The sequence below is a fragment of the Leucopleurus acutus genome, assembly GCF_964270905.1.
Source record: "Leucopleurus acutus genome assembly, chromosome: 9".
Taxonomy (NCBI): domain Eukaryota; kingdom Metazoa; phylum Chordata; class Mammalia; order Artiodactyla; family Delphinidae; genus Leucopleurus; species Leucopleurus acutus.
Window position 1 is genome coordinate 7501299 of NC_139144.1, and position 72089 is coordinate 7573387.

The following is a 72089-nucleotide window of genomic DNA, read 5'->3' on the forward strand; positions in this document are numbered from 1 at the left end:
TTGGAAAGTTCTCCTGTGTTCATGGATCAAAAGAATTAATATTGTTAAAAGATCTATGCTAACCAGAGCCATCTATAGATCCAATGCAATCCTTTATCAAAATTCCAACAGCATTTTTCACAGAAATAGAAAAAAACAATCCTAAAATTTTTATGGAACCACAAAAGATCCCAAACAGCCAAACCAATCTTGAGAGAGAACACAATTGAAGGTATCACACTTCATGATTTCAAACTACATTACAAAGAGGTAGTGTTAAAAATACATTGGTACTGGCATAAAAACAGACACATAGACCAACGGAACAGAATTGAGAGCCTAGAAACAAACCCATACATATACAAGTCAACTAATATCTGGCAAGAGAGCTGAGAATGCTCAATGAGGAATGCATAGTCTCTTTAATAAAAAGTGTTGGCAAACTGGGAAATTATATGTAAAAGAATGAAATTGGATTCCTATCTTACACAGCTCCTCAAAGTTAACTCAAAATGGATTAAAGACTTAAATATAAAACCTGAAACTGTAAAACTCCTAGAAGAAAATATAAGGAAAATGATTCTTAACATTAATCTTGGCAATGATGTTTTTTGGATATGACATCCAAAACACAAGCAACAGAAGAAAAAATAAAGAAGTGAGACTACATCAAAGTAAAAATCTTCTTCACATCAGAAGAAGCAATCAACAAAATGAAAAGGCAATGTATGGAACAGTAGAAAATATTTGTAAATCAGGGCTTAATATCCAAAATATATAAAAAACTCAGACATCTCTGTAGGAAAAAAACACAAATAATCCATTTTAAAAGTGGACAAAGGAACTGAGTAAACATTTTTTTTTCCAAAAGAAAACATACAGATGGCCAACAGGAACATAGAAAGATCCTGAACATCACTATTCATCAGGGAATTGCAAATCAAAACCACAATGGAGTGTCATTTCATCTTATTAACATGGCTATTATCAGAGAGAGGTAAAGGTGTTGGTAGAGGTGGGGATAAAGTAAAACCCTTGGACTCTGTTGGTGGGAGTGCAAAATGGTTCAGCCACTATGGAAAATAGCATGAAAGTTCATCAAAAGATTAAAAATAGAACTACCATATGATCCACTATCCTCACTTCTAGGTATTCAGTCATTTTTCATTATCCATGAGGGATTGGTTCCAGGACCCACCATGGATACCAAAATGTGCTGATGCTCTAGTCCCTTCATTTGTCCTCTGTATCCATGCATTCCCCATGTGCAGATTCAACCAACTGCAGCTCATAAACATAGTACATGATCACCATCAAGGTTGAATCCTTGGTTGCACAGCTTACAGATACAGAGGGGCCAACTGTGTGTCTATTTTTAAAAATCCTCATATCAGTGCACCCACACCATTCAAAACTGTGTTGTCCAAGAGGCAACTGCATATCCAAAGGAAATGAAATCAGTATCCAAAAGAGATGTATCTGCATCCCCATGTTCATTGCAGCATTAGTCAAGATTGTCAACATATATTAACAACTTAAGTGTCCATTGAAAGATGAATGGATAAAGAAGTAATGATATTGTATATACACACACATGCACACACAGACACACACACACACACACATAAATACAAACATACCTAAAACAAGCACATCCCTTGTAAATTGGTATAACAATGAGGTCCTGTGGTCATGAGGTACACCTCAGGGAGGCTCCTCTTGAGGCCCAACTGTCTCAAATCCCATACTCCTTAATAAATCAATAACTTTTTGGTAGTTTGTCAGGTTAATAAAACAAGTATTTCATTATGAGCCCGTGTCCTTGAGTTGCCACAGTTCACTGGTCATGTTCTCACACTTAACAAATATTGTTCACACTATGCGTAGAATGAAAAGCATGTGCATGGGTATGTGTGTGTATGAATGTGTGCTTGTGTACGTGTGTGTGTTCAGCTTTGATACGTTCCTAAACTCTACTGTGAAACAGTCAACTATATACAAACTTGAGCTTCCTCCTGAAAATCACTTTGGATTGAATTTGAAGAAGTTTAAACACAGTTCTCTAATTTCAAATGTTTCTCCCCACTAGTATATGAACAAGGGCCAAAAAATTTTCTGCAGTATTTCTGTCCATTCTTTCCTATAACAATCAAGGTTATCCAGGATATTCTGAACTTTGATAACTACTATGGCAGAGTTGTCTGATCAATTAACAACCTAAAAGAAGGTTTGTGAGAAAAGAATGAAATATTTTTCTCATTTCTGGATAATGGGACTTTTAAGACAGCCTTGTAGATCTGGAAAGTTGGTGTTCAGACAACTTTATTTTATAACTGAGGTTATAAATGTTGTGACCTTTATGAGGTTATAAATAAAATTTGTTTTAAATAGGTTTGATCTATTATTTACCTTTTATGCTATATTAATTTCAATACTTGCATCTTAAAGGTGTTTACTTTGGTCTCTTTTTGGAAGTTGCACTCCAAGTTATATATTGCTACAGTCATATATGCCTTTGTAAAATTCTGAGTACAAGATTATATTTATGTAAAATCAACATAACACATTTATTTAATTAAGGCTCTATTTTCTTTCCAATGTGTTACTTTTCTAATCATTAATACCTTTATGCATTCTGGATGGAGTTACATAAGTAGCCTAGAGAAAAGGCATATGATATTATTTAAGTCAATAGTCCCAAATATTTTCTTACTTCAAGATTCCTTAATTAGCACAATTGCATTTGTAATAGTAATTCAGTATAGTAATAATTTTCAGTTGCCCAGATTTACTTCAGAATGGGAAAGGTCTACGTAGTTGAAAAAAGTAAATTTTTCAAAGTCACTTAATTACAGAAAAATACATACAAAATTTAATTTTATTTTCTCATTTTATTATCAGTTTCAAATTTGGACACAACTTTCTTTATACCTACATTAGAGAACAAATCCTGTTTTACTTTTCATTTTTATTGGGCTAGTTTCATCATTTTATAATAAAAATAGACATCCTTTAAAATTTTATCTTAATAAACAGTATCTTAATACTTTCTCAACTTAAAACTTATGTTTGATCCAGCAGTCATAAAAATATATTGACAAATTTTCATCATATGCCCAGTTTGTCCAAAGATGTGACAAATCACTTCAAAAGTTATCAGTTGTTTTTGTGAAAAACAAATATGATTTAGTTTTAAAAGTTTGAAACCAACAACTCACACTGTGAAAGTCACAGTTTATTGTATTTTTCCCAGTAAAGGGAAGATTGATTTTAGCCTACTAGGATGTAAAAGCAGGATTGCAGGTAATTTAAGTATTATCTACCAGATGTTCATTCCACTAAGGTATCTTTTTAGCTTATGTTTGGGGCTTTTGATCACAGCTGGCTTGAAATAAACACGTGGCAAACTTACTCTGTGCCTCTAATACCAGCAGATAAGCCCAGCCAGGGAAGCAGAGGACATGGCAGTGGGAGATCTTAGGGGGCTTACACATGTAGGCCTTCAGAACTATAATAGTTGACTCAACTATAACTACATTATAATTGCATTGACTCAACTGCAATTAGAGGATTGCAGATGTAGGCCTCCTCCAAGTCAGAAGACAAAGGTAAGTCCCCTGACATTTGCCTTGAGCCACAAGGAGATATTTAAAGACCTGCACCAGTACACAGATCTAGCAATAGGAGGTGTTATTGAATAATCTAAAAGCTGACCTAGAAATGGAGAGGTGTGTGTCCAGGTAAGGTATCCCTTGACCATCTGCCATAAACTCAGTCCCAATTGGATTTGACATCAAGTAGTTATATGAAGAATAATAAGCTTAAACAAAATAGTTACTTTTAAGCAAACAAGCAAAACAATAGAACCATACCTCATCAATGAATTTAGAGAATAAGTTTAAAATATAATCAGATGAATTTATTGCTCACCCTACACAAATCCCCACCTCAAGTCTTGGGACATCAGTCTAGCAGTGGGGTTGCCCACATTACACGTGGATGACCTGGATTCAGATCCCAGCTTGAGTTGTACTCAAATTTAGGCAAATTACATACTCTATTTCTTACTTTTATCTTCTATAATATGGAGATAATAATAGTCCCTACTTCACAAAGTTGTCTATTGGAGTAAGTGAGTTAATATTGCCAAGTGCTTGACAGATGCCTGGTGCAAACTAGGTTTTTCTAATTATTAATCTAATCATCAGTAAGAGGTTGGGAGGGCAGAGAAACAGGGTATTTCTGGGGTACAATTAGCTATTCAGTGGGTTGAAGATGCTCTGAGGTTGAGAACATAGGATTTATCTCTGAGGTTGAGATAAATCCACTGATGAGCCACTACCTGTTAGAGACATCTACCCTGGATGTCATTACTGGCAGTCCTTTTGAGGGGAAAGCCTGTTTCACACACATTAGAGGTTGTTTCTTTAGGTTGCCCCTAGCAACAAAGTTAGTTCTCCCTCTGTTAGATCTCATGTAGATGGTTCAAAGGAAACTGTGAAAAATAAGTCTGAAAAGAAAATAATAAGGTTTCATCACATCATTAAAAACAAAACAAAACAAAAATTTACCTAGGGACTACAGCTATTACAGTCAGTGGAAAGGTGAAGCAGAGAGTATTTGGAAAGAATTGTGTATGGCTTTTGCATATGAATGTGCTACCATTGACCTCTGCCAGTGCGTTCTATAATGATATGCTGTTTTTATAATATTGGGAATGGATTTTGACGTATTTGATAGCTTGTTTAGCTCCTGTCTCAATTCGCTGCTCCCAAGAACAATCCCTACTCAGAACATTGATGTTCACACACTTGAAACACATTTGCCACACCTGTTCTGAGCACAAATTTATACACATGTGTGTATCTGGCCATACATTTTTATTAGACCTTTTTATTAACATGGTGTCCTTAAGAGACAGATTAAGTTTCACTTTACAGAAAGGAAAATTGAGACAGGTTGATGTACACACAAAACGTTTGGAACCAGAATTCCTATCTGTGGACACAATCCAATACTTTTCCCACAGACACATCCACATCTACTAAAGGCAAGTCTTATAATCTCTCTCTCTCTCTCTCCTTGGCCATATATTATACTTCCTAAACCATCTAAGATTCTGAGGCATTGTTTTAGAAAGCTGTTTCTTGTACCTTCTTGTCAATTTAGATGACTTAATTGAGACACTTTTTGATTCCTAATAAACACTAAGGATTGTTTGTACTAGGATTCCCTAACATCAGGACCCTAGCACATTTCTTATTTATGTATTACTAAGCTATGCAGTATCCTATCTCCCAACTTCTCTTTCTTGCTATTTTCTCCCGTATCTCATTCCAGCCACAAGATTCTAATTAAATATGAAATGTTAACTCTGTCAAATTCATTGAAGTGTTTTTATCTTACATTGGATTGATGTTTCGGTTGCACAATAAACTTTGCAGACACAGAATATATATCATCGTCATGAATATATATGTCTGAACATCTTGCTTCTTCTCACTTACTTATGTAGCTGTCATTCCTTGACTTAGACTTGATACTTAATAAAAATTTTACAAATATTTATTGAATGAATAAATGTCCAAATACCTGGATGTCTGATATTTTCAAAATATAATATCCAGGTATTGAATTTCTCTTCTCAGCAAAATTTAGAACTTCATTCGTGCCTTTATGATCTATAAACTAATGATTCTTCTGACAACTCCTATTCTGCATTTTCTTATATTCATGAGAAAATGAGAAAAATTGGAACATTGTAATGAAATTTTCATAAGGCTGGACTGTAAATGGTAATATTTGTGTTTATGTGGTATGGTGGTGGTGGTCCTTGTGTGCATGTGTGTAGGTATGTGTTTAAGTGTTCTTGCTAGGAAATAAAATACTAATAAAATAAAAAAAATAAAATAAAACCCTATATTAGTCATCAGATGTTTTATTGAAGCTTTATTGGTTGTAAATTCCTAACTCTGGAAACCACCGTGCTACAGAAAAATACGATGCCAACTACACCAGAGGGGCTAAACTGCTTGTATTCAGCCATTGTCTGCTGCTCACACCTATTCTCTAATGCATTTGGATTCTTTCTAATTAGGAGAAAATCTACTTTGCTCTAAGTTTGCACCTTACCCAGTCTGAAGAGATGGAGAATTCTTTTTTTTCAATTAGGTGGCAAATGGTTTGCCAAAGAGCATCTGAAAATCAGTCATGGTACCAGGCACACAGAAGTGAGCCTGTTACCTTCCATGAATGCAATTCAGGGCCTATGAATTCCACTTTGTGTCAGCTAGAAAGTTTAGGTGAACTAGGTATCTTTTAAACTTTATAGGTACAAATGAAATTGGCACTTTATTTAATTTTTATTTTATTTTTTTGCAGTGCGCGGGCCTCTCACTGTTGTGGCCTCTCCCTTTGTGGAGTACAGGCTCTGGACACGCAGGCTCAGTGGCCATGGCTCACGGGCCTAGCCGCTCCGCAGCATGTGGGATCCTCCTGGACCGGGGCACGAACCCGTGTCCCCTGCATCGGCAGGCGGACTCTCAACCATTGCGCCACCAGGGAAGCCCGAAATTGGCACTTTAAAAATGATCCCAGCACCTAAAGAGAGATGTAGCAACCCTTTCTAACTTCAGCTTCTGTAATTATTTTGACAAAGTGAATCTCCCCCAGTTTTAAAGAGAGCAGCTTTGGAGGAGTTTGATGAATTGATAAGAAATTTTGATAAATCACTAAGGTAAACTACAGCTATGTTTGCCTGAAGGAAATAAAGTGGCAGGAGACACAAAACCTTGATTCTATGACATATTTGCTAAAAATAATAGCTAAGCCAAGACACTGAGACATATACAGGGATACAAAAGAATCAAAGAATGATGTTTTAGCTATTAGCATGGGCTCCTGTGTTTCTTTGGTGAGAATCATCTAACTGTAAAGAGTAAAAATTTTTTTTCTAAAAATTAAAGCACAGTAACTTATTTTTACTATGGACCCATGGGTCACATCGTGGATTTGAATCTGGTCCTTATTTACTATCTTTGTGATGCTGGGCAAGTTTAATTAATATTTTACACTTAATTTCTCCTTTTCGGTGAAATGGGAAGAATAATAGACACATATACAATTGTTAGAAGAATTAAAGTTTATATGGAAAAAAGTGCCTAAAAGAGTGGGCATGTAGTAAGCACAAAATAACACTAAGAGGACTGTTATTATCGCCGTGCTAAAGGCTTCCTTTCACTCTTCTAGCATCTCTCTGCAGCTGCTTCTCATCACTATGGTAAAAAACAAACAAAAAAGTCAGTACAAGTTTCACCAGAACCCAATGAAATAAGAAGCACTCTACAAAAGACACTCTATTTCCCTAAACTAGAAGTCATTGACTTGTTGAAAAAATTCTTAGACATGTTTTAAGTAATGAAAGGAATTTAGAAGAACACTGATTTCTCTTCCTAGTGTGTGCAAGTCTGCATCCAGAGCTGGAATGTTGGAGATCGTGGGTGGATGTTACCCACCTCTGGGACTGCTGGGTCCTCTTCTGCTTTTCATCCTGGGGTCTCCTCCCCTCTACATGTTGAACAAATATTAAAGGTTATCAATTTGAAGGGGGCATGCTTGGGATACTCATGTTTTGTTCCGCTGGTAATCAAGAAGAGTGTTTTTTTTTTTGCGGTACGCGGACCTCTCACTGTTGTGGCCTCTCCCGTTGTGGAGCACAGGCTCTGGACGTGCAGGCTCAGTGGCCATGGCTCACGGGCCCAGACGCTCCGTGGCATGTGGGATCTTCCCGGACTGGGGCACGAACCCGTGTCCCCTGCATCAGCAGGCGGACTCTCAACCACTGCGCCACCAGGGAAGCCCAAGAGTGTTTCTTAAAATAAAGAAACATAGAGCTGGAATCAGGAGGCAAGGAGCCTGGATTACCTGGAAGTAGGAAGTGCCAGATGTTGACAGTGTGAGGCAAAAACCTTTCGTACTTGTCGATGAAACATGCAAATTAAGAGAAAAGAGAAGGCCAAAATAAGGAGTAGAAAATGAGAGGGGGAGGGATAAGAAAAAAACAAGTTTGGCATTAAAAGTTGCATACAGTTTGGAGAAGGAAGAGATGGTTGTGTCACAGAGCACAGCTGTTTCCGACACATTCAGAAGGTGCTATAAGTCCACAAGAGGAGAAAATCCCACCAAACCTTGAGGGACATCCAGAGCTGCCATGGGATAGAACAGCTCGGAGCTTAGCAAGGTATGTGATTTCAAAGTTTAATGTCTTTACATTTTCCATGTGTGAATTCACTCACCTTGAACCTCAGAGGAAGAAATGTTTCCTATATGTATATAATGGTGATTTTCCCACTCCCTGATCCAGCTCATATCTTTCCATATAAGGGTTTTATGTTAGAAATGTTTTCCTTATGATTTAGAAAATACCCTTACCTGATATAGAAAGGATCATTCAAATCCCAGTGACACATACTCCTGCTCTGAGTTATTTTCTCGTATTTTACTATGGTTGAGAGGTATTTGATATATACAGTATCTGAGATCACAAAAAATTAATTAATCTATGTGAACTCCACTTCTACATAATATTTAATATGATTAATAATAGATATAACTGTGTGGCTTTATAAAAATGCACATTAAATATATTGTGCCAAAGCAAGTATCATTTAGAAATTTTTTTTTTAATTTTTGAAGGGCGCATGCTTCAAGGAGTAAGTCAATGTGCAATAATGTTACAGAAGCAATTTATCAGTGATGCAGAAATTGACAATGGTAGTTACTGAAAGTTTAACTACTCTGTCATTTTTTAGTGATTGGTACCTTAAGTTGAAGATTCCTAGGTTTATACATGGCATAGCTTATATATCTAGATTTGAGTTTAGTCCAATCTCTCAAGTCTAAAGTAACACTTATCTCTAAAAATGGATGGGCAGCAGGATTCCCTGATATATTTACTGCCATGTGATGAATGTGGAGCACTTCCTAGAACATCCTTTAATGTAAAGTCATTACAATATTTTAGTGCTAAATTGATATAATATAGAAGAGAATGTAAATTTTGGTTTTCTTTAAAGCAAAAATGGGTTTTTAAAGAAAATATGAATATTGGCCACCTAATTGCCTCTGAACTCTGAAGCTATGCATTTGTAGGAACACTTTGAGAGTCATGCCCTCTAGCATATTGTTTATCTTGTATATTCTTTTCTTAATTTTTAAAAAAAATTTATTGAAGTATAGTTGATTTACAATGTTGTGTTATTGTCTGCTGTATGGCAAAGTGACTCAGTTATATATATGTGTACATATTCATATATGTATGTATAATATATTCTTTTTCACATTTTTTTCCATTATGATTTGTCACAGGATACTGAATATAATCCCCTGTTCTATAGAGTAGGACCTTGCTGTTTATCCATGTTATGTATAGTACTTTACCTGTCCTAACCCCAAACTCCCAATCCTTCCCACCCTTACCCACCTCCCCCTTGGCAAGCACAAGTCTGTTCTCTATGTCTGTGAGTCTGTTTTTGTTTTGTAGATATGTTCATTTGTGCTGTATTTTAGATACCACATATAAGTGATATCATATGGTATTTGTCTTTATCTTTCTGACTTATTTCACTTAGTATGAAAATCTCTAGGTCAAACCATGTTGCTGTAAATGGCATTATTTCATTTATTTACAGCTGAATAATGTTCCATTGTATATATGTACCACATCTTCTTTACCCATTCATCTGTCGGTGGACATTTAGGTTGTTTCCATGTCTTGGCTACTGTAAATAGTGTTGCTATGAACACAGGGGCGAATGTATCTTTTTGAATTATAGCTTTGTCTGGGTATATGTCCAGAAATGAGATTGTTGGATCATATGGCAACTCTATTTTTAGGTTTTTGAGGAACCTCCATTCCATTCTCCATAGTGGCTGTACCAATTTACATTTCCACCAACAGGGCTCCCTTTTCTCCATACCCTCTCCAGCATTTGTTACTTGTAGACTTTTTAGTGATGGCCATTCTGAACAGTATGAGTTGGTACCTCACTGTAGTTTTGATTTGCATTTCTCTAAAATTAGTGACATTGAGCATCTTTTCATGTGCTTGTTGGCCATCTGTATGTTTTCTTTGGAGAAATGTCTATTTAGACCTTCTGCCCATCTTTTGATTGGGTCGTTTGATTTTTTGTTGTTGCGTTGTATGAGCTGTTTGTGCATTTTGGAAATTAAGCCCTTGTCAGTTGCATCATTTGCAAATGTTTTCTCCAGGTCTGTAGGTTGTCTATATTCTATATTCTTAACTTGATTAATTTTGACAACTTTTATGCAGCCAATTGGTCACTCCTTTCTCTTCATTCTCTCGTCTAAGACACACTGAAACACACACACAAACACAGCACCACCACCATCACCACCATTAGCTCAGGGATTCTCAAAATAAATTGCAGATGAGCTTAAAACAAAATAATTGGCTATATCTTGTAAGAAGTAGTTAGATACCCTGTCCCTTTTCCCACCTTGGACTTGTGGCTGACTTCCCAGGGAGGAAGACATGGTCCTTTGTCAGGAGCTGAACACAAAATGACCCCTGAGAGTTGTGGGAAGAACAATCCAAAACAGAGGAATTGAGTGAAATTTTACACACTGAATGATTAATCTTCTAAATAATTTTCCCACTTTGCTCTGAGAAAACCCAAAGCCTCATCCATATACCCAATACTCCCTACAGGAGATTAGAGGAGTCTTCTCTGGAGATAATAAACAGAAATACAATGAAGTGCATAAGGGAGAAAATGGGGGTTGTAACAGGCCTTTTTTTAAAGTGCTATTTTAATAGGGACATAAAAACAATAAGAAAATGAACTCTAAGGATATGGGGATAAAGATACAAAAGAGTATGAAAGATTATATGTCATAATGGAATCAGTAATCTACATACTCTCATTGAAAGATGGAAGAAACTGGACCAATGTTTTCAACATTCTGAAAGACGCTTATCCCTAGAATTTTATAGCAAAATAAACTATATGAAACATAGGGCTAAAAAAAGAAGACTTTTTCACTAATGAAAATTTATAAGTAACATACAGCTCATGTATCTTTTCTCAGAAAGTTCCTAGGAGTTCTGCTCCACCTAAGAGAAAACAATGAGGATAAGGAATCCTGGTAAGTGGTGTTCCTATACATTTGAAGATGGTAATAGGTAATCTGATCACCACATGTGTGTAACAACCCTAGAGCATAAACAGTGAATATTAAAACAGGGAGGGCACCAGGAAGGAATATCTTTAGTTTTTATTGTTACCCTCCACTCTAGGGCTTATTTATTTTTCAAAAGACAAAACTCCCATTCTCTTTGGTGAGAAAGCAAGGGGCAGGTGGGAAATATCAGGACACAGAGGCCTCAGTATCAGTGCTTCTGTAGCCAAGTAAGGGAAGGGGCTTCGTGTTCCACCATTCACTCTCTAGAGGGTCACTTAATCTCCCTATTTTCAGCAGTATTGATCTACCTTCAGCTCAGCAGTGCCTGGAATCTAATCCAAGCTGTTTAATGAAGAAAAGGAGGATACCATATAGCATTTGTCCTTTTGTGACTGGCTTATTTCACTCAGCATAATGTCCTCAAAGGTCATCCACGTTATATCATGTCAGTATTTCCTTCCTTTTGAAGGCTGAATAATATTCTATTGTATGTATAAACCATATTTTTCTTTATTTATTCACCTATTAATGGGCATTTGGACTGCTTCCAGTTCTTAGCTATTGTGAATAATGCTTCAAAGAATATTGCTGTGCAAATATCTCTTCAAGATATTCTTTCAATTTTTTGGAGATAGAACCAGATGTAGGAGAACTTGATCATATGATAATTCTATTTTTAACTTTTTGAGGAAACTCTATATTTTTTTCAGTAGTGAGTGCAGTGCCTAAGGGATCTGATTTCTCCACATTATCACCAACATTTGCTATTTACTGGGGGATTTTTTTGTTTGTTTTTGATAGTGGCCATCAGAATGGGTGTAAGTTGGCAACTCATTCTGAATGTCCATTTCTTAAAAGACATTAAAAGTACACATTTAAAAAGTCCATTCCTTAAAAGACACTTTATTACTTATAAAACATAGGGGTAATAGTGCTATATGAATTACGACCTAAACTTACAAATTACAAAAATAATATTTCTGGTATCATAATTTTAAATAGTATAAATAAATAATATTACTTTATTAATGTAGTATGTTACTGATTATAAGATTTTACTGGATCTATTTTCTGTGAGTTCATTTACTACCTCAAAAAATTTATTTTTTTAGCCACTTCATTTTTGATCAATATAATTGAAAATGATTTTGGTCATGGTAAGTTTTGATAATTCTTAATTTTGAAAAAAAGCTTTCTACTGATACAACTGCTACAGGAGCTGAGTCTTTTATAGGCAATGACAACATTGGAATACATTCTGATAAATCATTTCAGAAGGTAAATTTTGATATAGAGAGAGCTGATAGCTCTTATGAGACAATTTTTCTAAAAAATTAACTTCATACAAATCAGTTTCATATAAGTCTGAATTTAATTTTAAGTGTAAATTTATGCAATGAATGACATTTTAATGTTTACTCTTTTATCTCCTGTAACTTGTGGTTGCACTAGAAGTAAAAATGGTTTCATGAGTTTTATATAATTCAAAATTCATGTTTATGCATTTATTGACATGTCTTTTACTGTAAGAACACTTCAACATGAAAATAGGGTCATTTTTTATCAAAAGTGACAATCTTTAAACTTAATTTCTATCTCTCAGATTGTATTTGTTTTGCAATGTTGCACTGGTTTTTAAAACTAGAGAAAACTACCCCCATGTGGAGTGCCTGCTCTCTCCAAGGCAAGGCTGCTATCTCCGCTGCTGCTGCTGGGACTCATCTGAGCTCAGGGTCAGCACCCAGACTGCCCCGACTGGGCACACAGGACCTCCAGTCCAGCTGCAGGGTGTGCACACTGCCTTGCCTACCACCGGCCATGCCCAGGGCCTCAGCCTGCATGTCACATGATACCACCTGGTGGATCACGCAGGTGATGATCATCATATCATATGTGCCCCATGGGTTTATCAGACTTCCCACCAAAACACAGGTCCAGAGATAAATCATTAAAAACGTAATGACTGAAAAACAGAGCATTAAACAGTGAGCAGGGAACCGAGAGCTTCCAAAAGAGCAAGTGCGCACTGCACAAACTGTGTGCCCATGAAGCCAGCCCTGAGTTGGGCTAATATCTATCTAGTCAGTAAGACACAGTCTAGCTATTCATCATGTAAGGATACAGCTTGTATCCTTAGTGATTGGGCTGTCTTTGCTTCTAATTGCTCAATGCTGTTGGCGCATGACTCGTTGAATAGTCTGAATCCCACCCTAAATGTCTTTTCATTCCCCAGCTACAATCTGACTGTCGCTCTAAAAACCAGCTGCCAGATTTTTGCCCTGGAGCTTCTCCTCAGCATCATGATAGAAGTTTGTGCTACTTGACCTCATGGCTTGCTTCTTGTTTTACTCCCTAGTTTTGGAGGACCATTTCTTCTGGTAGTCTTTGAGGAAGGGTACATTGGCATACCTGAGAACATCCATTTCTTTGTACTTCTGTTTTGCTTGATTCTTAATTTGATTGATACAGATTTCTAGTTTGAAAGTATTTTCTCCTGTAAGTTTGAATAGATCCTACTTCTGGCTTTAAGTTTCCATTGAGAAGTCTGATGACATTTTTGTGATTTATCTCATTCTCCAACTTGCGGGAGTATATACGATGTGAGTTAATTACCTGTCACTGAAAAAGCCCCAAACACTAATGCCTTCAGTAGAATATACTGTATTTCTCTTTAACATAAAAAAAGTACTGAGGTAGGCAACCTGGGTGTATTAATTTATAATATACCAGTAATATAAGATTAAAGCCCACACCAGGGAGCACATTTTACCTTAATTACCTCTGTAAAGTTTCTATGTCCAAATTCAGTCATATTCTGGGAGTTAGGATATTAACATATAAATTGGGAGGGGGTAAAATTCTGCCCATAACACTCCTCCCTCTTACCCTCCAAATTCATGTCTCTCTCACATACAAAATATATTCACTCCATTATTACAGCCACCAAAGTCTTATTCCATCCCAGAATCAACTCTAATTTCAAAAGCTCATCTAAATATCATCTAAATCAAGTATGAATGAGACTCGAGTTGTGATTCATCCTGAGGGAAAATTCCTCTCCAGCCATGAACCTGTGAAATCAGACAAGTTATCTGCTTCCCAAACTACAGTATTCAGACAGTCTCAGGATAGACAGCCTCATACCAAAATGGAGAATTGGAGAGAAGAAAGGGGTCATGGGTCCCAAGCAAGTCTGGAACCTGGTATGACAAATTCCATTAGGGTTTTTTTTTTTTTTTTTGCGGTACGTGGGCCTCTCACTGTTGTAGCCTCTCCCGGTGCGGAGCACAGGCTCAGGACACGCAGGCTCAGCGGCCATGGCTCACGGGCCCAGCCACTCTGCGGCATGTGGGATCTTCCCAGACGGGGATACGAACCCGTGTCCCCTGCTTCAGCAGGCGGACTCTCAACCACTGCACCACCAGGGAAGCCCTCCATTAGGTTTTAAATCTTGAGAATATGAACATCTGCTCTCTGACCTATGGTGGGAGTGGCAGCATTGCCAACCTCTGGACCACCTGTAGGGTCATGCTTCTCTTTCCTTGAGAGATTATGTTTGTAGCCCTATTGGCCCATCCTGTAGACCTCTGGAAGTCTCACAGCCTTCCTTCATTCTGTCCTATTTCTGTCTCCTTTAGTTAAAGCAGCAGCTTTTCTGTTGCTAAAAATTTCTCGAAAAACTTGTTGGTCTTCCATGTAATTCACAGGGGATCAAGCCATTCAGACAAGAGGATCCTCCTTATATCTTTTCTATATACCTTTGATCTCTACTCCTGGCTTCTGAGGTGGATGCTTGTATCCATAAGTTACACACTATAATCTCTTCAGGAAATTGTTTTCTAGTTACATCTTGATGTTCTCTCTAGAACATTCTAATTTTGTACAATCCAGAGGATGAGAATTTCCCAAATAATCAAGTTCTAGTTCCTTTTTGCTTAACAATTTCTTCTTCAAATTATCTCACTCCTTTTATTTTACTATTGGCAGCAAGAAGAAACCAAGCTGCACCTTTGCAATATTTTGCTTAGACATCTCCTATCAAACTTCACCATCTACAAGTTCCACTTTCCACAAAACAGTAGAAAACAAGCTCTTTACCACTTTATAACAGGAATCACCTTTTCTTCTGGTTGTAATAACACAGTTTTCCTTTAATCTGAGACATCACAAGAAGCAACTTTAATGCTCATATTTCTACCTATATTCTGTTCATGATGATGTATGTGTATCACTATGGTGATAGAAAATTTCTCTACTGCTCTCCTCTTTTCTTTTAGAGCTTTCACCAGAATCTCCTTTAACACCCATATTCAACACCCAACATTCTCTTCAAGACAATCAAGGTATTTTCTAACTTGTACCTCAAAGTTCTTTCAATCTTTAACCATTAACCAGTTCTGAAGCCACATCCACTCTTATTTTGTGTATTTGTTACAGCAGCACCCCAATTCCCTGTACCAAAATCTGTATTCGTTTGCTAGGGCAGCTATAATAAAATACCACAGACTGGGTGGCTTATACAATAGAAATTTATTTTCTCACAATTCTGGAAGCTAGAAGTTAAAGGTTAAGGTGTCAGCAGGGTCATTTCCTTCTGATGCATCTATCCTTGGCTTGTAGATAGCTGTCTTCTCTGTGTCTTTATAGGATCTTCCTCATGTGTGGGTCTGTGTCCTCATAAACAGCAGGCCCCAACCCTTTGGCACCAGGGACCGGCTTCCTGGAAGACAATTTTTCCACGGATGGGGGGATGGAGGGGTTGGGCGATGGTTCAGGCAGTAATGTGAGTGATGGGGAGCAATGGGGAGTGATGGGGGAGCAATGGGGAGTGATGGAGAGTGATGGGGAGTGATGGGAAGTGATGGGGAGTGATGGGAGAGTGATGGGGAGTGATGGAGAGGGATGAGGAGTGATGGGGAGTGATGGGGAGCAATGGGGGAGTGATGGGGAGTGATGGGGAGTAATGGGGAGCAATGGGGGAGTGGTGGGGAGTGATGGGGAGTGATTGGGAGTGATGGGGAGTGATGGGGAGCAATGGTGGAGTGATGGGGAATAATGGGGATTGATGGGAAGAGATGGGAAGTGATGGGCAGTGACGGGGAGTGATGGGAAGTGATGGGGAGTGATGGGGAGTGATGGGGAGTGATGGGGGAGTGATGGTGTGTGATGGGGGAGTGATGGTGTGTGATGGGGAGTGATAGGGAGTGATGGGGAGTGCTTGTGAGTGATGGGGAGCGATGGGGGTGTGATGGGGAGTGATGGGGGAGTGATGGTGTGTGATGGGGAGTGATGGGGAGTGCTTGTGAGTGATGGGGAGTGATGCGGAGTGATGGGGAGCGATGGGGAGTGACAGGGAGTGATGGGAAGTGATCGGGAGTGATGGGGAGTGATGGGAAGTGATGGGGGTGTGATGGGGGAGATGGGGAGAGATTGGGAGCGATGAGGAGAGATGGGGAGCAATGGGGAGTGATGGGGAGTGATGGGGAGTGATGGGGAGTGATGGGGAAGTGATGGGGAGTGATGGGGAGTGATGGAGTTGTGATGGGGAGCGAACGGGGAGTGACGGGAAGTGATGGGGAGCGCTGATAAAGCTTCGCTAGCTCTCCTGCCACTCACCTCCTGCTGTGCAGCCCAGTTTTTGACAGGCCATGGACTGGTAGTAGTCCACGGCCCGGGGGTTGGGGACTGCTGCTCATAAAGACACCAGTCACATTTTGGATTAAAATGACCTCCTTTTACCTTAATTACCGCTGTAATATCCTATCTCCAAATACAGTCACATTCTGAGGTACTGGTGACTAGGACTTAAATATAAGCACTTTAGAGGACCCGGTTCAGGCCATAAAAATGTTTTCTGTTTTGTTTTGCTTTTTTCCTTCAATGAAGTGAGGCTGTGGACAAAAATCCATGGAAAGAGTTTATCTAGAAATCAAATTAACTCACAGATATTTACTGAAGCATTTATTTGTACCAGGTATCATACCAAAGAGACAAGATAGGACATGAAAGGGGATATAATTCTTGCTCTTTTCAAAGTGCACGCTAATCAGGGGAGCAGATATGGATACAAATGACTATAATGGCATAAAATGCAACAGAGTTATCATGGATAAGGTTTATTGTAGCTCAGCAGAGAGTGTGATAAAATATTTCTGATGTATTGGCAGAGAGAAGGCAGTCAGGGAAAGAGTCTTAATGTAAGTGTTATTTAAGCAAAGTATTGGAACAATAAGAATAATAGGATTCCATCAGATAGACAAGATAGAAAGTTTTTTTTTCTCTTTAACCCTGTGAGGTCATGTAAAGAATGAGTCTTAGATGCTAAAATGGAGTCTTTTGATTCCAAAGATTTCCATTTTTATGACTATACTTTATTATCCAGTATCTTAGGGAGAGTTCAAGGTTAGAATTCAAAATGGAGTTCAGAATGTTAAAACTTCAAAAATTTTAATTAACAAGGGACAGGCTTCAGGTGTGCACTTAGAAAGTAATAGAGCAAAACTTTAGAAGCACCATGATGTATCCACTAATCAGGACCGACTGACCATCCCTTTGGACTCTTTCCTTCACCATCCTATTAATGGATGAAAAATTCTCCCATCAGACCTGGCTTTCTTATGGTCAGTAGTTTTTAGTAAGGCCATTTGCAATGAAAAGATACTCTAAAATGTTATTAATTCATGTTTGATTGGAATAACTTTTCTTTTATTTACATCTAAATGTTTTATGCTATTTAGGGCCAGGGTATTTGTTTAGTCTCCGTGGTCATCTACACAGGTAGCAGTAAGAAGAATTCTGTTAAATATACTTACTATAATAGTATTATAACTTTTGAGATAAGACACTCGTGACTTTCTGTGTGTTTAGCTTTTACCAAATTCCTTAAAAACTGGTCAAATCAGAAAGTTCCAAAAAACTATAAATACATAAATTAAATTAATTTATTATTTCCATGAGAAATATTACATTGTAACTAGATTTATTACTATGAAATTGTGCCACCTGAATATGTGTTTGGAGTTAACTATGTAATGTAATATACACAATAAAATGTTCCTAATTTATCATAAAAGATGAATTTAAATCTCTATAAAATTTGATATTTATTTTCAGTCTTTGATACATAACAGACTGATGTTTACAAATGCCTAGATAATTAAATTATATAAAATTTTCAATATTTTATAAAAAAGGGCCCATTAATGGGAAAATTTTTGTTAAACGTTACCCTTATTAGAGCACTGATTCTATTTTCCTTTTATTAAAATAAGATTTTATGGATTATAGAATTTTATTTTAATATGACCTCATTACACAATTAAAATTAACTATTTTCAAATCAATGGAAAAAATATATTCAAGTTAGTATTCTAAACCAATTTCAGAGTGATTTTGTTGTATTTATTTTATTTGAAGAATTGCATAACCTATGATTCACTTTTCTTGAGAGTGTAATGAGATGAAATCTGATATGGTATCACTTTGATTTGGGCATTTCTATATAATTCAAGAGAAATGGGAATCTACAATGGGTAGATGAGGACATAATAACAAAGAGAAAAAACTAGAATAAGATCAAGAATTATTTATAAACAAAGCCCAATAAGTGTTTTTAGAATGAGTTAGTTGTCCTGATTCACTGTTTTAAAAATTAGCCCATGCAACAGCCAGAATCATAACACCTCAAACACGTAAACTTTCTTCCTCACTGATCTAAACTATATGACTATATATACATATATATATAATATGTAAATTTACACATATCTTTATATTAAAGAGAAGTTAAACATAAGTAAATGCTATCAAGGGATTCTAAAATATAAATTTCAATAACTTCAATTTTTGTTGTTGCTCTAGACCTTGTTTATAGTCACAACTGTTCCTCTAGCTTTCCTGGAAAAGAAAACCGAATTTGAACATAATCCATTAAATGAATGTCGTCAAGATTGATTTACTTACTTTTGTGAGAATAATGCTCTCTAACAACAATATTTTTAGAAAAACATTAGTTTTCATGTGATTTGTTTATAAATGCTAAAGAGACAAGGGAGACCCATATCTTGCATGAGTTCCATTTTGCATATAAGCAGGCTCTGAAATTCAGTTTTCACATTGTTGGCAAAAAATCACTTACACAATAAAGTTATATTGTCCCAATCATACTATGATGAGTAGCCAAATATTGCATCTAGAAATAAAAATTCAGCTGTTGCCTCAGAAGTGAAATCACATGCATTTTTAGTACCTTAATTCATAATTAGTCTGTTTGAATTGCCATTAAGTGTCTCAATCAAAATATTCTTTTGCAGTACTCTCTTTCACAGAGCTCTCCATGCAGTTGCATTGGCATTTCTGTCCCATTCTCTTTGATTTCAGTATGGAGTATTGACGTTTAAATCACTTTGGCTGCTTTCCCACAAAGTAATGAATGTTTCATCCTATCAGCCCACAGAGGCTTTATTCCCTTTTTGTTTTCTTTCTTTCTTCATTCTTCCCTTTCCCCATTTCTCCTTTTCTTCCTTCTCTCCTTCCCTCCTTCCTTCCTTTCGCCCTCCCTCCTTTCCTATCTTCCTTCCTTCTTCTTTTCCTTCCTTCCTATCTTCCTTCCTTCCTTCCTCCCTCCCTCCCTCCCTCCCTCCCTCCCTCCCTTCCTTCCTTCCTTCCTTCCTTCCTTCCTTCCTTCCTTCCTTCCTTCTTTCCTTCCTTCCCTCCTTCCCTCCTTCCTTCTTTTCTCTCTCTCTCTCTCTTTCTATTTTCCCATTATACTCTGTTATGGGCTCTGTCTACATCCCTCAACAAAGTGCCATATGAGAAGGACAATAACATGAAGCTCTTCTTCAATGTTGACCAAGAGCTTACTGTTTTATTTATTTGAAACATGTACTGTTGAATTGTTTATGTTCATCAGAATAAATCTCGTCACAGTTTTTAAGGCTCTGATTAAAAAAAGTAATTTTAACCATTTCAACACACCTTATATGAAAGGTTGAATTTGAAATCTCTTATTTGATTGTCCTTGATCAATAGTTGGTCACCCTCCAGAAAACAAGAAGAAGGTAGAGAATGTCAGTGAATATTACTCTTCTGGGGAATGCAAATGTCTATATGCATAATAGAAGGAATAGTGCCAAGCATTTCATCGTCATAAAATTAGGACTTCACGTACCCTGTGAGCCACGTACAACTCACTGAGTCTTTTCACATGAATGTCTTGAGCATTGTACGTGTACACTGCAATCAGCTGTGTCCGTAACTTAAGGCAGTCAACAGGAGGCAAAGTAGGACTCACAACAGTATTTTGACTTTATGTGTAAGTGTCAACATGTTTCTCACTTGTCTCATGGGAAAATTTTCTCTGAAACAAGAATATCAAGACTTATCCTGAGCTAATATTTGCTGTCTAATAATATTAGTGATAATAATGGCAATACTAATAATTGCTAACTTTTATTTATGTTTAAACACTACAAGAATTCTGCTAGGTGTTTGCTTCCTTCTTCATTTGTGAAGAAGTTTATAGTATGCCCATTTTACATACATGAGACCTGAGATAAAGAGAGATGAGATAACTTTCCTCTGGTCCTTAGGGGTGGAGCAGTTTGACTCCAGAGTTTTAAACAATTGTTGAATTTCATAATGGGCATGTAATGAAGTTAAATAGATATGAACTTTGGAAGCCAAACAATATAGCATAGAAATATGTAAATCAATATATGTCAGAAAAATATGAAGAATTATGGGTAATATTATATTGAGATATTAATGTATTGTTCTAAGTCTTTGAAAAATTGTGCATGCAAGTAAAGAGTGATACCAAGTTGACTAAGTGTGATTTACACCTGTAGAGTCAGGACACAGCACATCAAGGTAACAACATTTCTTCCTAGAAGTGCTCAGATTGTCTTTCTATGTTAATAACCATTCCTGCCGATTTCTTTCACTATGACATCTTTTCTGGTATCTAAATTGTTGAATCCACGTGGTGGAGGTATTTTGCAATAGCAGAGAAAATTTTATCTTGTACTGAAAATATTCCAAACCTGCACACTCCAAAATATGAAATGGGTACAACATGTCCCTTGATCCTCATTGAACGGTTTAAGTAACACAATGTTTTCAGAGAAATGGGAGACCCCACCCCCATGCCCAGCATTCTTTTTTGCCACCTGAAGCCACTGAAGCTACACTGCTTGGTCCTGGGTTTCATTCACTACCACTCCAGCTCTCGTTGAATTAGAAGTAGTGCCTAGAAGCAGACTAGGAACCAGCATGATCATGCTCTTCATTGCTGTGTTGTTCCTAGAATTCTGTCCCTCTTGTCCCTCATTTTTCTCAATTTCAGCTCAATTCATGAAATAGATGTCCTAAGAAAGAAAAGTCTACCAGAAAGACAGACTTTAATTTTTGATTTAAGATCTCTTGGAACATTTTGCTGTAGAAAAATAAACTTTAACATTTTACACACACACACACTTTGCAAGCCAAAACAGAGACATTTACAAAAGTTAATCTTTTAAAGAGCAACTATTGATCAGTTTTGCTCCATAACCATGGAAGAAAAAATATTTCAATGTCAAAATTTATCATTACTTGATTCAGTAAGTTTTGTTGAGCCTGTATCATGTGTTAAATGTCTTAAACAAAATAGTCATGTGGGAGATTTGTTTACTAAATAAGCAGCGCTTTTGAGCATTGCTAAAAAAATAATTTACTTGTGCATAGTTTAGTTGATATTTTTTGTTGGACAGGATTACTGGTTCTCTACTTAATGTAAATAAGGGCAGGTGATGAATTTAATTGTTTCTAGGTCCTTTCAGCTTGTGGCAACACGGTCCCATTCTTTGTCAGAGACAACTTGTTCTCTCTCTGAAAACTTCCTGCATTAAAGGGACTCACCTTTGACCTTGAAATCAACTGGGAAATATCAACTGGTAAATATCAACTGGCATCTGACCTTGTGCAAAATATAAACTTATTCTGCATCATAATAACATCTGGTAATTACATCATCTAATTCACCTAAATTTGCAACAATCAGAATAAAAAGTATTTTAGAAGATACTACCAATTATGTAACTGAAATCAGGGCAACAGAAAGGGTAAAATAAGGTCACAGAATGGATGATTTCAGAGGAAAAGATGAAATGTGTTAACTTAAAAATGTAAATACTTTTGGGTGTTTACATAACCTCAACTTATTTTTTCTTTCTCACCCCACCAACATAGAGACTAAAGAGTCAGAAAAGTCCTGGTAAATGGTTTTCTAAAATCTTTTGCAAGTAGGGATGCCCCTACCGTCCATTTCTAGCCAATGAGAGATACAGGATAGATTGTGGGGGATTCCTGGGAAAGTTTTTTCTCACAGATGAGGAGAAGACATGCGATGATTAAGCCCATTTCACTCTCATTCTTACTTCCTACTTTGGAAACGTTCATTTTAGAAACTGGTTTCTGGGACTACAGAAGCTTCCTTGATACCAAGAAGAAGCAAGTCCCTGGCAAGCCCAATGCACTGAGAGGGGCAGAATTGAAGGATAGAAGTGGCCTGAGTCTGGACATATCTCTCTGTTTCCAACAACTCTTGGTTACTTTCATTGGGTCACCAATTATGTGAACAAAAATGATTCTTCCCATGTACACTGAAAACATACCTGGGACAGAAATATACTACTATATGCAGCTTTTGGCAGGAAAAGCTCTCTGCAGGAGGCCCCTTTTCCCTTGTTACTAACCTTAAAACAGGCTCTCCCATGCTCTATTCATCCCCAGCCCTAGCACACTTTTCAGATCTTTTGATCACACAATACCTTGCATAATCTGTTGGTTCTTTCTGTAGATAAAAGAAGTAGAAACAAAGATTAAGTAATTAACAGACAACCAGGTCTCTCTCTTCCCTACTTTCCCCTTCAGTAATCTCAGGAACAAACTGTGTGAACAAGAAAGCAACTAAAGACAGATCATGAGGAGTTGACAGCCCTGCACACAAGACTGCACACAGTGAGGGATGGCTATGACTGGACCTCTATCTCAATGACTAGCTGAGATTACTTCCCTTCTTCCTTTAAAGACTTTCATGGCCAAGCAGAATTTTGAGAGATGGTTTTTGGGCGACACAGAGTCCACCATCTCCCCAGATGGCAAGCATTCTGATTAAAAGCAACTTTCCTTTCTACCAACACTGGCCTCTCTTTGGGTACTGATTTTCCAGTGCTGAGCAGCTGGACCTTACTTTGGCAACACTACTAATAATAAAATTACAGCTAAATATGTTTTGTGAGTTCTCTGAGTGCAGAGAACTTTGCTAAGTGCTTTACCACCCTGTCTCAATCATGTCTCACAAAAATATGTGAGATAAGTACTGTATCATGGAGACACTGAGATTCAGAAATGTGAAATAACAAGTTTGCATACCTAGGAAAATGGCATGTTTAGCTTTCAGAGATAGACAATTTCACACTTGCTGTGGAGGAGGAGAAGAGAAATTTCTGAAAAGGAGAACAAGTGTAAATATATAGTCATTGGCTTCATTAAAATGAGGAAAGAATTATTTTAAAATCTCAGCAACACTATACACTTTGACAGCTGCAGGAGCTGTCAAAAGAGGGACCCTCTCCTCTCAGACAAGAACTAAATATACAAAGTTTCTTTCACTCTAATTGGTCTGCAGTCTCCCAACCTAACTTCTCTCAGTAAGGGAAAGACCAGGTGTGAGGGTCTGCTCCAACAGAACCTCCATCTGAATGACAGGCCTCTATGTGGAGGACAACAGAGCTATTGTCTTCAAGCAGCTGAGCTTTCTGGGGGGAGAAGGACTTAAATTATTCCACATGACCCTGGAGCTAAAATTAGGATGGATACAGAATTTTGTCCAAGTGCTAGAACCATCTGAAGATGGAGCACTGCCCATGAGGGGAACTCAACCCCTGTCATGTTACAAGCTGGAGCAGAGGCTGAAGGCTGGGGACAGAGGAAGCAGAGATCCAGGAAGAACTGCAGTGAGGATGAATCAGTTCTGGAGGTCTGCTGTACAAGAGTTCCCGGCCTTAACAACACAGTACTGCTCACTTCAAAATGTGTTGAGAGTTTATTTCAGGTTAAGTGTTCTTACCACAAAGAAAAGGGACACAAGGACACTTTGGGAAGTGTTGGATAGGTCTATTTTTTTGATGGTGGTGATGGTATCAAGGGTGTTGCATATATCCAAATTCATCAAATAGTACACATTAATATGTGAGGTTTCCTGTATATCAATTATATCCCAATAAGGTTGTTATTTAAAAAAAAACTGCATAAGCTAGTGGCCCCTGCAATGGCTCCTATCAATTCTGAGACTCTGCATTTACAAACCAACAAAAGTAGGACAAGAAGGCATATCTAGGTTCTGAAATTCTATTGTCAGGGAGAGGGGAATCTCACATTCTCTATAGCAGTTATAAATACTGAAATGAGCATTGATCTATTTGCTCCTGATGGCTTTATGAAGTGAAATCAATATATCGAGTGGACAATCTGTTCATAGTTAGAGAAATATACACTCCAAGGAGTGCAATCAGTCTCATTTAAATATGAGCTGCGTGGGAATTCTCTGGTGGTCCAGTGGTTAGTAATCCAGGCTTCCACTTCAAGGAGCACAGGTTTGATCATTGGTAGGGGAACTAAGATCTTGCATGCCACACAGAGTGGCCAACAAAAACAACAACAACAAAATCTGATCTGTGTGGCTTGGTCTAAGAAGAAACACCCTGTGACTAACTGCATAGACCCAGGGCCACAGTACCCACCCCTGCAAAGAGCTGCAATGGTCATTATGCTGTGAATTTCTAGGAAGTGATGGTCAAAACACCTCACTGAATTTCAGTCTCCTTGACTGATCACAGATGTGCTGTCAGCAGCACTGCATTTTACGGAGCTGATCCCCACCTGTTTAAAAAAACACAGTGAAACCACAGGTGATCAGAAATCCTGGAAACCACCAGGACATATGATTATAACCATTTTCATCTTCAAGGCCTGCACTTGTAATCTCTCACTCCTTCAAAGTCTGTCTTGAGTGAATTTTCTACTAGGTTTCCACAGGGTAAGTGTAGTCAAGCATGGAATGTAACTTTTCTTATTATTTTCTGCCTTTGCCTCTCTTGTCTTCTCTCTTTTGATCTATGCTCCTGCTTGGAACGAAATGAAGTGAGAGAATGAAGAGGCAAAACTTACATTTTTAAAATATTCTTCTGAGCTTATCTGCCCACAGAAATCATTCTTCTGTTTTTTAAAAGCATTTTTAATTGTTCATTTTTGCAAAATGCTGTCTGTCCTGGATAACTGTGCATGCTCCTTAAACAGTCGCTCTTCTCTTATTCTCTCATAGTCGCTGGAGTATTCCTTTGACAGAGTAAATCAGATGTCACTCCTATCAAAACCCACTGAGGCTCTCTATGACCTTTGAATAAAAGCTGAAGCACTCGTGATGACCTACATGTCCAGCAGGATCTGGCCCCAGGCCTCTCTCAACCAAATCACCCACTATTACACACTTCCATCACACAAGGCTTAGTGCCTTCTGGAATATTCCATCATCTTCCCATTGGGGTCTTTGTCTATCTCCATCCCTGATCCATCCTCATCTGAGCATCTGCAGTGCTGACCCCCTTGCTGTCTTTTCAGCTGTGCTCAAGAACCTCCCTTACAACAAGACACAACCACTTTCCCCAACCTTTCTCACTTTTCTTGTTTATCTTGGTCATAGCACTCATCATCTTTTCTCATTCTATAGAACTGATGCATTTTTATGTTTATTGAGTATTTTCGATCATCACCTCCTATTAGAAGAACAGCTTCATGGGGAAAGAAAGATTATTGTTTAGTTCATGAATGTTTCCAAGCTGCTCAAATGGTACCTGCACATAATGGGTACTCAATATGTTTTTGTGAAATTAACATTTATTAATAAGTGAAGAAAAAAACTTGTTTGAGGGCTTACCATGTTCCTCTTACAGAGCAAGGAACTTTGTTTATGATTTTGAAACATTTTGTGAATAAAATTTAGTCCATCGATATAACTCTGTCCTCTTGAAAAGGTAACAACCAAACAAATAATGATCTTTCTAATTATACAAATATATATATATATATATTATATATATATATATATGCCTTAAATTTTCAAGCATACAGTTCTGTATACAGGAGAAGTTAAATATATAGTTTTTCACAGAATAATTAACAAGTAAAGTAAAATGAACCATATTGATGTTGTGCTATACAATGGACAGGTAACTAGGCAGATAATAGAAACAAAGGCACAAAGGTATGAATGTCTGTTTCATTTTCAGGGAAATTAAAGTGACAAAATGTGGCAAATCAAGAAAAAACTTTTATCAGGGCCCAAATGGGAGAATGTTTTGTTTGTTATATTCAGGGAATCAAAGTGTTATAACTGGCAAACACAGGGTAAGTGTGAGGAGGAACATGAGATAGTCAAAGCATCTTATACTCTCTTTGGGAAGATGTCTTATTTGATCAACAGTAAGAATTCCATAAAGATTTTTTAAAACTAATTAGATAAACAAATTCATTGTAAAGATAGAGTAGATTTTGACTTCTAGATCAAATCACACACACACACACACACACACACACACACACACACACACACACACACACTGAGGACCTGAAAACAGGGGAAACTCTAGGATGGGCTCTGGATGGGAGTTGTGTTTGCTGTGAGGGCATTTGCCCTCTCTACACATGCAACATGAGGCAAAGATGGAAGCAGTCAAGGTCAGAGCTTGCCCATGATGAAGAATCTTAGAGTCATCACCTGAGGAGACTACAAATTCAGGATCAAAGAGAATATTTCTAAACCAGCTGTAACCCCCCAACACAGGGTTCTATATACAGAAAGAGCTACCTTTGCAGTAAGCAGAACAAATGAAGTGAAAGTGGAAACAAAAGAGATTCTTGCATCTTCTTTCCTAAACTTGAACATTTTGCTTCCACTTCCACGTGGCTGGGATGGTGAGGGACTCCAAGTCATGGAACACATAGTCAGCAAATCCTGACTGGGGGTGTCTCCAGGCATACAGATGTGAAGAAGGAAATGGCTCTCCCGCAATGTGGGAGAATCCTTCCAAATATGTCATTTATCAAGAAAAATGACCCATCAACAGGGAAAGATATCTAGGGACACAGCAAAATGAGACCTGTGAACAGATGAACAAGAACCAGATACCTAAAAACCAATGGTGGAAACAGATTCATAAAAATTTTAAGTATTGGTTTTATCAGACATTTTACGACGTTCAAACAACTTACACACTTGTTGATCTCAGCACAGAAATGAATATAATTAAAAATGAAATAGGAAAGTTGATAAATGGGTAAATGAAAGAAAAATATTAGACTTTAAGGAAACCCAATCATATTGGTTGCATTCTTAATAAATTATAATATTGGATAGAGAACTTTAATGGGAAATTTAAAGACATCTGAAGATAGAATGAATAAATTAGGATATATGTCAAAAGATATTGTGCAGAACACAGCTTGAAGAGGCACAGAGATGAAAACTACAAAAGAAATTGTAAGAACAGAGAGGAAGAAGTAAGACAGTCAACATACACTTAATTTGAATCCTAGAGAGAGAAGAAAGAAAATAGGACAAAATGAATATTTGAAGTAAAATTGGCTGAGAGTTTTCAAGAATTGATGAAAAACATCAACCATAGTTTCAAGAGATCCAGCAAATTCCAAAGCAAAAATGAAAACAAAACAAAAAAAAAACCCACCTTGGCATCAATGCTAATCATTGTGAAAACTGAGGTAAGATGAGATAAAACCATTTCCAGGTAATAGAAATTGAAAGTGTTTGTTAGCTCTAATAAAATAATGTTGTACTTCAGGTATCAAGAAAGCCATCCCAGCACTGTTCTGAGTTGCAAGAGAATAAATGGGAAAGAGATTGGCAAATATATGGGTAAATTTTGCAAATATTTATTAAAAAACAACAGTAACAACATCTAGGGAGGTTTACACAATAGGCTAAATATTTAGGTGTAAGTCAAGAGGGAGCATAAAGCATTAAAATATTTGGGTGGAGAGTATAGGAATTGATTAACTTTAAACTTTTACTTGTTAATCATGCAAGTTGATCTTAGTAGGGCAACAAACAAAATAATAAAACTAACATGTGTAACTTCCAAACACTGTATTAATTAAGAAATGTTCAGAGAAAGTAAACAACAGTGAAAGTGAGATAAGAAAGTAGTTCAAAATATGCTGTTAGAAATAAATACAAAGCTATTAGTAAGTACACTAAATTAAAATAGACCGACTTCTATAATTATAAGATGAATTCCACTCACTGTTTCAATAAAAAGTTTCTTGAGGACTCTCACTGTAGCCTTGGTGTAGTTAAAGGGATTGGAAAGCCAGGAAAGAACTGAAACAGCCAAAGTTTCAGTGAACAAAATGAACAGTGAAATGAACACTGTTCATTGAAATGTTCAGTGAAATGAACAAAATATATGAAACAACATTTATCAAGGCGCTGGTCACCAGGCAACAAAAACAGTGATCCCTGAGAGATAGGGGCAAAAAAGACAAGTCTCAGATTTATCTAGGCAGAACAGCTTGAGTTTTCGGGCCACAGTTTAGGACATGGGAACTCAAAAAAAAAAAAAAAACAAGTAAATTTGCTGAATTGAGAAGACAGAATTGAAATTGTTGGAGGCTAAGGTGATCAGAGTTTACCAAGCAGAGAATGAGGGAGGAGAGTGCTGTAGAGAAAGAGCTCCAGATACAGGTGAGCTAAGATGAGGATATTCAAATGAAGAAACTACCCAAGCCTGGGAAGATATCCACTTGAAAGATTAAATATCAAGATTAAATATCATATATTAAGAATATTAAATATATGCCTGATATTCACACAGGACAGGGAACCACATCTATTCCAATTAACCAAGCTGAAAAGCTTTAATATGCACAGTGCATTGGGTACAATACATGAAGTGTCTTGCTTTTCTGGGTGGCAGGGGGGAATGTTAGCCCAACCCTGAGCACTGGGATTGTCCTGCCTAACATATCTTAAAAGCAGGAACAAAAGAAGGATCAATTGCTTCCAAGAGACATAAATGCCTTCCATAACAATGCTCAAGAATGTTTATAGGAAGACAAAACATTCAGCTCCCAAAAGAATTGAATTCACTGTCAGGTGTCCAATTTAAAAAAATATTTAAAATGCTCAGGAATAAATTTAATGAAACAATGCAACACTTGTACATTGAAAACTATAAAATATTGATCAGATAAATTAATGAAGATCTAAATGAAAGGAGAGTCATTCCATGTATATTCATTGGAAGATTCAATATTGTTAAGATATTATCTCAAGATAATTGATAAGAATACATTAAGTCAAAAAATAAATATTCCTATGGATGGCCAATTGTGCCAGCATCATTTATTAAAAAGGGAATCTTTCCTTTATTGAATTACTTTTGCAACTTTGTCAAAAGTCAGTTGGGCTTATTTGTATGTATCTATTGCTGGTTCTCTGTGGCACTGATCTTATTGTCTATGTCTGTGCCAATAACACACTGTATAGATTACTGTAACTATATGACTCTTGAAATCAGGTGTACAGATTTCTCCCACTTTACTGTTCTGTTTTGAAATTGTTTTAGCTAACTAAGTTTTTTTTTTTTTTTGCCTAGCCATATATATATTTTCTAGAATAAGTTTATTTATATCAACAATATCTTTTCCTAGGATATTGATAAGAATTTTATTAAACCTGAATATCAATTTTGAAAGAATTGACATTTTTTACTATGTTGAGAAATCCAAACCACAAAGTATGTCTCTCCATTTATTTAAATATTGGTTTATTTCATCAGTATTTTGAAGTTTCCAGCATATAAGACTTGTATATATTTTTCTAGATTTACAACTAAGTATTTAATTTTTTGAGCAATGTAAATAGAATTGCAATTTTAATTTTAGCATCCATGTGTTTATTGCTAAGTATTTAAAAATACAGTTGACTTTCGCAAGTTTATTCTTTAACTTTGCTGAACTCACTTATTAGGTCTAGGAGTGGTTTTGTAGGCTCTTTGTGATTTTCTACATACAAAATAATTTTATCTGAAATGAGATAATTTGAAATCTTTATTTCATATATATGCATACATATACACATGTGTATGTATATATATATACATACATATATAGAGATTGATTGATATGTGTGTGTGTGTGTGTGTGTGTGTGTGTGTGTGTGTGTGTATATTCATTTTTCTTGCCTTGTTGCATTGGCTAGAACTTCCAGAATTGTGTTTCATAAGAAGGGTGGTAGCCTACATACTTGCTTTGTTCTAGATCTTAAGGGAAAAATATTAAGCCTTTTACCATTAAGTATCTAACATCCTGTAGGTTATCTGTAGGATTTTTGTAGCTGCCCTATATCAAGGTATCAAGTTAAGGAAGTTCCCCTTTATTTCTGTTTTTCTGAAATTTTTATCATGCATGGGTGTCAAAGTGTGTCAAATGTGTTTTTTTATCATTTGATAAGATTGTGAGATTTTTCTTCATTAACCTGTAAATATAAATTACATAGATTTGTTTGCAGTATTGAATGAAACTTGCATACCTGGAATAAATCTCCCTTGGTCATGATGTATAATTCTATTTATAGATTTCTGAGTTCAATTTGCTAACATATTGTTAAGGATTTTACATCATATCCATGAGTAATATTAGTTTGTAGTGTCTTTGCTGTCCAGTCTGTCTGGTTTTTGGTATCAGGAGAATATTAGCTGCACAAAATAATCTGAGAGCATTCCTTCCTTTTTTGTTTTTTGTACAATTGGTGCTCAGGATTCTTTGGGTATTTTTGGTAGAATTCTTCAGTGAAACTATCTGAGCTTGAATTTCCTTTTTGTCAACTTGGCAGTGGTGAAAATCCTGGCTCTCCACTTGACCTTCTGTGACATAACCCTACCATGGTGGAAGTCAGTAGTATCTTTGTTGTCATCCCCTCCATGGAGGCAGGGTGGCATCATTAGAGTTTAGAGGGGATAAAGGTCCCAGATCTCCCTACTTGACCTTCTCTGACACTATCCTGGCAGGGGGACTTAGGTGCTTTGTGCAGCTAGGCAATGTAGAAATCTAGCCTTCTCATCGGTCTTATGCTGGCATGTGGGGGTGTAGCCACAGTTATTCTTGTGGTGTTTGGTTACAGTAGAACAATAATTGTCTAAAGTTTTCTGTGTGGGTAGGCTTCCCCTTTATTTCTCCTTTGAGTATAGAGACCAACCTTTTTCGGGTTTTTTTTTTTTTTTTTTTTGGTCTTCACCCATTAGTATTACTGGGTTGATGGCCACTTCAGGTCCAAATATGGGACATATGGGGTAAACAGAAAATTTGGAGAATTCACCACCATGTCATTCTTAGGGTCCTGGAGTCCCTACCATGTCTGTTTCCTTCTCTCCAACTTTCCAAGTCTTCTTTTCTTTGTTTTACATAAAATCAAGTTTTTCTGTTGTGTTTAATGGTAGGAGTAGGGAAAAGTGTGTTTGTACCATCCTTCTGAAAGTGAAATCACAAACCTTTTGAAGGAAATATATGAGAATATATTCTTGATCAGTGACTAAAAATGTTTTTCAAAGAAACTTTTAAAATACTAAAAACTATTAATACAATTGAAAACAAGAATCTTGGGTCATAAAAATAAAGTAATAAAGTGAAAAAATAACCTACACAGTCAGATATAAATTTGCAATAGATGTAACCAATGTGTGATATTGTGATTTGTAAGAAATATATGTACTTGGTCTTCATTCATGGTTCCTGGGCTCCTAAAATCCTTGGAATTTCCTGAGTGATAAGAGTGAATCAGGGTGGTGAAGGCAAAATTGGTGTCAAATTATTCATAACAAGTCCCTTTCCATCACAATTGCATTTATGTTAATGAGGTGACTTTGGAAAACACCCAAGGGTGGGGACTTGTTACCAGGGAAACCAACCATAAATAAATGGTTGGAACTTTCAGTCTTACCTCCTGATTTCAGGAGTAGGTAGAAGGGCTGGAGGTTGAATCAATCACCAATGGTCAATGATTTAATGAATCATGCCTATGTAATGAAGCCTCCATTAAAATCCCAAAGGCAGAGGTTAGGAGAGTTTCCAGGTTGGTGAACAAGAACATATCTATGTGTCACAGTGCAGGGCCCCAAACTCCATGAGGACAGAGGTTCCTTTGTTCAGGACCTCACCCTCTGTATTTCTTCATTTGGCTGTTTATTAGTATCCTTAATATTCCTTGGAAAATCTAGTGACCTAGTGAGTAAATGAGTTTACTGAGTTCTGTGAACTGCTCTAGCAAATTAATTGAACCCAAGGAGGGGATTGTGGGAACCTCGGATTTATTGCCAGTTGGTCAGAAGCACAGATAACATCCCTAGACTTCCTATTGGCATCTGAAGTGGGGGCATTCTTGTGGGACTGAGCCTTTAACCTGTGGGATCTGATGCTATCTCCAGGTCGTGTCAGAATTGAGTTGAATTGTAGGACACACAGATGGTGTCAGAGAATTGCTTGGTGTTGTGGGGAAAAAAAGAAGCCCACATATTGGAATTTGTGACCAGAATCATACAATGATAACTCATATACAGTATATAAAAAAGACTTTAACATTCAATAAAAAAAAATTACCCTATAAAAATAGTTTAGGACTTGAACACTCATTTCACAAAAAAGAAATCTAAATGGCTAATAAGCATGTAAATGTCACATTAATCAGATCTTTGCAAATTAAAACCACAGATACCACTATACACTTTTCAAAATGACAAGTGTTTAAACATTGGAGTGATAATGAAGATTTGCAGAGACAGGTACTCCTAGATACTACTGCTTGGAAAATAAGTTGTTGCAACTACTTTTGAAAATAGTGGGTCATTTTCTTGAGGAGTAAATGCCCTTAATTTCTCATAACTGGACTCAAGGCCAGAGGGAAATTATCCAATTTAATCTTTTCAAATAGTTTTCATGAACTTGTGGGTTAAACTTGAGATCTTCTTTTAAGGAGACTGTTCTCTAACAGTGATCCCTGTCCCCTCACATAAATGTGGCTCCAAACTTCAGTTATAACTAAAAGTCCTCAAACAAAAATATTTGAGATGAAATATGTATGCTAGTTTCCCTTTGATATGATACCATTTCATTTTATTTTCAAAGAATATGGACACGAATCTACAAAATCATACTTTGCAATCTGAGCCACTTATTTGCAGTCCATATGAGACAGCTTTTCTCTTTTTCTGTTTTATTATGAAATAACACATGTTGACAGATAAGCATACAGAACAAAAATGAAGAGCTTGAAGAGTTATCAAAAAACAATCACCACTGTAACGAGAACTAAGTCAAAAAGTAGAATTGACAGTAGCACAAAAACCCACTATACCCATCCTAATTCATCTACACAGATAAACCCTCTCTGCCATCAATAGTAATAATGCCTTGCATAAATGTACATACCCTTCAGCAGCATAGGACAATCAAGTTCCTTTCCTAAACACAGAATGTCACTCTCTATATATTTAACATTCTGGAGGGTACATATTGACAATTCAGTGTGGTTTGATTTAGTATTTACCTGATTAAAGCTCAAACTGAGCACATTTTCTGTTTAAGTTAAATTTTCTGTTTAAGTTTTATGCTTTTTCTATTGAGTATTTTTTCTTTCCTTGCTGATTTGTAGGACTTCTTTATTAGCCCTTTGTTTCTTACATGAGTAACCATGATTTTCTTCCAATCTGTGTCTTTCCATTTTGTTTCCTCTTAATGAGCAGAAATTCTTAACTTTAGCTTAGCTCAATTTATCAATCTTTTTCATTGTGCTTAGGGATTTTCAGTCCTTTTAAAAACATCTTTCACTTTGGCAAAATGATGAATATATTTTCACTATCATCTAAGGGTTTTGTTTTCATGTTTACATCTGAAATGCCTGAAATTGTACATACAACTAAAGATTGGGGACATATTTTCATTTCTTTTTTTTCTATATAGACACCAAGTTATATCAGCAACATTTATTTGAAATATCTTCCTGGGCCACTTATCATAAATCTAGCATCCATATATATGCATTGGTCTCTGTATTAGTTTTCTATTGTTGCCGTACAGATGATCACACATTTAAACACTTAAAATGACATTCATTTATTATCTCACAGGTTCAGTAGGTCAGAAATTCAGGTATAGAGTGGCTTAGTTGCATTATCTACATTGAGCCTCACACCACAGAAATTCAGGTGTTGGCAGGAGCATCCTGTCTGGAGCCTCTGGGTATGAATCCACTACCACACTTATTCAAGTTGTTGACCAAAATCAGTTCCTTATACTTGTAGGAGGAAGGTGATTTTATCCTTGCTGGCAGTATGATGGGGTTTGTTCTTTGCTTCTAGAGCCTGCCTGCATTTTGTCTCATGCTTTCCATATAGCCCTGCTGCTGAAAGAGGTCAAGTCTCTTCCATACTTCAATGCAGCTGGAGAAAATTATCTCCTATTAAGGACCCATGTGATTAGATTGCGCCCATCTAGATAACCTATCTTAAGATCCATAACTTTAATTACACCTAGAAAGTTCATGTTGTCATAAAAAGAAACATATTCACAGATTTTAGAAATTATGTCATAGACATCTTTGCCAGGGTGAGGGGGGAATTTTGTCCTGTGCTCATGAAAGAGTACATATGCCTTCTAATAACATCACTGTCATGTTTTGCTACCATACATATGCTGACCTCATAATAACTTCAACTTTTCCATTTTATTGAGAGCTTCTGTAATACTAGTGTTATATTCCTCTTAAATTTTTGATAGAATTTAGCTATGAAGCCATCAATGAAGTTTATATGAATTATAAATGTTTATTTATATGAAAAAAATAATAAAATATTCAGTTACCTTCATTAGGTTTTCAAATATCTCTTGTGTCATTTTGGCAAAGTTTTATTGCTTTAGGACATTTTTCCATTTCAACTCAATGTTTACATTTATTTACATATTTGTCCTATTTATTATTTAAAGAGGAGATCAATAGTGATATGCTTTTATTTTTTATTGATGTTGGTGTGGCTCTACAAGTTTTGACTCTCTTCATTTTCTGAAAAGATATCTATTTTATAAAGGAAAATTTTTGATGACTATAAATTACTAAATTGATGGCTTTTTTCTTTCAACATTTTAAATTCCTCTATCTTCATACTTGTAATATTTTGGATGAGATGGAGGTTATCATTCTAATTGCTACAACTTTGAAGATAATTCACCTTTTTTCATCCTATTCTTGCTTTTGGGATTTCTCTAAATATCTTCCATTGTCAAAAGCTATACTTTGATGGATTAAAGTGTGGATATTTATAATTTTATACTGCTTGAATTTCTACATCTCTCTGTCATCCAAATTACATATTTCTTAATACACTTCTATGTCTTTTACTCATTTTTCTCAATTTTTTCAGTTAGTTTCTATCTCTACACTTTATTCTGGATATTTTTTTTCTGATCTGTCTTCCAGTTCACTGATTCTTCCATCAGCTTTGTTTAATCCTCTGTAAACCTATCATTAAGTTCTTAATTTCATTTTTTTTGTAGTTTTCAGTTATCTACAAACTTCTAAATTTTCCCTGCATTTCTTTGTACATAAGAAGCATACTTATATTGAATTCTTTATCTAATAATGATGGGTCACCCTAACTCTTACAATATAGCTAATTTATTATTACTATACTTCTGGCCAGTCACTTCCTTCTTGATGGTAGTTCCTGGATACCAATTACAATCTCCCTGACCCCTTGCTAAGCTAAAAAAAAAACCTGGCCTCTCACTTCTCAGCTTTCCTTCAGGATTTGACAACTGTTCACATTCTGATCAGATCATTTATTATTTTGTTAGCTCCTTAATGTCTCCAAAGATATTTTTAAAATTTTGTCCAACGTTTTTACAGTTTTTCCTCATTAGGAAGTTTCATCCAAATAAGCTGTGTTTTACCTATACTTGTACTTTCATATAATATTCTTCCATTCTATGAGACTTTCAATCAAGAAATCAATCTAATAAAATTAGTCTATATTTTAGAGGTAATTAATTTTATTCAGTTTTATTCAGTGTTTTTAACTCAAGTACATGAAGGAAGAATAATGAAATCTCACAACTGGTTGAGAAGGCCCTTCAGAATGAAGAAATTCTGACTTTTAAAAAGTTTGTCCATACATTAAGCAATAATCCACCTCCTCTACTTTCATTGTGTTGTCTGAGTTTATATAAATTTAAAATCTTCTTCCACAATCTCTATGTTATTTAAGTGAATAATTGTTGAGAGCATACTATGAACCAGATATTATGAAACATATCAGGGATACAGAAAGGATAGGCACCTTTCTGAGATTACATCTCAATAGAAAATATTAATACAAATAAAGAAATAGTAAAACAATTAGGAGTTATAATCAGTGTTAAGGCATAAATGAAAAAGGATAATGAGATAGCGAGTTACTTCAACACACCAACTTAGGTAGAGTGACTGTCAAAGGTGTCTGTGATGGGACTGTATGAACCTGGACCTAAGGAATGAAAATAAGTAAATTCAGCAAAGAGCAGTCTAAACAGAGACAGAGAACAGCTAGTGAAATTTAGAGGTGAGAATAGGCTTTGATCTATAAGGAACAAAACCAAAAACAGTATAACTGTGTTATAATTACAGAGTTAAAAGTGGTATAAAATGTAGAGTAAGACTAGATAGAGGTCATGATATCATCTCCCTTGTCAAGGGGTCTGGATTTTATTCCAAGAGTGATAAGAAGCCATTGAAGCTTTAGGCAGAGAAATTATACATAGCTGTGTTCATGTTTTTTAAAAGATTACTCTGTCTGTAATGTCAGAAATGGATTGTTGAAAAGTGAGAGTTGAGCAGAGGGAGGTGTTAGAAGGTGCATGGCTGCCATCCAGCCCTTAACAGAAAACTCTGTTGCTGTCTTCACATTCAGGAAAACAGTTTTATTTCCTTTAAATGATTTTTTAAATATATTCCATTATATTCACACATTTTTCAAACATTACAGAAGAGGATCCCTGCATTCAATTAGTTGTCTTCCTCTTGTAATCTAAGATTTCATATACTCATTGGCTACAATACCATGTTTGCTCAATTGAGCCAAATGACACACCCTATGACATTGACCCTCCTATTCTCCTATGCTCACTCACATGCTGTTTATTTATTTATTATTCATTTATATTTCTAGTGTAAAGACTTACAAGAAGACAAAATATTATTTTTGCAGACTACTTATGCACTAATAAGAAGTCTCTAGACATCTAACTGGGTTCAAGGGGTCAAATACAAATCACACCCCAATCTCTCTGAATGTTGAATGGATTACATTTATTCCTTGAAGGTAGTACATTATCAGATGTGACACACACACACACACACACACACACACACACACACACACACACACACATAATGAAACTCATTATGTGAGAAGAAATTTAGAAATGTGGCCAAACCACATGGGCTATCTTTAATACTATTGTAGCATTTGAATTGGAGGAGGAAGACAGAGAGGACTAATGCTTTTGAAGAAACAAATCACTCATTGGATTTGGCAGCCCTGTTATTTGCCCAGCTCCAGACTGTGTGTGTAGAGTTAAAAACTCTGCCTCAAGAAAGGTCAGCATAGTTACCTGGAGAAGGTGCCAGTTGAGTTCAAGTGACTGCAACTCTAAAGGGGAGGAGAGAAATGCAGAGTTTGAGGACCAACTAACAGTAACATGAAGTGATTAAAAAATACCAGGAACTATTTCAGGCTTCCCAATTATAGTTACCAAAGATGATTTGGGATCTTCTTGGGGTGCTAATAAAAAATAGGTGCATCAGAAGTAAATGTTAGTAGGTAGGTTTGATAAGCCCCTCATAATTGGTGTATACACTACAGAAAGAGATTAACCAACCCAGTTGTTGCTGCTCTCCTTTCCAAACAGGAGCTGACAATCATGAAAACTCCATTCCTCTACAGAAAAATGTAAGGTCTTATGGAAAAGTCCAGACAATCTGCATATTAGCATATTTATGTATATATGGTATAATATGAAGTCTCTTGCCTCCGAATTATTTTTGATATCTAGATCAATTCTGTCAATACAAATATATGCTACATAAGTAATTTAAAATTGTCTAGTAACTACATAAAAAAGCAAAAAGGAACAGATGAGATTCATTTTAATAATATATTTTATTTAATCTAATAAATCAAACAATATTTCAATATATACAAATATAAAACCTTAATGAGATATTTTACATTTTGTACTAATTCTTTGAAACCTAGTGTATAATTTATAGTCACAACACATCTCAGAAGTATCTACACTTCAAGTACTCAATAACTTAAGTGGCTAGTGGCTACCATATTGAATTGTGCAGATATAGGTGGTCAAACATGACATGTACATCTACTATGAAATCAGTCAATTAATCAAAACCTATTTATTTAATCATGTGCATGTCAGATATTTATCAGCCAGCTAGGTATCAAAGACTCATCATCCTTATGTACAAAAATTTCATTCCACCAAATCAAGATTCATGAAAATATATAGGAGTCAGAGGGATTTATAAGTGATTAGACTAGACTTTGATCTTCCAGAAAGTTTGTTGTTGCTATTTTTGGGGATTTAAATTTTAGATTCATTTTAGAGGAGGGCAGGAGTAGGGTTGATTTTTTTTTATTGAAGTATGATTAACTTACAATATTATATTTGTTTCAGTATACAACATACTGATTCAATATTTTTGTACATTACAAAATGAACCCCACAATAAGTCTACTTACCATCTGTCATCATACGAAGTTATTACAATATTACTGACTATATTCCCTGTGCTACACATCACATCTCTGAGACTTATTTTATAACTGGAAGTTTGTACTTTTAAATCCACTTCACCTATTTTGCCCACACCCACATCCCCATACCCTCTGGTAGCTACCTGTTACTTTTCTGTATCTACAAATCTTTCTAGTTTGTTATGCTTGTTCTTTTGTTTGGTTTCTTAGATTCCACATATAAGTGAAATAAGGCAATATTTTTCTTCCTCTGTTTGACTTATTTCACTTAGCGTAATACCCTCTAGGATCATCCATGTTGTCACAAATGGCAAGATTTCATTCCTTTTTATGGCTGAGTAATATTCCATTGTAGGTACAGTGGACACTTGAAAAACAGATTTGAATTGAGTAGGTCCATTTATATGCAATTATTTTCACTAAATATTTAGTTATATTCTACACGCTCTTCAGTTAGTTGAATCCAAAGATGTGAAACCACAGATACAAACAGCCAACTGTTAAGTTATTTGACTCCTGCATGAATGGTCAATGTCCCTAACCCTTGTGTTATCCAAAGGTCAATGATATATAAACCACATTTTCTCTATCCATTCATCTATCAATGAATACTTAGATTTCTTCCACATCTTGGCTATGGTAAATAATGTTGAAGTGAATATTGTCATGCATATATCTTTTCAAATTAGCATTTTTGTATTTTGCAAAGAAATTCAAAAGTGGAATTGATGTATTGTATGGTAGTTCTATTTTTAATTTTTTAAGGAGCATCATACTGCTTTCCATAGTGGCTGTACCAATTTACATTTCCACTACCAGTACCTGAGGTTTTATTTTTCTCCACATCATCACCGACACTTGTTATTTTTTGATTTTGATAATAGCCATTCTGACAGGTGTGAGGTGATATTTCATTGTGGTTTTGATTTACATTTCCTCGATGATTAGTGATGTTAAGCATCTTTTCACATGCCTGTTGGCCATCTGTATGTCTTTTTTGGAAAAAAATATATATATATATTCAGATCCTCTGCCATTTTAAATTGAATTGTTGTTTTTTTTAATATTGAGTTATATAAGTTCTTTTAATTTTGTGTATTAATTCCTTATGAGATATATAATGTGTAATATCTTCTCCCATTTACTAGGTTGTCTTTTCATTTTGTGTATGGTTTCATTCATTGTATGAAATCATTTAATTTGATGTAGTGCCGTTTGTTTAATTTTGCATTTTTTGTTGTTGCCTGAGGAGACAATGCAAATATATATATATATATATATATATATATATATATATATATATATGTGTGTGTGTGTGTGTATGTATATATATATATATGAACAATGTCATCAAGCATACTGCCTATGTTTTGTTCCAGGAATTTTATGTTTTCAGGTCTTACATTTAAGTCTTTAATCCAGTATGATTTTATTTTTGTATATGGTGTAAGAAAGTGGGCTGGTTTCTTGTTTCTTTTTTTCTGCATGTAGCTGTCCAGTTTTCCCAACACCAATTATTGAAGACTCTCCTATTGTATATTCTTTCCTCCTTTGTCATATGTTAATTGATCATATGAATGGTGGTTTATTTCTGGAATCTCTTCTGTTCCATTGATCTATGTGTCGTTTTCATGTCAGCATTATACTGTTTTGATGATTGTAGCTTTGTAAAGTAGTTTGAAATCAGGGAGCATTATACCTCCAGCTTTATTCTTCTTAAGGTTGCATTGGTTATTCCTGGGTATTTTGTGGTTCCATACAAATTTTAAGGTTATTAATTCTATGAAAAATGTCATGGGAATTTTGTTAGAGATTGCACTAAATAGCATGGACGTTTTAAAAATATTAATTCTTCCAATATATCTTTCCATTTATTTGTGTTGTTTTCAATTTCTTTCATTCATATCTTACAGTTTTCAGAGTACAGATCTTTTACGTCCTTTGTTACATTTATTCCTAGGCATTGTATTGTTCTAATGAAACTGGATTATTTTCTTAGTTTCTCTTTCTGATAGTTTGTTTTTAGTGTATAGGAACACAACAGATTTCTTCATGTTAATGTTGTATCCTGCAACTTTACTGGATTCATGTATTAGTTCTAATGGTTTTGGGGGGGAGTCTTTAGGGTTTTCTATATGTAATGTTATGTCCTCTGAAAATATTGACAGGTTTACTTCTTCCTTTCCAATTTGGGTGCCTCTTATTTATTTTTCTTGTCTTGGTGCTGTAGATAGGGCTTCCAAAACTATGTTAAATAAAGTGGGCATCCTTGTCTTTTTCCTGATCTTAGAAGAAATGCTTTCAGTTTTTCACTATTGAGTATGATGTTAGCTGTGGGCTTGTCATATATGGCTTTTATTAATTTGAGGTATGTTCCCCTTTGTTGAGAGTTTTTATCATAAATGGATGTTGAATTTTGTCAAAAGCTTTTACTGCTTTTACTCTGCTTATTTCTCACTTGATAATGGTATACGATCTTTCTGATGAAGTTTTGAATTTGGTTTTGTTGAGGATTTTTGAATCTATGTTCATCAGATGTATTTATTGGCCTGTGATTTTCTTTTTTATAGCATTTTTGTATAGATTAGTATCAGTGTAATGCTGGCCCCATCAAATGACTTTGGAAGCATTTCTTCCTTTTCAATTTTTTGGAATATTTTAAGAAGAATAATTATTAAGTCTTCTTTAAATGTTTGGTAGAATTCACCTGTGAAGCTATCTGGTCCTGAACTTTTGTTTGTTGGGAGATTTTTTATTACTTTCAATTTCATTACTAGTAATTGGTCTATTCAGATTTGCTTCCTGATTCAGCCTTGGAAGATTCCATATTTTCAGGAATTTATTCATTTCTTCCAGGTTGTCCAATTTGTTGGCATAAAATTATTCATAGTAGTATTCATGATACTTTGTATTTTTGTGGTATCAGTTGTAACTTCTCTTTCATTTTTTATTTTATTTGGGCCCTCTCTAATTATTTTTTCTTTTTTCTTGATGAGTCTGGCAAAAGATTTGTCAGTTTTGTTTATCTTTCCAAAGAACCAGCTCTTAGATTCACTGATATTTTCTGTTTTTTTTTTCAGTCTCTATTTCATTTTTTCCACTCTGTTATTTATATTTCCTTCCTTCTACTAACTTTGGCCTTTGTTTATTCCTTTTTCCCCCTAATTCATTAAGGTGTAAAGTTCATTTATTTGAGATTTTTCTTGTTCCTTGAGGTAGACTTGTATTGCTATAACTTCCCTCTTAGAACTGCTTTTACTCTCCCCCATAGATTTTGGAAAGCTCTGTTTCTATTTTCATTCATCTCAAGGTAGTTTTTTCTATTTGCTATTTGGTTTATTTATTGACCCATTTTTTAGTGGTATAATAGTAAACGTCTTTCTAATTTTCCCAGGACCAAGTGGCTGCTGGGAGAGAAGGGAAATTTGGTGCTAAAACTTGTAAGGGGTAAAGAAAACAAAGATTAGTTTTTTTGGTTTTTTTTTTTAACATCTTTATTGGGGTATAATTGCTTCACAATGGTGTGTTAGTCTCTGCTCCACAACAAAGTGAATCAGTTATACATATACATATGTTCCCATATCTCTTCCCTCTTGCGTCTCCCTCCCTTCCACCCTCCCTATCCCACCCCTCCAGGCTGTCACAAAGCACCGAGCCAATATCCCTGTGCCATGCGGCTGCTTCCCACTAGCTATCTATCTTACTACGTTTGTTAGTGTGTATATGTCCATGACTCTCTCTCGCCCCGTCACTGTTCACCCTTCCCCCTCCCCATAACCTCAAGTCCGTTCTCTAGGAGGTCTGCGTCTTTATTCCTGCCTTACCCCTAGGTTCTACATGACATTTTGTTTTCTTAAATTCCATATATATGTGTTAGCATACGGTATTTGTCTTTTTCTTTCTGACTTACTTCACTGTGTATGACAGACTCTAGGTCTATCCACCTCATTACAAATAGCTCAATTTCGTTTCTTTTTATGGCTGAGTAATATTCCATTGTATATATGTGCCACATCTTCTTTATCCATTCATCCAATGTTGGGCACTTAGGTTGTTTCCATCTCCGGGCTATTGTAAATAGAGATGCAATGAACATTTTGGTACATGACTCTTTTTGAATTTCGGTTTTCTCAGGGTATATGCCCAGTAGTGGGATTGCTGGGTCATATGGTAGTTCTATTTGTAGTTTTTTAAGGAACCTCCATACTGTTCTCCATAGTGGCTGAACCAATTCACATTCCCACCAGCAGTGCAAGAGGGTTCCCTTTTCTCCACACCCTCTCCAGCATTTATTGTTTCTAGACTTTTTGATGATGGCCATTCTGACTGGTGTGAGATGATATCTCATTGTAGTTTTGATTTGCATTTCTCTAATGATTAATGATGTTGAGCATTCTTTCATGTGTTTGTTGGCAGTCTGTATATCTTCTTTGGAGAAATGTCTATTTAGGTCTTCTGCCCATTTTTGGATTGGGTTGTTTGTTTTTTTGTTATTGAGCTGCATGAGCTGCTTGTAAATTTTGGAGATTAATCCTTTGTCGGTTGCTTCATTTGCAAATATTTTCTCCCATTCTGAGGGTTGTCTTTTGGTCTTGTTTGTGGTTTCCTTGGCTGTGCAAAAGCTTTGAAGTTTCATTAGGTCCCATTTGTTTATTTTTGTTTTTATTTCCATTACTCTAGGAGGTGGGTCAGAAAGAATCTTGCTGTGATTTATGTCATAGAGTGTTCTGCCTATGTTTTCCTCTAAGAGTTTGATAGTTTCTGGCCTTATATTTAGGTCTTTAATCCATTTTGAGCTTATTTTTGTGTATGGTGTTAGGGAGTGATCTAATCTCATACTTTTACATGTAGCTGTCCAGTTTTCCCAGCACCACTTATTGAAGAAGCTGTCGTTTCTCCACTGTACATTCCTGCCACCTTTATCAAAGATAAGGTGTCCATATGTGCATGGGTTTATCTCTGGGCTTTCTATCCTGTTCCATTGATCTATCTTTCTGTTTTTGTGCCAGTACCATACCGTCTTGATAACTGTAGCTTTGTAGTATAGTCTGAAGTCAGGGAGCCTGACTCCTCCAGTTCCTTTTTTTGTTCTCAAGATTGCTTTGGCTATTCGCGGTCTTTTGTGTTTCCATACAAATTGCAAAATTTTTTGTTCTAGTTCTGTGAAAAATGCCAGTGGTAGTTTGATAGGGATTGCATTGAATCTATAGATTGCTTTGGGTAGTAGAGTCATTTTCACAATGTTGATTCTTCCAATCCAAGAACATGGTATATCTCTCCATCTATTTTTATCATCTTTAATTTCTTTCATCAGTGTCTTATAATTTTCTGCATACAGGTCTTTTGTCTCCTTAGGTAGGTTTATTCCTAGATATTTTATTCTTTTTGTTGCAATGGTAAATGGGAGTGTTTTCTTGATTTCACTTTCAGATTTTTCATCATTAGTATATAGGAATGCCAGAGATTTCTGTGCATTAATTTTGTATCCTGCCACTTTACCAAATTCATTGATTAGCTCTAGTAGTTTTCTGGTAGCATCTTTAGGATTCTCTATGTATAGAATCATGTCATCTGCAAACAGTGACAGCTTTACTTCTTCTTTTCCGATTTGGATTCCTTTTATTTCCTTCTCTTCTCTGATTGCTGTGGCTAAAACTTCCAAAACTATGTTGAATAAGAGTGGTGAGAGTGGGCACCCTTGTCTTGTTCCTGATCTTAGTGGGAATGCTTTCAGTTTTTCACCATTGAGGATGATGTTTGCTGTGGGCTTGTCATATATGGCCTTTATTATGTTGAGGAAAGTTCCCTCTATGCCTACTTTCTGCAGGGTTTTTATCATACATGGGTGTTGGATTTTGTCAAAAGCTTTCTCTGCATCTATTGAGATGATCATATGGTTTTTCTCCTTCAATTTGTTAATATGGTTTATCACATTGATAGATTTGCGTATATTGAAGAATCCTTGCATTCCTGGAATAAACCCCACTTGATCATGTTGTATAATCCTTTTAATGTGCTGTTGGATTCTGTTTGCTAGTATTTTGTTGAGGATTTTTGCATCTATGTTCATCAGTGATATTGGTCTGTAGTTTTCTTTCTCTGTGACATCCTTGCCTGGTTTTGGTATCAAGGTGATGGTGGCCTCGTAGAAGGAGTTTGGGAGTGTTCCTCCCTCTGCTATATTTTGGAAGAGTTTGAGAAGCATAGGTGTTAGCTCTTCTCTAAATGTTTGATAGAATTCGCCTGTGAAGCCATCTGGTCCTGGGCTTTTCTTTGTTGGAAGATTTTTAATCACAGTTTCAATTTCAGTGCTTGTGATTGGTCTGTTCATATTTTCTATTTCTTCCTGATTCAGTCTTGGCAGGTTGTGCATTTCTAAGAATTTGTCCATTTCTTCCAGATTGTCCATTTTATTGGCATAGAGTTGCTTGTAGTAATCTCTCATGATCTCTTTTATTTCTGCAGTGTCAGTTGTTACCTCTCCTTTTTCATTTCTAATTCTATTGATTTGAGTCTTCTCCCTCTTTTTCTTGATGAGTCTGGCTAGTGGTTTATCTATTTTGTTTATCTTCTCAAAGAACCAGCTTTTAGTTTTATTGATCTTTGCTATTGTTTCATTTCTTTTTCATTTATTTCTGATCTGATTTTTATGATTTCTTTCCTTCTGCTAGCTTTGGGGTTTTTTTGTTCTTCTTTCTCTAATTGCTTTAGGTGCAAGGTTAGGTTGTTTATTCGAGATGTTTCCTGCTTCTTAAGGTGGGCTTGTATTGCTATAAACTTCCCCCTTAGAACTGCTTTTGCTGCATCCCACAGGTTTTGGGTCATTGTGTCTCCATTGTCATTTGTTTCTAGGTATTTTTTGATTTCCTCTTTGATTTCTTCAGTGATCACTTCATTATTAAGTAGTGTATTGTTTAGCCTCCATGTGTTTGTATTTTTTACAGATCTTTTCCTGTAATTGATATCTAGTCTCATGGCGTTGTGGTCAGAAAAGATACTTGATACAATTTCAATTTTCTTAAATTTACCAAGGCTTGATTTGTGACCCAAGATATGATCTATCCTGGAGAATGTTCCATGAGCACTTGAGAAAAATGTGTATTCTGTTGTTTTTGGATGGAGTGTCCTATAAATATCAATTAAGTCCATCTTGTTTAATGTATCATTTAAAGCTTGTGTTTCCTTATTTATTTTCATTTTGGATGATCTGTCCATGGGTGAAAGTGGGGTGTTTAAGTCCCCTACTATGAATGTGTTACTGTCGATTTCCCCTTTTATGGCTGTTAGTATTTGTCTTATGTATTGAGGTGCTCCTATGTTGGGTGCATAAATATTTACAATTGTTATATCTTCTTCTTGGATCGATCCCTTGATCATTATGTAGTGTCCTTCTTTGTCTCTTTTAATAGTCCTTATTTTAGAGTCTATTTTGTCTGATATGAGAATTGCTACTCCAGCTTTCTTTTGGTTTCCATTTGCATGGAATATCTTTTTCCATCCCCTTACTTTCAGTCTGTATGTGTCTCTAGGTCTGAAGTGGGTCTCTTGTAGACAGCATATATAAGGGTCTTGTTTTTGTATCCATTCAGCTAATCTGTGTCTTTTGGTGGGAGCATTTAGTCCATTTACATTTAAGGTAATTATCGATATGTATGTTCCTATTCCCATTTTCTAAATTGTTTTGGGTTCGGTATTATAGGTCTTTTCCTTCTCTTGTGTTTCTTGCCTAGAGAAGATCCTTTAGCATTTGTTGTAAAGCTGGTTTGGTGGTGCTGAACTCTCTCAGCTTTTGCTTGTCTGTAAAGGTTTTAATTTCTCCATCAAATCTGAATGAGATCCTTGCTGGGTAGAGTAGTCTTGGCTGCAGGTTTTTCTCCTTCATCACTTTCAGTATGTCCTGCCACTCCCTTCTGGCTTGTAGGGTTTCTGCTGAGAGATCAGCTGTTAACCTTATGGGGATTCCCTTATGTGTTATTTGTTGTTTTTCCCTTGCTGCTTTTAATATGCTTTCTTTGTATTTAATTTTTGACAGTTTGATTAATATGTGTCTTGGCGTATTTCTCCTTGTATTTATCCTGTATGGGACTCTCTGTGCTTCCTGGACTTGATTAACTATTTCCTTTCCCATATTAGGGAAGTTTTCAACTATAATCTCTTCAAATATTTTCTCAGTCCCTTTCTTTTTCTCTTCTTCTTCTGGAACCCCTATAATTCGAATGTTGGTGCGTTTAATGTTGTCCCAGAGGTCTCTGAGACTGTCCTCAGTTCTTTTCAGTCTTTTTTCTTTATTCTGCTCTGCAGTAGTTATTTCCACTATTTTATCTTCCAGGTCACTTATCTGTTCTTCTGCCTCAGTTATTCTGCTATTGATCCCATCTAGAGTATTTTTAACTTCATTTATTATGTTGTTCATCATTGTCTGTTTGCTCTTAATTCTTCTAGGTCCTTATTAAATGTTTCTTATATTTTCTCCATTGTATCTTCAAGATTTTGGATCATCTTTGCTATCATTATTCTGAATTCTTTTTCAGGTAGACTGCCTATTTCCTCTTCATTTGTTAGGTCTGTTGGGTCTTTATCTTGCTCCTTCATCTGCTCTGTGTTTTTCTATCTTCTCATTTTGCTTATCTTACTGTGTTTGGAGTCTCCTTTTTGCAGGCTGCAGGTTCGTAGTTCCTGTTGTTTTTGGTGTCTGTCCCCAGTGGCTAAAGTTGGTTCAGTGGGTTGTGTAGGCTTCCTGGTCGAGGGGACTAGTGCCTGTGTTCTGGTGGATGAGGCTGGATCTTGTATTTCTGGTGGGCAGGTCCACGTCTGGTCATGTGTTTTGGGGTGTCTGTGGACTTATTATGATTTTAGGCAGCCTCTCTGCTAATGGGTGGAGTTGTGTTCCTGTCTTGTTAGTTGTTTGGCGTAGGGTGTCCAGCTCTGTAGCTTGCTGGTCATTCAGTGAAGCTGGGTGCTGGTGTTGAGATGGAGATCTCTGGGAGATTTTCGCCATTTGATATTATGTGGAGCTGGGCAGTCTCTTGTGGACCAGTGTCCTGAAGTTGGCTCTCCCACCTAAGAGGCACAGCACTGACTGCTGGCTGCAGCACCAAGAGCCTTTCATCCACACGGCTCAGAATAAAAGGGAGAAAAAGTAGAAAGAAAGAAAGAAAGAAAGAAAGAAAGAAAGAGAATAAGAAAGAAGAAAGAAAGGAAGGAAAAAAGGAGGGGGGAGAGGTAGGGAGGGAGGAGGGAAGGAGGGAAGGAAGGAAGGAGGGAAGGAAGGAAAGAAAGAAAGAAGATAAAATAAAGAAAGATAAAATAAAGTTATTAAAATAAAAAATAATTATTAAGAACAAAAATTTTTTTTAAAGAACAACAACAAAAAACGGATGGATAGAACCCTAGGACAAATGGTGGAAGCAAAGCTATACAGACAAAATCTTACACAGAAGCATACACATACACACTCTCAAAAAGAGGAAAGGGGAAAAAATCATAGATCTTGCTCCCAAAGTCCACCTCCTCAATTTGGGATGATTGGTTGTCTATTCACGTATTCCACAGATGCAGGTACATCAAGTTGATTGTGGAGCTTTAATCCGCTGCTCCTGAGGCTGCTGGGAGAGATTTCCCTTTCTCTTCTTTGTTCTCACAGCTCCCGGGGCTCAGCTTTGGATTTGGCCCTGCCTCTGCGTGTAGGTCGCTGGAGGGCGTCTGTTTTTTGCTCAGAGAGGACGGGGTTAAAGGAGCCGCTGATTCGGGGGCTCTGGCGCACTCAGGCCGGCGGGGACGGAGGGGCACAGAATGCGGGGCGGGCCTGCGGCGGCAAAGCCCGGCGTGACCCTGCACCAGCCCGAGGCCCGCCGTGCGCTCTCCCGGGGAAGTCGTCCCCGGATCCCGGTAACCCGGCAGTGGCAGGCTGCACAGGCTCCGCGGAAGAGGGGCGTGGAGAGCGACCTGCGCTCGCACACAGGCCCCTTGGTGGCGGCAGCAGCAGCCTCAACGTCTCCCGTCCGCCTCTGGGGTCCGCGCCTCCAGCCGCGGCTTGCGCCCGTCTCTGGAGTCCGCGCTTTCAGCCGCGGCTCGCGCCCGTCTCTGGATTCTGCGCTTTCAGCCGCGGCTCGCGCCCGTCTCTGGAGTTCCTTTAAGCAGCGTTCTTAAACCCCTCTCCTCACGCACCAGGAAACAAAGAGGGAAGAAAAAGTCTCTTGCCTCTTCGGCAGGTGCAGACTTTTCCCCGGACTCCCTCCCGGCTAGCTGTGGTGCACTAACCCCTTCAGGCTATGTTCAAGCCGCCAACCCCAGTCCTCTCCCTGCGCTCCGTCCGAAACCGAAACCCGAGCCTCAGAGCCTCAGCTCGCAGCCCCGCCCGCCCCGGCGGGGGAGCAGACAAGCCTCTCGGGCTGGTGAGTGCCGGTCGGCATCGATCCTCTGTGCGGGAATCTCCCCGCTTTGCCCTCCGCACCCGTTGCTGTGCACTCCTCCGCGGCTTCGAAGCTCCCCCCTCCGCCTCCCGCAGTCTCCACCCGCGAAGGGGCTTCCTAGTGTGTGGAAACTTTTCCTCCTTCACAGCTCCCTCCCACTGGTGCAGGTGCCGTCCCTATCCTTTTGTCTCTGTTTATTCTTTTTTATTTTTCTTTTGCCCTACCCAGGTACGTGGGGAGTTTCTTGCCTTTTGGGAGGTCTGAGGTCTTCTGCCAGCGTTCAGTAGGTGTTCTGTAGGAGTTGTTCCACGTGTAGATGTATTTCTGGTGTATCTGTGGGGAGGAAGGTGATCTCCGCGTCTTACTCTTCCGCCATCTTCCTGCTCTCTCAAGATTAGTTTTTTTTATGATATTTTGTCTCCCAAAAGGGATACAGCTCTTATGTTTATTTTAAATTGTCATTGTTTATCTGTTTGCTTCTCCATCACAACATTCTTTTCCCAGGGAAAATCTCACTGTCAGGAATGCTGTCTTAAGGAAATGGAGGGGGTGGTTAAAAATCAAGGTATACACTGTACCTGAGTTTATCATAACCTCTCCTCTCCTCTGAGCCATTGATCTTGTTCTTGAGCCTGACTCAACTCTTATTACATGTTACAAACAACAACAATCCTAACTAAATGTGGTGTAAACCATAACGATATCTACTTAACAAGGAAACCACATATAGGCAGACCCAATGCTGGTTCAGAGGTGTAACAGTATCACCAAAGTCATAGACCATGCTCCACTCTCAGCCAGTGTTTTTTATTCATTTCTCTTCTTGATAACAAAGTGACTGCTTAGGTTTTATTTTGCCACCAAACATCATTGTAACAGAAACAAGAAAGTGTGGGTAATGGCCTTCTCCTTGTAGAACACTATTACTTTAGGAAGAAAAAATCTTGTCCATAATTCTTCCAGAAGACTCTAGTTTATCTTTTTGGACAGAACTCAGTCTGGCCCAGCAGCTCATTAGCAAAAGGGACCAAGATCACATGAGCAGTTGTAGCAGTGTTTCCCAACCTATGTTTTGTCACTGCCTCCAAGGAGCCATTCTAGACATTTTTCTTAGTCAGCCCCACTATGAAATTTTAACATCAGTGTCCACAATATAACTGTTTGTGTACTTTATGCATATCTGTGCTTTATAAGTAAAAATGGTAAGTTTTTCTTCTCAAGAATCAAGTGTTGTCCCTTTTGGGTTGGTGTCACCCTACTGTAAACTCATAGTTTAGGTCAATCATGGTTCATTCTCTGTACCTGGGTACATTATCGCAACGTTTAGCAAGTTAAAGAAATAATTAACAAGGAAGAAGAGGCTGTGGAGTAGCATCAAGCAGTGTCTGCTATAGTCCACATTTGGGATCACTCTTCAATTGTGTTCACTGCATCATCACTAATAAACATTCTTGATTATGTAATATACACCAAGACCTAAATAGGTAATGAAGATCCAGTGGGGAACTGAAAAATTTAAGTCATTTTATTCTACTCAACAGTTTAACAGGTCATATTCAAACACTTCCAGGACCATGACATTGCCATGTTTTGTATAATGATTTTCTCAATCAAATGCAAGATTTCTCTCCTACTTTCTTCCTTTGCATACACAGCATACCATGTAGTAAGACACAAAATGGGTTTGGAGGCAGAACTTGGTTAAAACAGGAATACAAATATTTAACTCATTTAGATCATGTACATTATAGTTTGTTTGTTTGTTTGTTTTTGGTACATTATTAAAACTGGTGCAGACCTAAAGAGTCATTATTATTTTTTAAGTTTTGAGAGTTTGTCATTTTCTTCCTATGTATCTTACTCAATTAGTAGTTTGACAGTATTAGAGAATCAACAAATCAATAAATACTAGACTCATCATTGAATGAAAAGTTGCTGTGAACACCAGAAGTCAGAACATGTAACTAGTAAAAGTAATCCCTAATTTAACGTTGTTTTGACCTTTAAATATGTAAAACTTTAGGAATTGTATTTGTTTTTGTCATACAACTTACTTAGAAATATGTGTGACATTCCAGAAAAATCATTAAAAATACCTCTCATAAGTGCCCAGTTATATAAGAATCATTTACCTAATCAAAAGAAAAATATTCCTTTTCTGTTTGCCTTGCAGCATTTTATATTTGCTGTTTTACTCATGGAGCTTTTGAGTGAGCTCAGAGTTTGTGAGGGTCAGTTCATTGATCAACAGTCAGCAAAATAATGCTATTGGCAGCAACATGGATGGACCTAGAGATTGTCATGCTGAGTGAAGTCAGCCAGAGAAAAACAAGTATCATATATTGCTTATATGTTGAATCTAAAAAAGGGTACAAATGAACTTATTTACAAAGCAGAGTCACAGATGTAGAAAACAAACTTATGATTACCAGGGGGTAAGGAAGGTAGGGATAACTTGGGAGATTGGGATTGACATATACACACTACTATATATAAAATAGGCAAACAACAAGGACCTACTGTATAGCACAGAGAACTATATTCAATATCTTGTAATAACCTATAATGGAAAAGAGTTTGAAAAATAGTGGATATATGTATATGTATAACTGATTCACTTTGCTTTACACCTGAAACTAACACATATTGTAAATAAGCTATACTCCAATAAGAATTTTTTAAAAAAATACAGTCATTGCCAAGCGTTCACTTTACTAAACTTGCACCTTGGGACTCAGCCTATCAGGGGAGGACTAGCGAGGAAAGAGAAGTCAGTCAGTGCTGCAGAGAGGGAAAGTCAAAATCCAAGTCATGTCTTCATCTAAAAATAGAAGAAACACTTTCAGACATGGGAAAAGAGTAGCGGGACTGGGGTTTGTGTGAGTGTTTGCTGTGAGGACAGTTGTGAGGGGAGAGTCTGGAGGAGACTGGAATGTATTCCACATGGTGTCTGTGCTTGGCGTCTATGGTGCTGCAAAGCCAGACAAGTCAGAACTTCTGCCAGAATCAATACTTTTCCCCCATCTTCATTGAGGCTCAGAACAGATTGGAGACAGCAAATGAGCAGTGGCTGACATGGCACTGAGTGCCCAAGGCAGTTCATTCATGGCCCCGCACCCCATCTTGTTCTGCTTTCAGAAAACTATACACCTCTATGAGCAAGGCTTTCCCTATAAAGGATCAAATCATTTTTTTTTCCCAAACTACTGTATCCCTTAATGTGACCACTTTCCCCTGTCAAGTAAGGTGGTCCTGAAGGTCCTTTGAACCTTTAAATATTTATGGATGTAAAGGAAAATTGGATTTAGATATAGCTAATGCCTCTTGGCACTTTCCCACTGAAGAGTACTAGTATGTGGGTGCCAGGGTCTGTCTGGAACCTCTCATTTTCCCCATGTGCCTGGAGGATGTTCATCTGTATATTTTAAGAGATTGGCTTTATCTCGAATCTGCAGACACTCATCACCATATGCAGGAGCTTGAAAAAATAATCATATTCAAAAGAAGTGGAGCATTCCACATGCCACTGCTAAGCAGAGATTAAAAGGGAGCCTTCCAGGCTTATTGGAATATCTAGACTTTGACTCACTGAAGGCTAGATAGCAAACACTTCCTTATGCTCTTCACATCAATTTTATACATGTTTATCACAAATGTTAAATGTAAACTAAACTATAAATTTTAAATAAAAATATGAAATTATTCATAAAAATGCTGAAACCTACTTTTACTGGTGCTCTGGAGTTTGAGCTCTGTGGGTAAGTATTTTCTCCCCCAATTCACTTCTGTACCCCTTCCCATATTATGCAGTTCACCTGCCTGGTGGAGGATTGTACAGCATTGCTGATCCATGAGTGTGAGACTGAACAAAGTCTCTGTTTTTCTTCAGCAGCTAAAAGTAATATCCTGGTAAAACATGCTGAGCAGTATAGAGCTAAATTTGAATTACTGAAGACTAACTTTTCTTTTCAGTCTGAGATAACCATATTATATCTTAATCCTAAGTAATAGCAAAATTAAACATTTAAAAAATCTGAGCATTAAAAGAAACTGAATGTTCATCAATACCATTGCCTTTATTATATAGATAAGAAATGTGAAGTAGAGTACTTATCCAACAAGGACTTAATAGTAAATCATTATTAGAGAACAATGCCACTCTTAGCCAAGTTTTTATTTTCTTTCCTTTTCTTTTCTTTTCCTTTCTTTTCTATTCTATTCTATCATATTGTATTTTATTATATTAACTAATATATATTATGTAAAACAATATACATACATCTCATTTCCATATAAGTTAGAAAGTTTTCACCATATTATATTTAATTAGAGAAATAGAGAGAGAGTTAGCCAGAAAATTATTATTTGTTAAAGGATGTCATGTTTTTGACTTTTATAATGCTGGCAGTTGAACTCAGAAGAGAAACCCAGAAAAGCAAAGCTACATAAGTACATGTCACATTTCACTGGAAAAATGGACAGTAGGAAAGATTCGCCAGTTACTGAGCACCAGATGAATGCTGCACAAATTGCATTCCAGTCTTCATTTCAGTTTCATTAAATATGTGTTGTTAAATGCATTGTATAGCTGTAACATACTGGAAGTTCAATGATGCTATGTAATTTTTTGGCACCACACGACAGTCCACTGGCAGGTCTCTCTGACCCCAAAGTCCTCACTCTTCCCACTACACTATGTTGCTTCCAAAAGGAACTTCGAACCTTGGATTAATTCCCACTGCCATCAATTCCAATGTGTAAAGTCAGTTCACTTTGTTCTTGTTGCTGTTGTTTTACAAACACTGTAGAACCAAAACCTTCTGAATTTCCATCATTGTGTATCTTTGGAGCTACTGTACCAGGACTCTGTATTTTGGTGTCTGGATGAAAGGGACTAGCAGTGGTTCTATGGTCTTCCCTGTAGCCTCAGGGATCCCTGAGGATTTGTCCCTTGGTGGAACCCTCCTCACAATAGTAACTCAAACAATTGTGAGAATTATTCTTATTCCAGATCCGAAACAAGTGGAAATCCAACCAAGGACCTGGCAGAGCCCAAGTGCCTGCCCTCACTGTTGAGGCTGTTTATCTGGGAATGAGTAACATGTACGGCTTGATATAGCTGCATGGAAAAGAACCCAGCACTCCGAGGGCTGTGTGATGAACAGGCATAAAAGCCAGAGCCTTGCCAAAGATGATGGTTTCCCCAGCTGGTCCGCACTCACTTCTGCATCATCATGTTCCCGAATTGGTTGACCAGACCCACGCCATGGTCTTAACCCAGGCCAAGACCGCCTGTCTCGGCCAGGGAGATTCTTTTCCCAGTCAGATTAGTGCAACCAATAACAAAACCGATGCTGAGACTGGAACAGCACATGTTTTATTCAATGGCCAAAGAATGGGGAAGCAGGAGCCTGGTCGGTAAATCAACTTCACAATACAATTTGGGCTGAGACACCAAATATGTAGGAGGGTCAGGGAATTGGAAAGAATGGGAGGAATATTCATGAGTTATCTGAGAACAGGAGTTGTGGTTTGGACCTGGAACTGATGCAACTCTCCTTTTCAGTCCTTGTATGGACTTTTCTGGTTGTTGTCATGGTAACTGTCAACTGTCATGGCACTGGTGGGTGTGTCAATTAGCTAATGCATTACAATGAGCATGTAATGAGGCTCAAGGTCCACTGGACATCAATTTTTACACCAGGGACTAGTTGGTTCTAACTGGTTCTTGTTTTTCTTGTCTTTGCAGCTTCCTCCTGAAACTTAGATAAGAGTAATTGGTTTCTGTTCCAGGAAGGGACAGGGGTATATTGTAGGGCAACAACCTCGGTGACAATAACTCCTGAGCACACTTTGTCCACAGCACAAATGATGAGGATGTCACAAGCAGGGCTTGAGGTCACAAGATTTCTGCTATGCAAGAGCTGAGTGTGCAGTGCTTCTGCCCACCTTCTGTCCTTTATAAAGTTAAGTAAACTTAAGGCATCACAAACCACTGAACTTGGTTGAGCCAAGTGGCCATTTGCAAGACATATTCAAAGTTCACATTGAGAAACATAAGTATATACAGTGTGCAAAATACATCATGTCACTGGGGACCATGTGTATTTTTGCTAGTTTATGAGTCTGCCTGTCCTCTCCTGAGAGGTCTTTAGGGCAGGACCAGGTCCTGTTCACTGTTCTACCCTCTGAGTTTTTCACTTTTTTCCCTCCACTTTAATTACTGCCATTTCTCAGACTACTTCAAAATATATTTGGGTACTTCTCATTTCCTTGACCTCTTCTTTTTCAATATTTTTTTCATTTTACTCCACTACCTAGTCACAATATTAATCTTTCCATTACCCCAGAAACCACATCTACACTGAAGTCATTATTTCCAATTACAACCCTTTGCAGTACACCTTGCTTGGGCACACAGACAAAGACATTTTTGATGCCATGAAGAGTCACAAGCATTGTCTCCCTCATTCTACTTATCTGCCAAATTATTTATCGTTGTGGTCTGAATGTGTCCCTCCCAAATTCAGATGTTGAAATCCTAATGCAAAGGTAATGGTGTAGGATAAGCCCTGACAGTGTTCTTTTCTCTTTCTTTCTTTCTTTTTTTTTTTTTATTGTAATGTAAGTGCCTGACTTAACCTTTGATTGCCAGAGCATCCATTTCAAAGAGGCATCCAGCCTTAAGACCTTGGCAATCTCTAATAAACACACTGCCAGCCACAGGATTAGATAAATCACCAGGCCACACCTCTCTCCACTGAGGTATCTTTGTTTTAGAGATCTTGAAGAATTTCAATAAATGATCATTTGGACTATTTGTTTTATCTCTCCCTGTGCTTTAAATTTCTGCTCTTATGCTTTAAATTCACCAATAAAGAGTTAGCCCACAAAACTCTAGTCCCTATCCTGGACCCCAGTAAAAGTGGAATTCCAGCCCCCCCCTTCCCTCCTACTCTTCCCCTCCCATGATCTCTCCATGTGTGGTCCTAGAGGTACTGTGTAACTTCTAGGTCTTGTAAGTAATAAACCTTTACCAAGGCTTCCTAATGGTTATTGCTGAAGGGTGTCTTGCAATCATAATATGAACCACAAGGGCTGGTCCAACCACAACACAGTTTATTAATAGGCTGAGACTGGCAAGAAACAAATGGAAATAGGAGGTGGGGCTTTTGGAAGGTGCTTAGGTCATACACCTCCATGAATGAGCTTAACGTCCTTACAACAGATACTCCAGAGAGCTCACTGCAGGAAGGGGGAATACTTCCAGGGCCCAAGAGTAGACTCATGTCTAACACTCTTGTCTAATAGAAATGAATTGTCTGAGGAGACACAAGTACTGGCAAAACAAAATACTTTTTTGGGAAGGGGTGTGCGTGCAGAGAGCTGAAGGGTAAGGGAAACCAGGAGGACTGCTCTGCCACGTGGCTCACAGTCTCAGAGTAATGGGGTTAGTTTCCAGGTTGTCTCTGGCCTATCATCTTGCTTGTCCCATATTTGGTCTGACTCCGAGTCCTTCCTGCTGGTGCATGCATCTCTCAGCCAAGATGGATTCCAGTGCAAAAGATTATGGGAGGCTGGCAGGACATGTTATGGACTGGTGTCTCCTACCTCTTTTGGCCTCTCCCAAATTCTCCTGGGTAGTGTTCACAGCAGCACTGTGTTCCTTCTTTTCTGCCAATGATTTTGTCAGATTAGATTGCATAATTCCTCTTTATAGCCACTGTCTTGAAAAATCTCTCAAGTTCCATACCCTTGGTCGAAATCAGGCATTTCCTTTAGCTTCTGTAAAATAAAATTCACATATTATGGCAAGACAAGACAAATTTAAATATAAATATTATTTTCTGCCCTTGGCCTCCTCTCTCTCCCCACTGTGCATTGTGTATCTGTGTTATGCATGGACCAGACTGAAGGCTTCCACCAAGATCAGGAACAACACAAGGATGTTCAGAGTGAAGTAAGTCAGAAAGAGAAAAACAAATTAACACATATGTGTGGACTCTAGAAAAATGGTACAGATGAACCAGTTTGCAAGGCAGAAGTAGAGACACAGATGTAGAGAACAAGCATGGACACCAAGGAGGGAAAGTGGGAGGTGGGGGTGGGGGGGATGGATTGGGAGATTGGGATTGACATGTATACACTAATATATATAAAATAGATAACTAATAAGAACCTGCTGTATAAAAAATAAATAAATAAAATTCAGAAAACAGTAAAATAAAGAAGAGAAAAAATTAGAGAAAATCAATAAAATGAAAGTTAGTTCTGTCAAAAGAGTAATGACATTTGCAAACCTTTAGATTAACCTTTAGAGACATCTCAAATGATGAAAATAAGGAATGAAAGAAGGTGACATTATTAATAAATTATAAAAATATAAAGATTATATGAAAATAATTAGGAGAGAACACTTTTCTAACAACAACAAGAAATTCTGATGAAGTGGACAATTATTAGTAAGACATAGACTACCAAAACTGATCCAAAAAGAAATACAAGGCCTGGATAGTCTTATAACAAGTAGAAAGTGAAATTATTAATCAAAATAACTCCTGCAAAGAAAAGTGCATGTCCAGATGTGTTTGCTGATGAATTCTACCAAACATTTAAAGAAGAATAAACACTAATCACTTACAAACTCTTCCAATAAATAGAGGGAACACTTCCCAGGTCAAACAATGGGACCATTCTTACTGTGATACTAGGCAAGAAAAGCCATCACAAAAAAGGAAACTATAGACCAAAATTCCTAATAAGTACAAACACAGAAATCCTCAACCAAATGCTAGCAAAGTGAATCCAGAAACATAAAGGAGATCAGACACCATGATCAAGTAAAATTTACACCCAAAATGAAAGACTTTTTTAACAAATGAACATCAATCAGGTTAATAGCTCATATTAATATTAGAATAAGGGACACAAAAAATATGATTGTCTAAATAGCTGTAAAAAAAATTCAATGCCTTTTCTTGATAAAACCACTCAATAAGCCAGGAATAGAAGATCATTCCCTCAACTTTATGAGGACCATCACTGAAAAACTCACAGATAATGTCTAACTTAATGGTGAAAGACTGAAGGCTTCCCCCAAGATCAGGAACAACACAAGGATGTTCATTCCCACCACTTCTATTCCATATGTGCTGGAGGTCGTAAACATAGCATTCAGGCATCAATAAATAAATAAATAAAAATAAAAAGATAAAAGCATCAAGATTGGAAATGGGCACATAAAAATATGTCTGTAGATGATGATTTTATATACTAAAAAAAGTACTAAGGAATTCAGTAAAATACTAAGGTAGTTCAGCAAGGATGCAGAGTTCAAGATCAATATACAAATATAGAGTTCTCTCCTTTAAATTAGCAATACAAATTCTGAAAATTAAATTAAAGAAAAATTAATTTAAAGTAGCATCAAAATAATAAAACATTTAGGAATATATTTGATAAAAGAATCACAATACTTGTGCAGTGAAAACTACAAAACATCATTGAAAAAAATAAGTGAAGACACAACTAAATTGAAAGACATCCTTGGGTCATAGTTTGGAAGGTTAAGATAACAATACTCGGGACTTCCCTGGCGGTCCAGTGGTTGAGACTCTGTGCTTCCACTGCAGGGGTCATGGGTTTGATCCCTGGTCAGGTAACTAAGATAAAAAAGGGGTGATACTCCCCAAACTCATCTACAGATTCAGTGCAATCCCTATCAAAATGTAATGTCCTTTCTGAAGATGATGAGAAGCTAATCCTCATATGATTCATATGGAAATACAAGAGACTGAGAAAAGCCAAAACCATCTTGAAGGAGAAAGACAAATCTGGAAGATGCAGACCTTCCTATTTCTAAACTTATTACAAAGCTTCTGTAATCAAGACAGTAAGGTACTATAAAGAGTGAAACAGATGAATGAAACAGAATTGGGAGTGCATAAAAAAAAAAATCCTTACATTTAAGGTGAATTGATTTTAGACAAGGGTGCCAAGAAAATTCAATGGGGAAAAAGCAGGTTTTTCAACAAATGGTGCTGGAACAACTGTATATCTATATGCAGAGTAAAGAAGTTGGATCCCTACAACCCACCACATTAAAAAACAAACAAACAACAACAACAAAAACAAAACTAACTCTAATTTAGATAGCAGACCAAAATGTAAGAGCTAAGAGCTAATACTATAAAACTTTTGGAAGACAACATAGGCATAGTCTTTGTGACCTTAGATTAGATTATGGTTTCTTATACATAATACTGAAAGTGTAATTGAAAACAATAGATGATTTAGACTTCATAATTTTTTTTAAAATTGTGCTTCAACTGACACCAGCAAGGAATGGAAAAGATAATCCACAATACAGGAGAAAATATATGAAATTCATGTATCTAGTAAAGAATTTGTTTCTAGATTATATGAAAAAACTCTATAAAATTAATAATAAAATGACAAATGACTCAATTAGAAATGGGCAAAAATCTCAATAGACATTTCTCCAAAAAAGATACAAAGGACTAATAAGCACATGAAAAGATGCTCAAAATCATTAGTCATTAGAAAAATCAAAGTCAGAATCACAATGAGATATCACTTCACACCCACTAAGATAGCTATTTTAAAAAGGAACAATAACAAACATTTTTGAAGATATGGAGAAATTGGAACCATTGCTGCTGAGAATACAAAATGTGCAATCACTTAAGAAAAGTGTGACAATTCCAAGAAAATTTCAAAGTTGAGTGAACATATGATGTAGCACTTCTCCTACATATTTCTACATATCACGTACACTTATGTCCAAAAGAACTGGAAACATATGTCCATATAAATACATGTGCATGAATGTTATATAGCACCACAGCAGCATTATTCATAGTAGCCAAAATGTGGAAACAACTCAAATATCCATCAACTAAGAGATGAACCAAACAAAATTTTGTATATCCGTACAAAGGAATATTTTTCCACAATTAAAAGGAATGATGGACTGATACATTTTACAACATGGATGAACATTGAAAACTTGTTAGGTGAAAGAGCCAGTCACAAAGCACCACATATTTTATGCTTCCATGTGTATGAAATATCAGTAGGCAAATCCACAGAGAGAAAGTGGACAAGTGGTTACAACAGATGGTGGAAAGGGGGAAGAGTGACTGCTAATGGGTACAAGATTTCTTTCTGATTACAAAAATATTTTCCTACTGGATATTAGTGATGGTTCCACAATTTTGAAAATATACTCAAACACTGTATATTGTACACTGTAAAAGGGAAAATAAATTGTTTGGGAAATAAATATCTCAATAAAAACTGACAAAACAAAAAGTCACCAAATAAGTATGCCTTGAGAGTTTGGTATCCTTACATGACAACTACTCGAGAGGTCTACTGAAATCAGTGTGTGTGGAGATAGCTGAGCTCAGATGTACAGTAAGGCATAAATGTGTTGCCTTGAAAGTCTGTTAGGTAGCTCTGTGCCTTTATGTCTAAATCTTAAGTCAAACCAAATTGTTCTCAAAGGACTGTAAGCAGCAAATATTTGCAATAATGCTAGAAGTAAAAATATTTGTTGTCAGCAATCTTAAATTTGCTTTTGAAAATATTCAGCAAGAATCTTCTGTGTGCACAGCTCAGCCTGTGTGACTGATTTGAAGAAATCCATCAATGTCACCTACCAAACCTTCAAATCTAGAAGGAGTAGAGGAAGAAATAAATCTTTACTTTGTGGAACTACAGAAAGAGTGGACTGAAAGCTTAATATCTTGGTGGCAACCTCACCAGCAGTAATAATCCATACTGGCTGAGCTAGCCAAAATATATCTTTCTTCTCCAAGAACATCAGGGAAAGTGAATGTCTATATATTGAAGCAACTGAACTGCTGGCAACACTGAGCATTATCATCCCTATTGTAAAAAGGAATTGAAAAAAATCTGCCTTATAACAATTTAATACTACTAGCATCATCATCATCATCATCATAAATTTTAGAGACAATTTCTGATTTATTCTCAGTTGCTAGAATTTTAGTTTTGATTGTGTTATTTGTTGTCAGTCTCATCTTCAAACAAATGCTGATTTTAACATTTGGCCGTTCAACATTTGTCCAAAACATATAATGTTTCTCTACTCCAGATTATAAGATTTTCATGCTTATCTTTTAGCTGCTTCCTGCAGAGATATATTTTCTAAGTTGTAAAATAATTTTTGTATAGTATGAAATATATCTTTATGAAAAGGATGGTATTAAAATGTGCTTTCCCTTGATTTATGTTTTCTTTCTTGTGAATAGAAATTTGAAGAAGATGACCTTTTGGAGTCCCTCTATTTTAAGACACATTTTCAGGATTAAGGAAGGAGCACTGATATAAATACACTATAATGATTTTAGTATTATTGAGTGAATACACTCATAGCTGCTTGCATAGGCTGGTAAATTACCTTACAGTAGATAATAGAAAAACAACCTGGGGTTAGCATACAATTTCATAGTGAATCTATTTTCAACAAGATGCCTCACATATATTCACCTTCATCACAGCTCACAATCCAATATCATACCCTAATTTGGTTTGGGTTAATTTACCCAAGTGACATCACAATGAATATTTACTTCCACTATTTTTTTTTCATAAACTGCAAGTTTTCTCTCACATTCACTTATGGGTATAAGCATAAATCCATTTACACAAAGACATCATTGGGCTTTAAATTTTATGTTGCTTCCAATTAGTCTATTTCCTATTTGACAGTTGTTTTAGCTAAAGTTAATAGAAGTAGCTCACTTTTGAACTCTAATATAATGTTTCTAACCATCTGACTGGAAAATTTTATTAATTAACACCCAGTTCAGATTGCTAAAATTCATCAAGTTCACTGCCTCTAAGATGGAAACTTCCAATAAATAATGAAATTCCTGTAGAGAAATACATCAGAAACCAGGCTTTTACATCATGCCCATTTCAACAATGACTAAAAAATCTACTTTACTTTGCATATTTTTCAAATGATGAATGATATACAGACCAAAATTTATTTACGAAGGTTTACTGAATTTATTCGGTGTTTAACTCTGCTGGCCTTCAATCCCATTCAGAACCACTTTAAAGACAAGGAGTGTTGATAGGCATGTTTACATTATCATTCTGGAAAATGGTAATTATCACCTAGAAGAAAACTGCAGTGGAAAATTTCAGCTTCCTCTTTTACTGTTTAAGGTTCCTCACAATACTCTAAATTACCTTGGTAATCTGAGAAAAAAAAAATCAAAATGAAAGTGTGCAATGTGGGATTTGATCTTATTTATGTCAGTTCCATCCAGCATCCTTTCCATTTGTGTAAGATCTAATATCTATTTTAATACAGTTTTTTCAAGCAAAACTCTACATTACCCTGATTATATACATCATACTTAGGATCCATCAAAATTTCAGAAATCCATAAACAATCCATAAAATTTGAAAAGTTTCTTATATTTAAAATATTAGGAGATATATTAAAGAAAGTAAACATTTAATCATAAGTGTTGTATATTTTATTATAAGTATAAAAAGAGAAGTAATTTATGTTCATCACTAGATATTCCTCAAAACTATTTTTAAGTTAGCATTATGTATTATTAATATTTTATTTTAAATTTGTTTAATTTCATAAACTAGTAAAATAGTATAACCTAGAAGAGTATATGAAAATACTTTTTCTAGTTTATTTTAAGAGGTGGGATTCTACTTATTTTTGAGTAATCACTGTAATAGTGATACTAATATGTTTCTACTCATATTTTCTCTAATAATTATATATTTTCTGTTTTTTTTTCCCCCTAAGGTCACACTCTTTTTATAATTATACTATGAAAAATTTGCAAGCACCACATTTCCAGAATAAATTTTTCTGGATAATTTCTTGCTCTCCTTCCCATTTCCAGTAAGTGATCCTTCCCCATCCACATGGTACTCACAAAATCAGCAGTTTGCATGACTTCCATTTCTGTCCCTGCCACAGTGCTCAGGTCCAAGATCTTCTCTGAGCCTCCTTATTCCTGTCCAACCAATGGATGATCCAAGATGGGCACCTGACCCAAGACTAGTCAACCAGTTTCTTCATGTAAACTGTGGAATCAAACAAGAAAGAAAGAAGTCATTCTTTTTAGGAAGTTATTCTTTTTTCATAATTGTCATTATGAACTCCTACTGTTCCTGGATCTGTGTTTTCAGATATAACATCTAAAAATAGATTCTCTACCTCCAAATTTTTCTTTTTTTGTTTTTTTATAACAAAATATATATTAATTGATATACAGTTGATTTACAATTTTATATTCATTTCAGATATACAACATAGTGATTCATAATTTTTAGAGGTAACACTCCATTTAAAGTTATTATAAAATATTGGCTATATTCCCTATGCTGTACAATATATCCTTGTAGCTTATTTATTTTATACATAGTAGTTTGTACTTCTTACCTACTCCTAAACTGCCCCTCACCCCTTCCCCACCGGTAACCACTAGTTTATTCTCTATATCTGTGAGTCTGTCTCAGTTTTTTGTTATATTAATTTGTTTAATTTTTTAGATTCCACATATAAGTGATAGTATAGAGTATTTGTCTTTCTCTGACTTATTTAATTAAGCATAATACCCTCCAGGTCCATCCACAGTCTTGCAAATGGCAAAATTTCATTATCTTGTATGGCTGAGTAGTATTCCATTATATATAGATACAGATATCGATACCACATTCTCTTTATCCATTCATCTATTGATGGACACTTAGGTTGCTTCTATATCTTGGGTATTGTAAATAATGCTGCTATGAACATTGGGGTGCATGTATTTTTTCAAATTAATTATTTTGTTCCTTTCCTCCAATTTTGAGTTTTCTTGATGCCACTCACCTGACTATTAAGCATAGACCATATATTTTAGGATTAAGAAAAATTATTTAATGGGGTAAAAGCCACATAACATAAAGTTAACCAACTGAGTGGACAATTGAGTGTCATTAATTATATTTACAATGTTTTACAGCCATTACCTCTATTTCAAAAACATTTTCATCACCCAAAAAGGAATTCCTCTATTCATTAAGTGGTCACTCTCCATCCTCTTCCACCCCCCAGCCCCTGGCAACTACTAATCTACTTTCTGTATACATAGATTTTGATGTTAGGGACATTTAACATGAATGGAATCATATAATGTGTTTTTTGTCACTGACTTCTTTCATTCAGCATATTTTCAACGTTCATAGCATTTATCCGAACTTTATTGCATTTTATGGCTCAATAATATGCCATTGTTTTTATATACCACAATTACTTTATTCATTCATCTGTTGTTAAACATTTAATTTTTTCCATCTTTTGGCTATTATGAAATTCCTGCTATTGTGGATATTGAATATGTATGTACATGTATTTTTTTGATTTCCCATTTTCAATTATTTTAAGTATAAACTTAGGAGTGGAATTGCTGGATCATATGATAATTCCATCTTTAAGTTTTTGAAGGACTACCAAATAATTTCCACAGCCACGAACCATTTTACATTCCCCAGCAAGTAAGAGGCATGAGGTTTCCAATTTCTCCATGTCCTTATCAAAACTTGTAATGTTCCTCATAAATGTGAAGTGGTATCTCAATGTGGTTTTGACTTGCATTTTCCTGATGACTAATGATGTAGAGTATCTTTACATGTGCTTATTGGCTATTTGAATATCTTCTTTGGAGACATATGTTAGGATTTTTAAAAGCAGCACAAGACCTATGGTACCAATTCCATATTACTCTAGACTAGGTTATATTGTGATAAACATGATCTCAAATGTCCATACCTTAACACTAAAATGCTTTAATAAGTTAAAACTGTGACTTGTAATATCTTGGGCCATGAATTATATCTTAACTGGCTTCTCTGGGGGAAAAGTAAGAAAACAGTACTGTCAAAAGTGTAATATAATGTGTAATAGTGTAATATTGGTTGGTTTTGACTGCTTTTTGCAAGGTATCACATACATGCGCACACACACATAAACACAAGCTCTGCAGAGTGCTCAGCTTGCAATCAGAGATAATAAAAGATACTAGAAAAATTGTAAGAATTCCAGGGTCTTTAAAAAAGGGAAAGGCCACTCATTTCAGGAGCACACATAACATGAGACATTTCTGAGAAACACAGACCCCAAGTGGTTCCAGTAAAGATGAGACTGGAGGTCTGTAGTGACATGCAGTACAGATTCAGGCATTGTCTTTTACTCATTTTGTCACATGAAACTCAAGACAATGCCACTCAGTTAAGAGAAAGCACTGTGGGTTTGGAGTATGAGTGGAAGCACATCAGTAAAGTGGCTTTAAGAGCCGTGAATTAAACTAAAGCAAGGTTACATTTACCAGCATATGGAATTCACAAAAAGGCAAAGAGAAAAAAAGCCCACTGAGATTTGCTCATTGTTTGCTTTTGGTTTTCAGCAAGCTTAACTTCCAAAGAAAACATCATGAGGCTGATATAAAAATTCTGTGGCATTTTGGGCCTAACAAAGACTCTTGGTTCTACAATCTATGAAAGTTTAAAACCCCCAAGGAGGGTAAATGCATTTATGCCCCCTTTCAAGTGTGAATAAGGAGGAAAATGGAAAAGAAAGAACCCTCAAAAAGTGGAACAAGAGGCCATAGAGAATAAAAGATAAGAAAGATTTCCCAAAGAAGAGAAACATTGCATGATCAACCAACAACTTTAGCCTCAAGGTGGTAGCCTCAAACGTTTTTCAGGATTCCTGCAATCTCCCATTTCTCTCCTGTTGTTATTGTGGGTTAGTGGGTAGAGTAAGAAGTTTCATAAAACTTGTCATTTTGTCATCTAATTCTTTGGGCCATGTTTAACTTGATAGAGTTGGCTTCGTATCACCACCCAAAGTTCCTGAACTTTGAGCTGCATATAAAGATTACATTAGATTCTCTATTGTCTTCCTCTGAGGAGTAGAATTCTGATGGTTTAAATAAGTGTATGCAAATTATACAAATTCTTTGAGACTCCTCCCTTCAAAAGGTAGAGCTTAATTCACCTCTTGAATGTAGGTTGGACTTATTGCTTCAGCTATACTGAATTAAATTTTAAGAAAGTGATGCTCTACCACATACAAGACTAAGTCCTAAGAAGAGTTGTGTCTTCCCACTTGCTCTCCCCCATGTGACTTTCTCTGGGAGAAGACAACTCCTATGCCATAAGGACACTCACCAGCCCTATGAGAAATACATTCAGTGAGGATCGGAGACTCCAGCCATCAACTATGTGGTTCATGTATTCAGGAGACTGTAGTCCCAGCTACCAATTTGACTGCATTTCCATCAGAGACCCCTGAGCCGGAACAACCAGAAAAACTCCTCGGGGCCCTCAGATGCTGGGTGAGATAACAAATGTATGTTGCTTTAAGCTGCTAGGTTTGGGGGCAGTGTGTTACACACCAATGGGAAACTAACAGAGGATGCCTGTGCTCTGTTTAGGAAGAAGGGATTAAGAGGGAAACCTGAAAGGTAAGGACACCTAGTGATCACCCTATATACATTTGTTCTCCCTAATTTCACAACCCCTATTCAGTTAGCTGAGTGAATAATTGGTGATGTTCAATAAGCTTTAAGAAAAAGTACCGAATGTTACACCCAAATGGAAGCACAGAAGAATGAATGTGAGTTCTCCCTATAATTTTACCCTGTACCGTGGTTACCTTGGAGCCCCAATGTCGAGAACGTAGAACAGGAGGTGGAATTAGTCAGAATCTTTGAGTCAAGCTCAAGAGAGCTCCTGGACCTGCAGAGGGCTGAAGGGAGTGAGAAATGTTCTCATTTTTTTCTTTATTTTTCTTTTTTTAAATTAAAACTCTGATTTCTCCTTTTGTTTGTTATCATAGACAGCCTATAGAGCTTGACACAATAAAGATGTCCTGTTCTAGTGAAAACCAGAGCTGGGCCCCTGTCAGATCCAAGAGTGAATCCAACACTGAGATAGAAACAAAGCCCTCAACAGGAGTCTGTGAAGCCCAGAGACTGGGATTGCCACTCTCCCACAGTCTGCAATTTTGTCAGACAGGCATTCTTTACAGGAGGCAGGTTTTTGCTTGTTTTACATAGTTACATTTTTTACTTGCTATGAGAACTTTTAAGAGCTACTCTCTTAGAAACTTTCAAACATGCAATACAGTATTGTTAACTGTAGTCACCATGCTTTACATTACATCTCCCAAACTTATTTACTTCATAACTGGGAGTTTGTATCTTTTGATCACCTTCACTTGTTTCTCACACATCCATCCCCCACAGTCAGTTTTAAGGTCAGTCCTTCAAGCAAAACCAATCATGAACATTATACTACATGGGGCAACACTCCTTACTGTGGTTTTCTCCTATTTGGGCTTAGATTCGCAGATGGTTCCAGGGCCCTGTAAATGGCCCGGAGAGATTGAAATCATGATAAGCGTCAGCAACCAACGAAATACGTTCTCTTTTATTGTATGTTTTCTCCCAAGCCTCTTCCCACAGTGACTTTTGAGTCTCCGCTCCCATCGGTGGTCTACAACAGAAACAGAGGTCCTGAGAGACCATGAGGACTTGTAAGACACTGGACACTCCTGTGGTTCCAGATGCTGAAGTCGTGGATGGCGATGCTGGGGGAGCATCTCCCACCCGAGGCTTGAGGCTTGCAGGAAACACGCTGGCCCGCGTCTGCCGCTCACAGGACGGCAACGAAGTCCTTCAGCTTCAAAAGACAAAACAGCAAAGCAATAATTCTGGCCCATTTGCAAGAAAGAAAGGCTTTACGTTTGGACTCCCGAAGAGTGGGAGTCGGTTTGTCGGGCTCAAGTTCGTGGTCTTCTTAGGATGCTGATAATTTGATTTTCGTCCCCGGAGGACCCGAGCTGGCCCCCGGATGCTGCACGATAGAGAGCTTTGGGTCTGTGAGAAACGGTCTTGTGTAAGGGGACAGGCCGCCAAGGCTGCTGCCAGGCTCATGCCCAGGGGAGGCAGCCACAGTGTTGGTGAGTCCAGGGTGCCCTGCAAAGGAGACAAGGCACAGTTCCTGCAATGGTCTAGGGATGTGTCTGTCTTCTCAGGGAGATGCTAAAGAGAAGTTCCCTTTCCTCCATACCTCCTCCATCCTCCCCTCCATGGAGGAGAAGCGACAGTGGTCAGAGTGTCATTCCTCTAAAGCCGAGTTCACCTCCATCCTCTGACCTTGGCAGCATCTGCAGAGCCCGGGCAGGTGCCACGCGCAGGGCATGTGCATTACTTCCGCCGCACTGCGGCTGCCCCAGTGCCGGGGAACAACGGGGATCTGTGAGCAGCCCATGTGGTGGAATTTGGGGCCTGGTCCAGTCCAGTCCCACTGGCGGCACGGGTTCTCCCTCAGGGGAGAAAAATGAGGGTGAGAGTGAAGGGCCAGAGGAGTCCTGTGTGTTCTCATCACTCTTGCCAGGACTAAGGATGAACCTGAGAGTCCTTTACTGGCCCTAGAGTTTTAAATAGGTGGGCCCTGTGAATTCACCCCCGGGAAAATGGGAGCCAGTAAGAATAGCTGCCAGGTCCCACCACGTATGAATTTGCATCACCGCCATGAGAGTCCTGAAGGAGCCCTGGAATGTTCTCTGGAGGTCACCAAGAATTAAACTGGGTTTGTCAAGGGCACAGCTGTCACCATTCATTTTGAATTTGTTATTAGATACATGGTTTTAACTGAGATAAGCAAGACATTTTGTTTGTTTTCAAAATTAACTCTGCTTTTTCTGGGTATTTTCTCCATAAATATCCTAATTTCTAAATATTGAAGAGACACGGAACCCTAGTTGCAATTTTTACAGACAATTGTAAAGGTCCATGACAGAAAAAAAATTAAAAAATAGAAGAGCCAGGCTTCCCTGGTGGCGCAGTGGTTGAGAGTCCGCCTGCTGATGCAGGGGACATGGGTCCATGCCCCGGTCCGGGAAGATCCCACATGCCGTGGAGCGGCTAGACCCATGAGCTATGGCCGCTGAGCCTGCGCGTCCGGAGCCTGTGCTCCGCAACGGGAAAGGTCACAACAGTGAGAGGCCCGTGTGTCGCAAAAAACAAAAATAAATAATAATAGAAAAGCCAAGAAGATGACATCATTAAAGATAAATGAGGGACTGTTATGGGGTTTACAGTATAGTTACACTATAATCAGGTAGGAGTAGTTTACTGAGAGGTAGAGGCAGGACAGCTGAGCTGCAGTGTAGGTGCTGGGCTCTCGGGCAATGACCACCACACACTGGTCCCTTAGAGTCCTTGGCAATTAGGTGAAACCACGATGTTGAATGTGAGAACATCACATACTTTCTATACGAATTCCTCTTCTGTTTCTTCTAAGAAAATGAACTTATAAAAAAATAATTTTTTGCAGAGTGCTTTCCTGGTTATAAATTTCCTTTAGAGACATCTCTATAATCCAAACATTAACTAATACAATTTGTTTTGTGGATTTGTGTAGAATGTTCTGATCAGTGAAATTATAGGCGTAGTAAAGCAATGCATAAAGCACAGCTTCTTTTGGGGTAACGATTTATAAACATTAAATGCAAACTGAAGTCACCAGTGGAGATATGCTGCATAATGTTAAAAGAAAGAAAAAAAAAAAAACCCAAAGGTTCTCCAAGGATAATACACTCCGTGGATTGAGAAAGGGAAAATATTTCACAAAAAGCAATAAATCACTAGGTAAAAACAAACAAACAAAATGTTTATCTGCATGCCCTTGAATAATTTCTCCTCCTTGCTTTGCTATGTTCCATTACTAACCCACAAAGAATTGCCAAGTATAAGTCTCAGAGTGATTGCAAGAAAGCACAGGTGGCTTCTAGTGCTTTTAACAGATTTGAGTAACTCATGTTACTATTTTCCAAAACCCCAAACTAAGAATACTTTATTCAGTCTTTAAAGAAAGAAGAAAAAACTGTTTGTGAAACAAGTTTGCTGTGTTACAAATGATCCCCATTACAGTGGAGCCAGCTGAACATCGTATCTTCAGTTCCAGCCTTGCCAGGCATGTGGATGAGAAACCCATTGTCGAGCAAGGAAGCATTCCAGCTGTCGCTGGACCATTGTTTCCTATAACAATCGAAATCCATCCATCACCCACTTGCTGGAGACTAGGCCTCACAATTAACCTTTGCTAAAGGAGTGCTTATATTATGAACAACTATCAACAAATGCAGCGAAAGAGCAAAAGCCTTTTCCATTTCTTCCTTTACTTCCCTGTAAATCTCCAAGCTCCTGAGGGACCCCTCTCCTAAGACACTTCATTGTTCCTTATAGAAAGGGTAAATTTTCTATATGCAGGTTTATGTAATGAGTCCAGAATGAATTGTTGTCACTAGTCATAGCCTCTATGTGAAAATCTTCATCTTGCTGAAGATATTTTGAGTTAAATTCCAAGAAATGTCTCTGTTTGACTTGGATATTTATGGAGAAGGAGAAGCAATAGACCCCTGTGTCCTTGAGAGAGGTAATTGAACTGGGGAGTTTGGATTCCACTGAGTGATTCATTAATCATGGGAGAGATTCAAATGCAGAGGGAGAATGCTTTCTGTTTCACCCCAGGAAGTTGTTCAGAATAGGAAGAAGGGATTATGAGGGAACTATGCTCTGCTCTCTCCCCAGGGGCCACTCTCCTTCTCCAAGCCTCTCTTGTTGCTAACGCCACCTCCCCCATCGGCTTTTCTCAGTTCTGGTGCATTTCAGAGTGCAGGGGTGCAGGGGCATGCTGAAGTCCTGAGGACCCCAGTCCCCTACACAACACACAGCCAAGTCAAACAGCACCGAAACCGTCCTCACCATCAACAGAGCTATTTATGGAGCACTGATTAATTTATTATTTGTTGTTTAATCTATTGCACCTTACATGCTTCGTCTTGTTTAGTCTTTATGATAATCCTATAGCTGAATCTTCTTAGTAGCCTCTGACCAAGTTACCGAAGTACTGATTAAGGTCCCATGGTGGGTGGATAAGTGGTCCTGGGATGCGTGCCAAGGCTCACCAGACTCCCTGGAACTGCCCGTTTCTCTTTTCTCTGTTTGCTAACCCTTTGTCCTAATTTCTTAGAGATTCTGGCTGTTTTCCTTTTTTATGATTTGATCACTGTTCTCTGCTTATGAAATGTTGAGCACAGTTTTTGTTACTGTTTTCAAAATTTTTGTTACTGTTTTCAAAATTTTACTTTTCTTTTCTCAGAAACTGGAAGCTCAAAATGCCACAGGACCTAAGAAAGAATATTTTCTTTAATTCTATGGATACCCTATCCTTTCATTCTATGGATACCCTGTGCTGCAGTAACTCTCACAACATAGAACATCTTGGCTTGGGAGAGTGAGCTCACCACTTCTGAGGAGCTTTCCCTTCATAAGAGGCTACCAGGAATCCTGGTTCAGAGACAGTCTGACTGGATCCAAATCCTGGCTCTGTGCGAACACTCATGTTTCTTAACCTGCATATGTTTCAGCTTTCTCATCTGTGATATAAGGACAATAAGATGCTATTCCACAAGGTTGTTATGTGTAATATCACT